Here is a 72,089-nt window from a genome sequence, read left to right on the forward strand (position 1 = left end):
AACATAGGCCACAATGTCTCAGTGATCATTCCAATGGCCACTGTGTTGAGCATGGATTGTCCCTAGCTTGCATCTACTGTGACTTCTGTGTGTAGCCTGGGGTCGAAGTAGGCCATTTCAGTTGAATTCTCAATTGCATGTTTCATTTCTTTGAAACTATGATCTCATTTAAGAGACCACTGAAAAGGAACATTCTGCTTTGTTAGGTCTCTCAGTGGGGCACTTACTGTGGCAAAATTACAAATGTATCAGGAATTGGCCATGCCTAGAAAGGAACGCAGCATGGTAATATGTTGGGAAGGGCACTGTTTGCACCTCATCTGGAGTCATTCCTCCAATGAGAAAATATGTGCCCATACGTTTGGTTTAGTGGAATTCACATTTCGCGGCATTCAAAGTGTTAAGCACTTTGTCGTGTTCCTTTTGAGTGTTACCAAAAATCAGTTTGTCGCACTGTAATTGAAAGCATGTGTAACAGGTTGGATTACTCTGCGGATAACCTCCTGAAATATCTCAGCTGCCGAAGATGCTCCAAAGCTCAGTCTCTCATAGCTGAAAAAATCAACATGAGTGGTAAAATATCTGCAGTTCTCTTCTAGCTCAAGTTGGTGGAATCCTTTGTTTAGGTCAAGACGGTAAAAGACTTTAGCTCCGTTCAGTAGCATAATCATGTCCGCTATGTGGGGCCCAGGGTGTCTCTCCCTCTTAATGGCCCTATTTGGCAAGCGCATATCAACACAAATGCAAACCGCTCCACTATTGTCTTTCTTTGGTACTACTGCTATGGACGAAACTCATGGTGTGGGGCCTGTGAAACAATCAATTATGTCATTTTTCAAAAGTGTTGCAAACTCTTTTGCTACAGCTTCCTGTAAATGATACACAACTTTCTGGTGCTGCTGGGCAACAGGACGAATGTATTCTTTGATATGAAGATATATTTTCATTTTCTTGAGCTTTCCCAAGTAATGAAACAGTGACGGTAATTGGTTCATAATTTCAGGCTGAGCACAGAGGTTGGAGTTGAGGGATATTAACCCCATGTCAGCTGCTCTGGCAAAACTGAGTAAGCATGCACTAGACAAGGTTCTTATTTGAACATGAATGGTGGCTTGTACTGACATCTTTTTGAATTGCATTGCCACTGTGAGCGACCCTTGACTTTGTATTGGTTTAGAAGCTGCCCATGTATATACTTTCATGTCTGAAGGAGTAAGGCAGGGCACAGGCAAGAGCCTGTTGAACCTTTCTTCTGGCTTGATATTAATCGATGCCCCACTGTCGATGACGAACATTACGGGGTGACTGTTTACCGTCAATATAATTCTAGGACAGTGTCCGAATGGAGATTGGCGTTCTGTTTGCTGATCTTTTCTTGAGCTTCAGTCTTCTTCAAAGACAGCTAACTCCAAATGTGCATGTAGTCCTATTTGAGGACATCATTAGCAAGCACCCATCTCCTTCACTGATACTCAATAGCGACACTGAAGAGTTTTTATATGTAAAACTTGACGATGATTGACTTTCCTTGGTCTCTACTTGGTGTAGTTGATGTTGCTTTTTGATTTTGTGGGCATGGCAAGAGTGTTTCTGGCATTTTCTCGCGTCCATGTTTCTTTGTCGTGACTCACTTGATTTTTCTTTAGCTTGATACACAGTTATGAAGTGGTTTTCCTTCCCACAACCTTTACAGATTTGTGTTAGGGCAGGATATTTGCCCACATGGGGAAACGAAAATCCACATTGGGCGCATAGTTTTATTTTCTTCGAGGATTTCGACTTATGTGCATCTCTTTTGTGCTTGCTTTTTATAGTCAGTGCTGATTCATTGTGCGCTGTCCCAGCTTCCATGTCAGCAGCTTATCGTTCTGCTCGTTCTCTGCTCTTGCAGCCATCAACATTTTACCATGCCCTTCTTGAAGAATCTGAAAGGCAGCGGTTCTTTCACTCTTCTATAGTATGTTGCGTCAGACTGTGAAACTTTCTTTAGCACTTCTTTTACTCCTTCACCTGAAAGAATTTTCAAATATTTGATGTTATGTTATGTTAGATTAATTTTATACAGCGCACAGCTACCCAACAAGGGTTTCCCAGCGCTAAACCTGGCAAGGGACCAAAAGCAATAAAATGGAATCAGAAATACAGATTAAAATTGATTAAATAGCCATGTTTTTAAAAGTTTACGAAAAATCGGATATGAGGTTTCATTGCGAATTGCAATGGGGAGGGAGTTCCAGAACACTGGACGAAGATAGGCAAATGACCGACCACCCATTCTTTTAAGTTTAACACTAGGCACCACAAATTTACCCTGAGTGGCCGAGCGAGGCACACGAGAGGGCTGGTAGGGGTGAACCAAAGTTTGTAAGTATTTCGGAGAGGAACCAATTTTAATTTTGTACATATAACTCATGGCCTTAAACTTCACACGGTTTTCAACCTTAAGCCAATGAAGATTACGCAGAGCACTGGAAGTTGAAGAGTTTTTTTAAAAAGTCGGCATAGCAGCCTCGCAGCAGAATTTTGGATACTTGTAGTTTCCGTATAACATCCTTATTTGATCCCAGATAAAGGATGTTTCCATAGTCCGTTCTCGAGGTCACAAGCGCCTGGACTACGGTTTTCTGGGTGGAAACCGGAAGCATCCAAATAATTTTTTTCCAACCATTTTAAGATGGTAAAACACGTGGCAGCCACCTTTACAGCCTTCTGCTTCATAGATAGATTATCATCAATCAGGACTCCCAAATTGCGGACATAGGCAGAGGGCTGAGGGAGATCACCCATTTTGCATGGCCAATGCTGAGGGCCCCAGAGATTTTCTTATCTTCTCAAGCGCATCTATGAAGTCTTCAAATGTTTCAATCCACGCAATCCACCTGGCACCAATATTTTGTTGCTTTGCTGTGTCGAATGGCAGTGGTGGCTTTAAGAATCCAGCTGCATTGTATTTGTGCTCTCTTCTACTGTCATTGTTCTAGCATGTGTCATTCTACTAGTTTTGCTGTTCAGGATGGTTCACACAACTTCTACACGCATCAGGCAGGAGCATGTCTCGAAGTACACTCCAATCACTTAGTAATGTAAGTATGCTCCCTTTGTTTTCTATTTCTTGTATTTTATCCGTGCTATAGTTACTTACTTGCGTCACAAACAGCACATTTAAGTGAAATAAGGAGAGGCTACTTCAAAGCCGCACCCGCCTGCGTTTTGAAGAGGGAAGAGAGAGCCCCTTGCAGATGGGTGCAGTGAGTGACTGCACCCCCCTGTAAGGTGATGTCTGGGGGGGGTCCATAGGACCCCCTTGACCTCTCCAGAGGGCTGTTATCATGGGGTGCACTGACAGTGTGCCACCTTTTTGTGGTGCACTATCAGTGCGCCTCCTGACAGCTTCATTTCCTCTGCGCCTGTGTCCATAATACAGTGCCGGAGTAGAGGTAAAGAGATTAACTAATTTGCATGTGGTCATGCCTATGCAAATGAGGGAATCCCCTCTTGAGATAGAGATGGAGCTGTATAACAGAAGGGGCCACATAAGCGTCTGTTGCACTTCTGTGATACGGGCCCAGGTGTGTAAACTGTACAGGATGATGACTTGGAGAATGTAGTCATCCTAAGTCCTGGTAAACAAGGTTTTGTCATACAAGTGATCATTCGAAGATGCTGCAACTGAACAAATGCAAAGTGGTGAAGATCTTGCGTTGTCCACAATTAGACCGTTGAGCCCAAGGGTACAATATCTTCATACATCTATACTGAGAGAAATCAAGCAGGCATTTGCTTTTTGCCCCACGTTCTGAGGTTGTGAGAAAATTTCTGGATGACTGAAGCAGGACACCCTAACTAGAACCCTTATCTTCCAAACTCAAATGTACCTGAGAAATTTGCATTAAAAGTAGTTGTTGGCTACCTGACAGTAATTTCTATTTCCTTTTTTCTTGTAGATGCCCACAACACGTAACACATAGTACCCCTTTAAAAGGTCTTACACCAGTGCCACTGGAACAGTGTCAGATCATTTATATGTTCCTAGTCCATGCATTATTAGCTTATTCAGGCCAGGTTTTTCCTTAGCGGTCTTAGGAATAGGGGGGCATATTATCAAGCACAGCGTTAAAATTATCGCTGCTTTAGCGGCAGAAAACTGCAGCTAAAGCGGCGATAATGGGCTTGATAATATGCCGCAGAGAATTCCAATAGAAGCCCATGTTGACACCAGAACATGGGCTTCTATGGGAATTCTCAAGGGCATATTATCAAGCCCATTATCGCCCATTTAGCAGCAGTTTTCTGCCGCTAAAGCAGCGATAATTTAACGCCGTTTCTTGATAATATGCCCCCTAGTCATGAATTTATAATGGGATGAAAAGGACTAGACTGCTTACAGAAACAAGCACAGGCATAGCCAATAGGTCTCGCCTATGCAAGATCTATTGGCTTTATCAATGTTTTTTTAGACATGTTGCACAGCATCAAGAGCTGCTGTCTAACATGGCTTAAAGTTAAGGGAAAAAAAGTGGTATGACTCTGCTAGCGCTGACCGCTTCATAGCATTTTTGTAAAAGCCAGGTTGCACAGCCAAGGGAGAAAGCGACACGAGGGGTCGGGGACTGCAGTCATGGAAGCAGGAGGAGTGCGTTATGGGGAAAGGGAGTGGGAAAGAAGCAATAGTACCAGAATCAAGTCTGTTAGCATCGGACTGGCACTAATTAAGTTGAATCAATCTATGCATGGTCATTGCTCCACTGAAAGGAACGGAAGTGACGCTTGGCCTGTGCTGGCCAATTAGGAGTCAGTAAAGAAGAGTAACAACAAAGCCAAAAAATGGTAGCGCATGCACTGTCGCAGGCTCGACCTAAAAATGTACGGGGTGAGTGACTGATGCATGGAAACTTGAGCTCTGTCCTACTCGATTCTCCTTTTTAGTGACTTTGCAAAACGTAGTGGAAACTTTGACTACCAAACCACAGGCAATCCTGTTCAATTTGGACACCTAGACTATCTGTGAACGTGCCTTCACTGCCCTGAACTATTTTTGTGATTTGGTTGGGATAGTATTCCAGTTTGGCTAGTGGGATTTTTGGTTTTACAATTTGTGGATTGTTTTGTGGGAAACGTATTTACTCTCAGATTCAGATTCAGATTCAAAACCACTTTATTCGATTAGTTAAAATCATAAAAGTGTACAATTCAATAATCAACAATTTAAAAAACATTCATCATGTACATAAATAAAAAGGGAGAATTAATTAATCCCGGTGGTACAGTTTTATAAAAACTAGATGATTTCCTCCAAGGTAGCCAATCTAGACCTCCTTAGCCTACTAGAGGCAACTAGAAAACTGGCTACACAAAACATTGTTGTAGGAGATTCCATTAATTTTAAAATCATTAAAGCAGGTTTAACTTGGGCAAAAGCTCCCTCTCTCAAAATGGGAAGGATAAACCTTTTCCTGGCATCAAGAAAAAAAGGGCAAAAAAATATAAAGTGTGTTATATCTTGATCAGAAAAATCGTCACATCTGCATGGAACCCCATCTTCCGGCTTAAGCCACCCCTGAGGGACACTTAATACAAAGTGAATCTGACTAAAACGGAATTTGGTCAGAAGCCATCTATGATAAGGATTCGCAACAGTTGATAAATATGGGTGCATATCCATGGATAAATTAAGCAAGAGGTGAGCCCTTACTGATGATTTACCAAGCTCTATGGATTCACGCTCAGCCTCGCAGTGCTTAATATAGTATGACTTAACCCACAGTAAGTCGGCTTTACAAAGACCTTCGGGATTGGTAAACAACTCAGGGCGTCCTAACTCCTTAGTAATCATTTTAATGTAGGACAGCCACTGTATTTCCTTCCAATTATCAAGTTTAATGCAGTCATTCAAAATGCTATGGTTCAATGATAAATCCGGGTTTAGCCAGATTCTAATCCATAGCAGAATTGGGGCGATTTTTAAAATATCAGAAATATATCCAATGCCTAGTTCTAAATGGACCGAATATGTTGCAGTAGATTGATGTAGGCCAAGAAGGGCACGTAGAAATTTGTTTTCTACTATTTGAATGGGTTCCAGATTAGCATACCCCCAAATAGCTGCCCCATACCTAGCTATAGAAAGAGATTTAGCTTGATATATTTTTAAAATAGCTTCACAGGGTTTCCCTCCCAACCTTTTAGCAAAATCCAATATTGCAGCCGAAGAGCTACGTACCGCTTTTGCCTTTGTGGTTACTTGGGATGACCAGGTACCCTTATCACTAAAAACGACTCCCAGGTAGGTGAATACTTTCACTTTAGCGATAGCAGCATCATTACAATAACATGTTTTAAGGAGTTTTTTTCCCTTACCTAGAGCCATAATATGGGTTTTATCATTATTAACCACAAGGTCCAAACACTTCATAAAATTCCCAAAGGAATTCAATAATCTTTGTAGGCCAAGCGGGGTCCGGGCCAATAATACGGTGTCATCCGCATAAAGAAGTACGGGTATGGGAGTTCCACCAATCCGTGGAATATCGAGGGAAGCCGATAACAGGCTTTCTTCAAGGGAATTTATGTACAGTGTAAATAGCATAGGGGCGAGGATACAACCCTGACGTACCCCTCTGCCAGATTTAAAACTAGCTGTACATTTCCCCTCCTGGGACATCCTTATAGACGCTTTCAAATCTTTGTGTAGTTCTGCCACAAAATACACAAGGGGCCTATCCAGACCCAATTCCAACAATTTAGACCAAAGCTTGGACCTGTTAACCATGTCAAAAGCCGTGGACAGGTCCATAAAACCTACAAATATCGAGCCCCCAGAGGCTTTAATATATTTTGCCACTATTAGGTGTAAGTTAAGGCATTGATCCTCTGTACCCCTCCCTGATCTAAAACCATACTGTGCATTAGATATTACGCCCTTTTCTAAGGCCCAATCATTTATCCTAGACAGGATAACCTTTCCTAAGATTTTAAACGAGGAATCCAGCAAGGATATGGGCCTATAACATCTAGGGTCTCCCCTTTGGCCCTTCTTAAACACAGGGATTATAATTGATAAGGACCACGACTTGGGGGAGACTACTGCAGCCGCTGAGTTAAAAACATTTAACAGAATTTTGCCCCAGTAATTGGGGTTGGCCTTATACATATCCAAGGGCACCCCATCGGGGCCTGGCGCCTTACAACCAGCAGTACCCTCTATTGCTTTCACTACCTCGTCAAAAGTAAAGTTAATAGGGGGGAGGAGAGGACTAGAAATTGGACTCACAAAGGCTTCCAGCTCAAGATGACTTCCATAGATTTCTTCAAAATGGGCTAGCCACTCCTCCTCAGGGATATTCAGTTCTAACACCGAATTGTGTGAACCGGATAGCAATGGGGAGTTAATAATATCCCAAAATTTAGAACTATCTTTCAAAATGGCTTTATCCATTAAAGCTACCCATGCCTCCTGCTTAATTTCCCTTTTCCGTACCAATTGTATTTGCGAGTACTCTTTCCTTAACCGTATAATTAGCCCTTTGTTTCTCGGTTTCTCATTGAGGGCATTTTTAAGTTTGTTTAGGGCTGTGGTACAACTATGATTGAACCAACCACAGGCGGATTTACGTTTGACACCTCCGCCTTTTGTGGTAAGAGCATTATCCACTTGGGAGCAAATCGTTTCAAAGGCCAATATTATATCCCTACTATGAGAAGACGGATCAGCACATGTATTTAAATAAGGGTCAGCCTTTAAGGTAATTAAATTAAAAAAGTCTTCAGGAATTACCTTACTCCATTTAAGTCTCCGCCCTTTATCTTTAGTATTCACAGAAACCACAGCTTGGGTCAGAGCACACTTGTTCATAAGTGGGAAAACATTAGCTAAAATCAGGACCACCGGGTTATGGTCACTAAAACAGGATCGTAAAGCATTATAAAAAAACACATATTCTAAAAGTCCTGCAGATAAAAATATGTAATCAATTATAGATTCACTATCCCTTGCATCATAAGTAGGTATATGAGTATTCTTGTCCAGGAACTCAACTTCATACAGGTCATTATCTGACAGAAGGGACTCCATAGCTTCCCCCTTCAAGCTGTGTTCAAAATGCTGGGGGTTAGTGAATTGTGGGCCATCCATGTCCCTATAATGGCAATTTAGATTACATAAGTGTACATTAAAATCTCCCATCAAAATGTAATAGCAAAAAGTGGTTTGTTTATCCTTATAAGATTCTAAAAATTTAGACAGCCAGTAAATATGCTCATTGGGAAAATCTTCTTGAGGTGAATTATAACAGTTGATTAATAAAAGCTTGGAATTATTTGCCAGACTAACTTCCAATATAAGACAATAATGGGAGGTGCTTACAATCTTCTTGGTACTCCCCATAATATTCACAGAGATAAGGAACATGAGGCCACCCTTATCTCTACCCGCTATGGAACTCTGAGCTGGCAAAAAATAGGAGGTGAAACCATCCACCCAAAAATCACAGTCCCTATCCCAAGTCTCTTGTAAGGCTATAATGTCATATTGCTTTAGTGTATCTAACCAACCACTATCCCTCATTTTAGACCGTAAGCCCGCAATATTCCAGCTTAACAGATTTATTCGATTCCCAGAGTCAAAAACAGTGTTATCAAAGTTAAGATGTGGACTTCCAGAATTCATTACATCATCAGGAAAATCTGTGGTATTAGGGATGGCTGAACTGACTCTCTTGTGCGTTTCTGGGACCTTACGTCAATCACACGCCTCCAAACCCGAGAGTGCCCCAAATCTGTTATAAGTGGTTATAGTGGGACTAAACCCACAAAGGTTGCCTGCATTAAGCCTTTGGGTAGCTGCGGGCCGCTGAGGTTCCCTGAAAATATATGGTCTAGATCTCATACAATTCGGGGATCTAATATTATGCATATAAAAATAGCCCAGCGGACGCGCACAGACACTGTGGGCATCGGCCTCCAGGAAAGCTGCACGTAACAGGACTGTGTTAGCATGTTGTGGATATCTGAAATTTATTATGACACAGTCCCCAGAACTGCTTTTCTGGGAAGGCCCGACCCACTTCGTTCTTCTGGTAGATAAAATGTGATCTGCGAGATATATGGGGAAACCACATCTTTTATTGAGCCAAGAAAGAGTTTTGTTTTTTAATGACTCATGGGTTTCCTCAAATGGCTGGGCAAGCTGTTTTTCTAAGGTGGGAACATTTGTTAAGACAACCACAAACGGGGCACATTCCGGGGGAAGATTAGTATAACCTGTGTTTATACCATAACTGGAGGTAAGATCATCACCACGTCCCTCAACAGAATGTTTGACTAGATCGTTGCATGATAAATGATCAGAGGGGGCAATTTCCGGTATAGCTTGAGCCTGGGAGGGTTGCAAGGAAGAGATACCTGGAGTATTGGCATGAACACCAATAGTAACAGGTCAGGCATCACAGTTTTCTCACTACCCACTAACAATTTTGCTACAAGATTACCAAGCCTCTTCACTTCCATATTGGCAATTTCTAATTGGGTCAACAAAGATTGAGTATGCTCGGCTAATTTCATTTCAAATTTTGCCTCAAGGGTTGCGACAAGTAATGCAAGCTGGTCTGGCGCTAAGTTACAACAGACAGGGCTGATGCCTTCCTGTAGTACAGTACCAGGAACAATATTATTTTGGGCTTGATGTGAGACTTCCACTCTTCTTTTAGTGTGCTTCCCCCCCCCCCTTTTGTTAGGTTGTTTCCTACAGGCTCGCACAGGTCTGGGACTCAGGGGAGCTTCCTCCAGAACAGTAGTAGACAAATCCTCGGGATCCTCCAAACACTCAGAATAGACCTGAGCTTCGACCGTTATTGCCGGCCGGATGGTCAGAAGATTAGAGTCCTCAGGTGGGCTATCGTCCTCGCGGTTAAGGGGGACATCGCTAATAACAACAGGGCTCCCCTTGCCAAGGGATAACCTACGATCGTTATTGATTTTACTAACCACTTTGACTAAGTAGTTATCCATCAGCCCTGTGCCAGATGGCAATTTATCGTGTTTACAGCTAGGCATAATCAATAATACGAATTTGACTATAATGGGCTCCAGTAACCAAATAGAGTACAGCAGCACTACAAAGTACGGACAAACAGCTCGGGCAAGCCTCACAGTAGTATCCAATGTGTATTACTCCCCAACGGCAAAGAACCCCATTTGACAGGGGAGCTCACCAAACTGATGGTCCACGCCACTGGATCAATTTTCAGGGCCCTGGCCCAACCTCGCCCAACCACGGACGGCCACAGACGGTCCCGCCCTTGTCCCGGGCTTCTCCCGGCGCCGACCCGCGCGCGGACCCGCGATGCGGGGTCACGGTTGTAATTTACTCTCAAAGTGACCATCTCACTCCATTTAATATGGAGTCTTTCCCCAATCCTGAACTTTTCACTTTTAAATCATTGTTTTCACATCTGTTAGTCAAAGCGAAACAAGACTACAACTCCCAGAGTGCATTAGTTTATCAGCCAAAAGTCTAAAAATACAAAAAGTGCCTGTAATACCCCAGGGGGAGGTGATCGCTCTTGCCACACTGGCTAAAATCTAGAGTTGTCCAACCTTGCCACAAGGACTGCCAACAAACTAGGGCATACATATATTCAACTTGATACATTGATTCCCTGTGTCTGTAACATGTACGCAATTGCCTGAGAGCAAACGAACAGTGGAAAATTTGAGGCCCTGTGAAAGCTAGCAAGAAAATATGAAGCCCCTGTAGGATAACATTTGTTATAGAGCATCATGTTCTACAAAATATAGCACCTATCATGTAGACGCTAGAAAACTGTTTGGGGTCACTTCTCTGCCTCAGAATGTGCTGATGTGTTCTTTTTTTCTCTACATCTCTTAATTTTAACTGACCCTTTGCCTACCTGTAAATGAGTTGACATGATCTAAGACCTCATCGTAACAGATTCAGTCAGTAACTGCAACGTTGGTGTTGTAGCCTCCAAAATCCTGAAAGAAGTATTCCAGAACCCTGTAATCCCCATTAGCCACAAACGGCAATTATTCTTTTATTTATTACTGGTTTAGATTTTTTGTAAGACCCAGTAGTCATCTTTTTTTTTTTTTTTGTTTAAATATCTTTATTGTTTTTCTTACATTTTGTAACAAGTTAGAATTATCATAAGCATCACATCTGCATATGCAAAGTTACATTATGGAAACAATTGACATGTCTGTAACTGGTTACATAAATTTAAATATAGTACACAATAATGTTCACTTGTCCTTGCAGGTGGCCTATAAGACCCAGTAGTAAATTTACGATAACTTTGGCCTGCTGTTTTTGTACAGAAGGAGAAAGATTAAAAACAGTAGTCAAAAAGATAGGCAACTAGTCTATTGTAGTGAAAACCAGCGCCCCAAGATTAGTCAGTTGGGGACCCTACATGGGAGACGTCAGATAAAATATTTTATTGAAAGTTTGGCAGGTGTTTTCTGAATCTGAGGTCGTTTGGCACATATGTCAATGTCAGTTGCGAGATCACGATGTTTCATAGTTTTCGACTGCTGTGTTTCTGTTAGCTGACCGAGCACTGTGGGATCTGATGCAGAGATGCTGATTGAAGGTGTCTTCGTGGCACTGTAGAGTGCAGGCAGCGTCTGAAAGTATGCCCTACCTTTGTTCCTTTAAGGCTGTGTTGATTACTCAGAATGGCTTGGATTTGAGTCTAGCATCCACTAGCAGCCAGTGGAGCGGTTCAGAGCTGGTTTAACATGGCCACACTTTCATACTTGCATACACCTATTAGTGAGTCGGTTTGTGAGTCTTTGAACTCTACTAGTTTTTTTTAGAGCTGTGCAATTCACTTTGCAGTATTGTAGACGCACCATGACAAGATGTTTTTTCACTTCAATCTGATTAGAAGTTTGCTGGAAAAGGAGAATTTTATGAAGTGTAAAAATCGGAATATTAACAAAGCGTTAATTTATGGGGTGACTGAGATGTTGAAGTCAATTCAATTCATATTAGCTTTATTCGATTTTCATAAAAGAAACCATAAAAAGCATACAATAAATTACAAAGCCAGTGCAGAATAACTTACACAATAATAACAGTTGAGTTACAAAATTAACAATTAAAAACATAATATCAATGTGAACAGTGCACCCCGTAATGAAAATGTGCATAGATAACGAAGTTGCTGTTACACAATTGGCTCTTCATTCTGATGAATCATCTTTTTCCCAAGGTAGATCACAGACCGCATCCTACAACACATCAGTAAAGAGGTTTGTTGTTGTAAGAACAATAAAGTGGGGTTGTTTAGGCAATATAAAGCGCTTCCGGGAGGCCTTATAAAATGTACCAAATAAATTACATATAAAGTGCATTGCTTAGATGTGTCGTCGGAGTGAATGAATGAATGAGCGTATTTGTAAAGCCCACAGCTACTCAACAAGAGTGTCCCGGCGCTGGAGGTTCTCGCATGACAGGACCCAAAGCCGCGCCTAGCTCTGAAAGAGCCACGTTTTAAAGTGTTTCTTAAAGGCTGTCAGACCATAAGTGTCTCTCAGAGCAGCTGGTATTTGGTTCCACGCCTGGGCATCCAAAATCCCGAACGATCTACCCCCTATACAGGCCAGGCGTACTCTGGGGATGCAGGCGAGGTCCGAAGAGGAGTATCTTAGGGATCTGGCCGGAACGTAGTGGCTAACTCGCCTTTTGAGATAGCCTGCCCCCTTGCCATGGAGGGCTTTGAAAAACATAACCAAGGGTTTAAACGTAATCCTTTCTTTCACTGCGAGCCAGTGTAGTGCTTTGAGATGAGGGGCCACGTACGTCCTGGGCTTGAATCTCAGGCTCAGCCTGGCTGCAGCATTTTGAACCACCTGGGGGCGCTGGAGGAGGTATCCCGGCAAACCCAGGTACAGGATGTTAGCGTTGTTCAGTCTAAAAGTCACCAGAGCCTGGACCACTGTTTTCCTGGTGTTGGGTGAGAAAAGCGGAAGGAACTTTTTCAACATGCGTAGCATGCCAAAGCAGGTGCCCACCAATGCCTGGACTTGCGATCTCATAGAGAGAGCACTATCGATGTGGATGCCAAGGTTTTTCACCATGGTTTTGGCTGCAAGGGAGGGGGACAACTCCTCATGCCACCAACGGCTCCAATTGCTCACGGAAGGCAAGCCGAAAAAGACAATCTCTGATTTGTCAGGGTTGCATTTAAGCTAGTTTGCCTTGAGCCAATTGAACACCTTTGTAAGACAGGCTTTGATTTCATCCCCATCAAAGTCTGCGCTCTTGTCACAGGTAAGCATCAGCTGCGTATCATCAGCATATGAAATTATCTTAGCCCTACTGGCCTCAGTCAGGGGTGCAAGGGGGCATATGTATAAGTTAAAAAGAGTCGGGCTGAGGATGGAACCCTGAAGGACTCCTACTTTCATACTGGGCATGGGGGACACAAAAGGGGGCCTCCTGCACAGAGTCGCTCTCCAAAAGAATCTCTGGCATCAGGTCTGCCCCATCTGTGTTAGGCAAATGGAATCCACAGGGTGCCCCAGGCTGGGCAGTACCTAGGCTATTTCACCAGTGTCACCGTGGGGTCCACCTCATTTTGCATAGCCTGGCCCACCCATACGCCGTGGGCCATGGAGTCTTTGACGCTGATCCCCAGGTGCTGAGCTGCACCCTGAAAAACCACTGGGGGGGGGGGGGCTCCTCGTCTGTATCCAACAAAATTGGCACTTCCAATGAGCCCAATGCCTCATCAGCTCCCCAGTAGCCCCCTCTACGATTTCGCTGGGCTGGGCCCTCCTCAGATGCCCTTCGCCTCAACTGTGCTGAAGGAATGGTGTTGTACACCTATACAGGGCTCACTGGGCGCAGGTCACGTCTTCCCAACCCAGTGCACCACATCAAACACTGATGTTCTCACCAGGATGCCTCATTCTTCCGTGGGACCACGGGTCATCCCCAGACTGCCTCATTCGTCTCCTCTGCAAGCGCCAAGCCCCAAGTAAAGCTGTCCGGGACCTCAGCCCACCGATCACAGGCTGCTGAGACTTGTTCAATGCCACTGCCCAACCACTTCACCTGTACGGTTTCTCTAGGGTGCAGCAGTGTGGAAAAGCTGTACTTGCATCCAAGGAAGGAGAAGTAGGTCGAAGAAATGGCGAGGTCAGAGCAGAGGGCGTGTCTAACGCATCCGCCACCTTCCCTCAGCGAGCCACGTCTCCCCTCTTCCCCCCCATTAAAGGTTTGAGGAGGTCGGTCGGTATAAACATTTGCTGCACCAGTTCTGTTTTCAAGTATTTACAGAATGGCCCATGGATTTCTACTGACTTCATTTTGGTGGTGTGATTGTAAAACAGTGAATGGACTTTTAACCACTGAGCCTATTCCCAGTGTGTACCCTATTTGATCTAACTTCAGCGACTCCTGTCAAATACCCATACCTCAGATTGCTCTTGTAGAGCTAGTAATAATAGGTTTCATTATTTTAAGATCTTGTCTACACAGGTTTTAGCTGTCTGTTGTCAAAGACCTATTGTGTACAATACCAGTATGTACAGTGGGCTTTCCCATTGTTTACCATTGGTCAGCTTTCTTGCCAGTCTTGTTTACTTCCTTCTTATTCAATGACTTTCCTTTCTCTCCTTGCGTTTGTCCATCCCCTGGACCATAGCTTCTTTACTGTCTTTTTGATTGGATGACTTGTATCCTTACTTTGCTCACAACCATGGAGCTACTTTTTTTTTCTTTCTGCGTGAGACTGCATGCGTTTTCTTGCTCTCTCCCTTGTGTGTTGCTTCCCTCTTCAAATACCCTTCCTCCTACAGGCTCTGTGTTACTATTTCTTCCTCTCCAGCTGATCTGTTGCTTCCCCACCCTTTCCTGCTTGGCTTTAATGTGTATTTTATGTTTTTTATCCCACACCTTTGCGTCATGCTCCACCACTGCCCCGGGGCGTAGCTTCAGGGGGGTTGTTTGGGGTGTTACACCTCCCTAATAAATATATTTTGTGATAGTTGGGTACAGGTGCATTTGGCTGGGTATCACTGAGATGTCTGTCGGATTTTTCCAGGAATTTTAACACACACAGAAAAATACGGATAAACTCTCCCCCTGTTTGGAACTACTTAAAAAATGTTGGTTATTACATACAATAATGTGCTTTCTCTCATTAAGCACCCCTTGCAATTTCCATTCCTCTACCTTTCCACTGCCCATAATGCCTCTCTTGTGCACCCTGCTTGTCGTATAATGTATTTTAATATTTTGTGTCAGCTTGAATGTTGGAATATCTGAAGCTCACTCCCCTCCCCAATCTTACTGACCAAGCTACGCCCTTGACACTGCCCACCCTCCCCCCCTCCTATGGCTCTTCTCCCTCCCGTTTCTCGATTGCTATCCTGCCCCTTCTATTTGGGTCTTTTATATACATTTTTTTAAATTTTATTTTCTACTGTTTTTGGAAGGGCCAGGCAGCTTCAATTTGCTCCTCTTACACTTTGACGAACATCCATTTTTTTCTATTTACTACTCCAAGATTGTCATACACCATGCTGAAACGGTAAATAAAAAAAACAGAATATGCTGAATGCACGTGCATTTGTGGTGATGCATGTGCATGAAGACATTGCCTTATAAACAGAACTGAAAGCAGCTCTGCTCCTTTGACGATATTTTAGCTAGGTCATTGCAGTTAATCCTCTCCATTTACAACATATTCACTCACCTCTTTGCACAGAACTACACTACCTCCATTTCATCAGATGCTTACAAATGTTGCACTGCTGTATATACCTATTGTACACCTTGTTCCCTTTTTCTGTAATGACTTACCATTTTGTAATTCTAGAGCTTATGTAACAAAATTTCGGGAATATTAGCACCCTCTGTTAACTATCCATGTGACAACATATATCTACTGTAAACCGCTCTGGCACCTTTGGACAGTGTTTGCACTATATGAAAATGCATAAATAAATAAATCATGCTGTGCTGCCATAGAGTCTTGATGCATGCACCTGAGAAGACACATTCGCGCATAAACTTAACTTTTTTGGGCTGGTGCTGCATAGCATCTGCAAAAAGCATTGGCAAAGTGATTTTAACTTATCTTAGTCTTATAACTCATTATCGGTATATCCTAGCGTAGCCTGCCTGTATATGGGCTTTTTTGATAAAATAAACATCTACAATGAAATGGCCCCCTTCTATGAAAATATTTGTGCCTGGTCCCACTTCATCGAAGATATTTTTTTCATCTGGAAGGGGGACCAGACCTCGTTGGATGATTTCATCCAATGGATTAACTTGGCGGATGAGAACTTGAAATTTACTACCCATTCCAGCAATTGTAGACTCGAATTTCTTGATGTATGGATTGAGCATAAAGATAGCGAACTGTATGTTTCCCTATATACTAAACCCACTGCGAGAAACACTCTGCTCCAGTTTGGAAGCTATCACCCCCGTTGTCAAAAGGAAAGTATCCCCTTCAGCCAGTTTCTCCGTCTCCGGAGAAACTGCTCTGAAATGAAGGACTTCCTTATACAAGCTGACCTTTTGAAGGACAATCTTCTGAACAGGGGTTACCCCCACAGAGTTGTAAATAATTCCTTTAAGAGGGCCAGGTACTACAATCGTGACTCTATGTTCCTACAGAAGGAGGAAAAACAACTAGACCATTTGGTCTGTGTGACCAATTATTCCAACATCAATCACAAAATAATACAAACCATAAATTCATTGTGGTATCTTTTGAACATTGATGATTGTGATAAACTGTCCAAACCTCTTTTTGCATTTAGGAGGAACAAAAATCTTAAAAATTACCTGGTTAGAGGAAAAATTGCGGATCATCCACCTCTCTGCCAGAAATCCATTACTGGCCTCTCACCCATCATGGGGAACCACCGATGTGGCTCTTGTCATGCCTGCCCTAATGCTATTGTAGGGCATACCATCAATATCAATGAACGAAGCATATCCCTGCTTGAAATAACTAATTGTCGCACCTCCAATATCATCTATGTCATTTTTTGCCCTTGCAACCTGGCGTACATTGGTGAATCAGGCAGGGAGTGTAGAATCAGAATGGGAGAACACAAGTCTAATGTTCGCACCAAGAAACTCTCAGCCCCTTTGGTCACCCACTGGACCGAATGTGGCCATACAGAATTTGACCTTAAATGGTCAATCTTGTAGAGAATCAGGATACCCACGGGCAAGGACCCTACCACCATCAGAAAAAAGAGCGATGTCTTTTGGATCTATCTTTTCAACTCTGTAGCAAAAGGCCTTAATGAAATCTGTCCTTGGGAAAATGCGATCATGTAACTCTATAAATTGTGTGGTCCACCCCTACTGAGCTCCATGTAATTTCATTTCCTTTCTTTCATTGTTTCTGGCTGAATTAGGTGATTGCTTTTGCCTATTCTATTACCTGATTTTTGTCTATATTGGTGTTTTACTTTGAAGCACGTGAATCTTTCACCATCTCTCCCTATATCTATATATTCCATTTTCACCTTTCTAAAATGGCTGCTGCTTTGCCATGGATTCCGATATCTGGCAGTTTGTCCCATTTCTATGACTTCCTTCGTCTGCCAGCCCGCCCCTGCAAGACGCGTATCGTCTCCTCCGAAAAAGATTTAAATACTCCCTACCGTACCGGCTTTCCGAGACAGGCATACCGAAGTAGAGTGCCTAATACCGCGCTCTGGTTTTCATATCTGCCGATACGGCTCACACCTAGCCCCGGTAAGTCTCTGCATCTATCCTATATGGCTGGTTCTTTAGACTTCCAGGAAGTTTCTTTTTTTTCCTCCTAAAACTGTTTACTGATCTTGAACTGTCACTTTTCTCTTGGCCTCATTAGCCTGGGACTTATACATACTACAATTACCACCGCGAGGACCTCCGTTCCCTTTTTCTTTTTTTCCCCTTTCCCTCTATCTTAAACTTTTCCGTCACCTTTTTTTACCTAAATATTAACATTTATTCACGTCCCTTAGATGCCCCTGTCTACCGGAGTCTATGTTTAACCCTGGCTTCCATCCCTTTAGCTCTTCGTTCTTATCATCCTGTGCATTTCCGCCTGTATTCATTGGCTTATTTCCCTTATAGTTTTCTTATTATTATTTTCCCATTATCCTTTGTTCTTCTCTTCCTGTTGTGTAGAAATTCTTGATCTATCGAGTGGATGAACCTGTGTGTTCCTCTTTTTGAACTTACCTACCGGAAAACCTTCCCTCCAACAGCATTGTCTGTCCAGCCTTCTATGCCCTGAATCCCTTGGGAGTTTACTGCATTTTGAACCCTTTGGGTAAGCGCTGGTTGATATACGTATTGATCCTTCTATACATTTCCCCGTAGGATGTTTTTTGATTTTCTTTTTTAATCTATCGTTTAGAATATTATCCTTTCGAGCCGAACGCGGCCCCGATATTTGTTCTATCTAGAGACGTAAACTGATGCGACCTATCCAGCTAAGGTATCGTTTCTCTATTAGATGGCCGTTTAAACTCTACTTATCTTTACCTTTTCCGCACATTCGTTTGCTGTTCATTCTCTACACGCTTGGTTGGTGTTGGTACTTGTATTGTATTCTATTTACTTATGGGTTCCAATATTCTTTAAGGTTTCCTCGGTTCACTTTACTTCCTACATTATAATTTATCCTTTTTGGACACCGCCATGGCTGACATTGGCTTTATATCATTTTTGATTCCTTGATTCTATTTTATTTATTATCTGATGTCTCTGTTTAGTTGCAATTGGCTTGCCAAAGCATGTATAAACTGAATGTGTTATTTAAGTTATTCTTTTTTGCATCTTGATTTGTTTAGGTGCATTTGTGTGTCCCGCATGACTATTACATCTATTGCCCTGATGAAGGTGTAGGTAGCCCTCCTTGGGCCTGACACCGAAACACGCGTTGGTGTTTATTCTCTCGTGTTCATTTGGAAACCGTGCTTCCATCGATGACTGGGAGGAAACACGAGATTTTATGATTTGTTATCCTCTCTGGATTCTGATTATTTTACATTTGTTTATGAATTACTATGTATGATTATTTTGAGTTTATGATGAGTAAATGAGTATGTTGTGGGAATGAATGATGGTATGATTGATTTTTTGGATTATTCAGTGTGGGACCTATATATATTTTTTTTTTTTGCATTATGTATTTATTCAATTATTATGAGAATATTGACGTTAATTGATTAACTATTTTGAATTATTACATTAAAATAAATTGGTATTTTGTAATTAAGTGTTTATTTGTTATTTTGTTGTGATTATTGTTCCATTGTCAGCTCTGGTGTTGCTTTGTCCATATTGTCCTGACCCAGCCTGGGCTCATATATATCTTAATCTTGTAGGCAGGTGGTTTTTCCTAGTAGCTTTTTGTGAGATTGAAATCGGTCTTGCTTGCTAAGTTGAAGTCACTGTTGTGTTGTTGTAAAGGAAGGACCATGCAGGTAAGTATAAAATAGGTTTGCTTTATTCATTTCAAAGGAGCCGTGTTCATGGCCTCTCAATTCCAGGAGCGCTTCAACTGTTTGCGAGAGCAGCTGTAGAAAAACCCTGTTAGAAGCCAGCATGAACATGGAATAGAACACAAAAGAATACAGAGTCAAAAAACAACAGCACATGCCTACAATAACAATAAGCCTGCACGCGAGCAGATGGAAAACACATAGCAACAGCTCGCATGCAGGCCAGGGAGCTAACTTGCATGCTTCACGCAGCGGCATGAGTACGAAGCACATTGTCACAGTTATTCATTTGTTTTGGCCTGATTCCTACATGTTTTCTCTCCTAAATGCACAAAAAACAACACTTTTCGAATGTAAATTCCGCATTTCAGACTTGTAGTCCCAAGTTTAGGGTTGGGTCGATTGTGGGTGTTTCTGGGAAGAGAGAGACCCTGGAATTGTGGGTGAACACTATAGGAAGGCAGGATCCTTCTAGCATGGTTACCCCCACTTTTTGCCTGGTGTCAGTGTGTTTTAGACTAGTCTGGCTGGGATTCTGTTAATCAGGACCCCAGCCACTGTGCTTCCTACTTAAATTTGACATGGTAAGTACGTTGGTACCACCACAATTGGCTACCGGTGTACCCTTCTAAGTCCCTATTATATGGTACTGAGGTACCCAGGGCATAGGTACACCAGGGGTCTTCCAGGGGCTGCAGCATGCATTATACCACCCATGAGAGACCACTCAAACTGTGACTACAGGCCTGCCATTGCAGACTTTGTAAGCTGGTACTAGCACCACTTACGACAGATATAAGTTTCCTTATATCTGAGGTCATCACAACTAATCCTATAAGTCACCCCTAAGGCAGGCCTTTCAGTCCTGAAGGTTGGGTGCTGGGTTATAGGTGTGAGGGGCCCTGCATGAGTAAGACACCCTCTGCAAACCCCAGAGTCGATTCTCCAGGCTTTGTAAGTGCGGTCAGCCATTTTGATACATATATTGCCCATGCTTCATAGTAAATTATATATTGGCCGAGCCGAACCTGGGCATGTTTGGTATCAAACATATTGGAATCATACCCCAACACCATTACCGGTGTTTGAGGTATGACTCCATGCACTGGGGGCTCCTCCGAGAAGCCCCCAGTACTTCCGGTAGCAACCTTCCAGGGTCTGCCAGCAAGCTAGTGCTGGTGCCGACCCCAGTCACTATCCTGCCCTCCTGCTGCTGAGCTCAGCTCGAGCAGGGGAAGGTAAAACAATAGGTTTCCTGTCACAGGGAGGTGTGACCACCTCCCAGACAGGACTTAGTGTATTGGGCTGGGGTGGGGGCGCCTGACAGCGCCACCGGACTGTTTGAAGGGCACATTTAGTGCACTCCTTTCTTAGTCCAGTTTGAGCTAGTTCAGGGAGCCCTTGGCTCCCGCTATGGCGCAAACTGGACAAAGGACATGGAAGCATTCTCCCCTCTGTCCAGCCCCTCCGCGGAGTGGGACACTTGAATCGTTCCAACCCTTTCCCTAGGGTACTTAGGGCTTACCTGTGGGTGGCTCTTTAGATTCGTCGTGGGACAAGATTCAAACCGGAAACCACTTCAACTTCGACCGACTGGGCACCTGTACTTCGCCTGGAACCGAGACTGCACCAAGGAAGACTCCTGCTGCTCCTGGTCTTGCTGTTTTGAAAGTCTTCTTCGTCGTCTGTGCCTCTGCTTCTTCCAGGTTCCTCTCCAGGCTTGTGGGCATCAAGGACACCCAAAGTAATCTCCCTTGGAATGAGAGAGTCACTCCCCTGCATCTGAAGGCACTGCAACAAAGCTGACCGGTCTGCTGCTCCTAGCGTCCCATGGACTTAACACAAATGCTCAGCAACACAGGTGGTGGTTCTGCAACTCCCTTGGGGCCTGACCTGACCTCTCAGCAAGTTTGAGGCCAGTATCCCTCATCGGAACTGCTGGAACAGAACCCCTGTGCACCTCGTCGACTTGCCGTTGCCAGGGCTTGTTGGTTCTGTACTCCAGAGATCTTCAGGCTACATGCAGCTCCAGCTACCAGCATCTCTTCCTGCCAAAATCTTCATCCTCACTGCAACCTCTGCATCATGGGCTTGTATCTTTGGTGAGCTGCTTGAGGTCCTCTTGCAACTCCTGTGCCTTCAGCCTGTGGGTCCTCTTTAGGATCTTCTTTTGCTTCCATGGGCTCTCCTGCTTGCTAGGGCCTGCTCTGACTCTCCTGCAATTGGTGATTCCCTTGCACCTTGCTGCTTCCAAAGTTGCTCCTTTTTCGTTTACTGCGTCTGTTACTGTTGCCAAGGCTTGTTGGTGCTCCCGCCGGACACTTACCCTCTGCTTCTAGACTTCCAACGTGGGAATGCTCGTGAACAGCTCCTGGTCTTCCACAGCGTCACCTGGTCCTCACAGCTGCAGCGACAAGGTCACCGTCAACACTCCTGCATCTTCCATCATCAGTAGTCATTGCTCTTCCGTGCCTCCTGGTCACCTCCAAGTGGCATAGACTCTGTCCCCTCTGCTTGCAGGTTCTTCTCTTCAAGAATCCATCCTTGGATTCCACTAGACTCTTCCACCTTCTTCGCCAGTGGCATCTTTCCTGAAGTCCTCCATTGTGGTCTATGGCATTTTCTGACGTCACTTCGCACCTATGCACCCGGCTTCCCTCGAGTAGGTATCCTGGTTCCTGGGGTATCCACAGGTGGGGTGACTCTCCACCCTTCTATCTTCCACAGGGTTTCTTCCGGGTCCACTGGGAAGGGTCCTTCTTCTTGAAAACTGCAATCATGACTTTCCCATTGACTTGGATAGAGCACTCAGCTGAGTTTCCACACAGCCTCCGTGGGGTTCCTGTGTACTTATTTTAACTATTTTAATTATCCATCTGGCACTCTTGTGAATAATTTATAATGCAAGTTTCTCTCCTTTTCTTCTGGTGTGCTGCTCCCTCCCAGTGTTTTGTCTAGGAACACTGTCTTTTGAATAACGAATTAGGAGAAAGTAGTGTTTACCACTTCCAGGTAGGAGGCGCGCACAAATATACTTGGACCTATTGAAGGTCTTTTTCCATTTAATCCTTTTAGTAAACAGATTCCATACAATTCAATCCAGCTTTATAATCATTGTGATTTATTTCATTCTTGTTTCCATACTGTTTTTTATTCCGAGTTGACCCGAAATGCATTGGGTTGTGTAAAAATGTAAAACTAATCTGTTTCTTCATCAAAGAAACTCGGAATAAAAAACAGTATGGAAACAAGAATGAAATAAATCACAATGATTATAAAGCTGGATTGAATTGTATGGAATCATTTTACTAAAAGGATTAAATGGAAAAAGACCTTCAATAGGTCCAAGTATATTTGTGCGCGCCTCCTACCTGGAAGTGGTAAACACTACTTTCTCCTAATTCGTTCCTGTGTACTTACCTCGGGTGGTTCCTTGTCTCCCTAGCTCTTCTGAGTCTTCTGGTCCAAGTCCCGACTTTGGTTGCAGTTCGCATTTCACTTCTTTAGTTTATGGTTTGGCCTCCTCCTGGAGACCACTGTGTATTTGTGCTTACTTATCTGCTTACAGCTGAAGTATTGTGTTGATATCTCTGGGTAGGAGATATACGAATGTGTTAGTGAGTGTGTATAATAAATATACCTATTTTTATAACTGCACTGGGTGGTTCTTTTTCGTATAACCTACACTATATGATAAGTTCTGGTTATCAAGCTGCTTAACACTCCTTGTGGACTAAGTCTCAAGGCTGCTCTCCACAGCTACCACTTAGAGAGCTTTCTATGGTTGTCTAAGACCACTAAAATCACCATAAGGGCTGTCTGGATTAGTGCATGGTGCTTCACTTAAATAAGTGTGAACCATATACCAAGCCAGCCTCCTTCAAACATCGCACCCTCTTTTGTACATTTGTGGGAATGTCAACAAGTCCTACAGGCCATTAATACTTGACTGGAAGCTCCCTGAAACTTGCTCCTGTCAGTAGCAGGACTGAGTGCCTCTCAAGGGTAGAGGAAAACGGAGTGAACACACCTGGAGCGTAGTGGAAGTGGTTTCTCCGCTGGAAAAATATTTTTCCTATCAAAAAAAGAAGAAAAAGTACATATGCTGAATCACATTTTTGCTTTATATAAGATGGCAAATTTTCACCTAGTGAACACCCTGCATGTGTACATTTAGACGCTTCTTGGCCCATTGTGAACCCCTAAAAAGTCAGAGTAAAGTAAAGGTGCAGAGATCATAATTTCTCGTGTGAATCAGGCCTAAAGTGATTTCTGTAGAGTCAGAGGACGTGGCGTAACGGCCAAAGCTACCGACTTTAGAACTGGGTAACCAGGTTCCAATCTCGGTATTGGCTCAACATCCTGTGATTCTAGGTAAATCGCTTAATCTCCCCATACCTAACTGGTGCTCCCCTAAAGTGCTCCCATACCTTCGGATCGAGTTTGCGCTATATAAAGGTGAAAAACTCGTGGCCCCGTGGTTAGGGCCTGTCTCTGTAGGTCAGCCTCATCCCCTTCCCACAATCGAAAGCTAAGCCATGTCATTGTTCTGTGTGGAAAATCAGAGAAACGTTTATTTCGAGATTCTCCAAAGCCAGCTTTATAACCTGATATATGGCACCCGTTAAAGCCATTAAACCAGCATGCGGTGTCTGGACGAAAAGGAATCTCTTTATGGAGGCAGTTAGTAGGAAGCTATATATATTATATGGAGCCCTCTGGCCACGAGCGGGCTGAAAACTGCAGCCCAGCCCCCCTGGCCCCGGAAGAGGGGAGAATAAGCGAAATCACTTGCAAAGGAAATGTCTGTGGGAGATCTTAAAACCAGCGGATTACAGTTCTCGTGGCAGCGTGATTTAACAAGGGGAGGGCCATGCCATCAGGTGAGAGAAATGCATATGGTTTTTCCTCAGACTTAGACTATTTTTTTTTTTGCACAGGGCCGAGCAATGTAACAACCTGAGCATTGTGGAAATAAATGCTAGTGCTGATTGATAACTTAAATTTATGTCCAGGGCGAATAAAATCAATTTCCCCTGGTTCAACGGAGTACTGCAGTGGATCTTGCTCTAACAAAAGAGTGCAAAATCTATAATTTCACTGGCCGACTACTGCAAATTCTGTCATATACATAAAACAAAAACATGAAAGAAGCCTGGTGACAGAAACAAGCATGACCAATGGCAGCGCTGGAGACACAGCGGGGCCACAGCGTCATGAAAGGCAGACAGGAAATGAGCTGTGCTGCATTTGTGCTTCTCTGCATCGCAGCCGGGTCTCGAGTCATGCATTTGGAAGTAGTGCAAGGTGGCTAACGACATTTTGAAAGGTGCTTAACTAGACCATTAGGAGAGTCCTCCTAGCTGGTGACTTGGAGCAAAGACAGAGATAAACTGACTACTGTTACCTCGAGACATGTTGTCAAACCTATATATTCAGATTCCAGACACAATACCTCTGCCTTGCTATGGTAACGGTGAGGTTATGTTTAAAAAAAAAAGCCATTTAGGTTAACAAATTCTCAATCCTGTTTCACAGAATCTGGATTGGCAGAATTTTACACTCATAAAGTGCATGTAAACATTTTGATAGTCGCAAGTTTAGTGGTATCGGGTATGTGTAGGGGCGGAGATGTGGGTGATCTTTGGCAGGTCTACCTGCACAAGTCGGTGAACACTCGCAAACATTTATATTGGTGAGTGTTCACTTAACCCTTGCACACTGAAAACACAATTGACTCTTGTTAAGGGCACAAGTCAGCACTTTTCTCGGATGGTAAAAGGGAGGGAACACTTTCGTATTCCATGGGTTGTAGATGGCTGCTGCCTACGGGGAGAAATATTTTCTGTGTGGACAAATCAAAAACAAATATACATTGTGGGAGATGGGAAATGTACACGTTGAGCACTTTCCACCTGCTAGGTATGTGGGTACTGGAAATCTGCTCCTGGTCTACTTTTCTAGGATTAGTCATGGGATTGTTTGTAAATCCCGTAAAAGTTGTACATTTGTTCCAAATTTAGAAATAGTCCTAAAGGAATAAATGTTTATCTTTCTAATCAATTGCTCCAGTTGTGTGTTGCTGCTGTCCAATAGGTTTTTGTGGGATTTCGGATTTGGTAGGCTGTAGAGTTGCGGCATGCTAGCATACATCTAGAATCCTGCATACCTAACATTGGTGGCATGACATCTAAAAGCAGGCACGGTGTTAGCAGGAGCTTAACTTTACACCTAACTGTAGGAAAGCCTGTTTTTGGTGTGGCAAAGGCCCTGCTTATGTGTTTGGAAGTGTTTGGGGGCTGGTGGAGAAAAAGTACATTTCCAGAACAGAGGGGCCTGTTTGAGAAGATGGTTGGTGTGATACGTGAAACTGAGGAGAGCTTTATATGCACACAGGACAACATCACACAACCAGACAAGACAACTCGAGGGAGGGATATGTTCAGGAGACATACTCCAGAAACATGGCATCTGTGCACAACTTCCTGCAATCTCCATCTTCTTGGACTATCTCTTCAAATATTAGACCTGTGTAAAACTGACCTGATCCTGGGGATAACATCTATTCTTTCAACAGGTTTTCTTTCTTTAGACGAGATGTTATAGTCGTACTTTATTTTTGCTGTGTCCCCAGGCTTGTAAAAGCAACACCATGCTGATGTGAAGTCAATATCATGTTCACATGAGGGTGATTTCATGCAGTTGCGAGGGAAATATCCTATTGCAGGGGCATTTTCATCCTCACGTGAGCGCAGTTACAGGCAATAGTGAGACCAGCTCCAGGTTACTATATGAGGAGATTCCATGATGATGTGAAGGCAGTTTTATTTTGGTGAGATGGCGACTTCATGCTGAAGTGAGGAAATGATCATGCTGACATTTGGCATTTTCATATTACTTGGACGTACAATGTCGTGCTGATGTCAAAGCTGTTCCATTGTGCGATTCGGTCATATTCTTGCTCGTGTGAGAGAAGCTTCATACTGGTAAATATGAAATCATACTATCTTGCAGCTTATTTCTTAGCTGATGTTTGTTGGTAAATTTCAACATATGTATCGAAGCAATTCAGAATTTTTAATGAACACGTTAACTACCCATGTGCTTCTTACTTGTGTAAAAAAAACGATTTAGTGACCAAAACAGCTTTTCCAGACTGACGTGTCATGTAATGATTCTCCAAAAAAAATCTATTTTCTGATTATAAAATTGGCCAGAAGTGTTTACCCTGTAGCATTTTGCTCCTTTTCATGGACATTTTTAGCCAACTTTTATCCCAGGCCACCTTTTGCCTCTCATATGACAGCAAACTGTGTCAGATTTTTTGAACTGTACATTTCACTGCTTTTTGTTACTCTTTGCACACCAGCACCACCTAGCACTTCCGACCTATGACAGTACTGTTATTTACTTATTGGGCACAGGAGCAGCAGTGGTGTTGGCTGTGATCCACAAAATACAACTACGGTCATTGTTTTTATGACTGCAACTGTGTCCTCTGTGTTACCTGGCTATGAGACCTGAAGAGTGCAGAGCAAATACCTCAGCCTGATTCATTCGCAACTCGGGCCTTGATGCACGACATTGGAGAGTGCAAGGTGGAGGCCATTGGCCAAGACCTGGGTAGGTGGATCTGGTGCTGGGCAGATGGATCATGAAACTATCCTTCAGTGCACCTCAGATGCAAGACCACACTGTGCACCTCACCCAAGGCCTTTTTGAAGGCTGACTGTATCCAAAACCGATTAGAAAAGACAGTTGGTGTGCGGAAGACTTCACTTGCCCATGCCCCTTAACTTTTGTGTCATATCTAATAAATATTCAAGAAACACATGAAGATATGGAGCATGTCAGAACTAGTGTTAACAAGGTAAGCAGCTGGTGAAAGTACGCTTCAATAATATCGCTGGTGCGATGGCCCTGAAAAACGTACTAGTCTTCCTTAATGCAGAACAGTTGGCGCGATGGCCCAGAGAATTAATCTCTTGCCTCTGGTATTTGATGGGAGCTGGATGTCATAAGTTAAAATCCTGGCAAGGACAACCTTGTTTTCCCTCCTTCCAGCAGGGGCGGCTTCTTTGTTGGAGTGGAGGAGCGCCGCCCGACTTACATTACCCCCAAAGATGGAAAATATAATGGTAATTCATTACCATTTTATTTTTTATCCTCCGGTCCTGAAGAGAGTGTCAGGACGAATACGCTGCTGAGTGACAGCGGCAGGGTGGGCTGATTGTGCACTTTTCAAAGTGTGCATCTGCTTTCGGCCGGCTGTCTTGCGATGGCACGCCACATGCACACTTTGAAACCTCTAGGGCGCTCGACCTCGGACCTGGGGAACTGGGTTCGAGTCTCGGTAATGACGCTAAACATCCTGCGATTCTGGGCAAATCACTTAATCTCCCTGTGCCTAACAACAAAAAATGAATGCGTGTCCTCATGTAACGTAACGTAACTGGTGCTATGTAAAGCACTCTGATACCTGATTGGATTTGGGTCAAGTTCGCACTATATAAAACTCTGCAAAAAATAAATATATAAAAAAGACAGCTGGGTTAGAGTAATTGCAGGGCTCCAGTGTCCTCGGGAGCAGTGAGTGAGGCCGCTCCCTCCACTCAGGGCACTGCTCTCACAGCATGAGAGCAGCGCCAGGATTGGGACCCGCACTGCATCCATTTCCTGAGAAGGGTTCCGGAGCAGAGGACGTCGGTTCAGGTAGGTTTTTTAATATTAATAATTGCACGCATAAATATTCAGGGGAAATTCACACCTAGGAGTGTCACATCTATACATAGAATAAAGCTTTGTGTATTTGGGGTTTATGAAGATACTCTCGAACCCAACAATAAAATAAGATTCTGCTTGTAGCAAATCTAATGTGGGGCTCACCACTAATGGGACAGACATCGACCACCCAAATGTACTCAAGCCACAGTACCACCTACTGTCTGACCAGGCTTGATTCACTAAGCTGATTCCGAGAGAGAGTATGTCTAGCTTTGGGGAAATTAAAGAACAAAATTGACCTAAGGCACACCTACTCGAAGAAGGAGATTGTGAATTAGGCCAATTCTGGAGTCCCAGGCGCAAACACCTGCAACCACATGAAAAGCCAATTAGTAAACAGTAAACCAAGCATTGGCAAAACCAATAGGTCTGGGTTTAATTTGCAATCGCATGCAGCTTTGGCACATTAAAGCGAGACACACAGGAGGAGTGAGGCAGCACAAGTAGAAAAATATGGCTGTAGTCGTAAAGTAGTTCCTTAGACAGGTCAATGCAAGCTCACAGGAGTCAGAAGGATAGCTTGGAACAGCTAATAACATTAAAGGGGAGATTAATACTCCTCTGGAGTGAACCAAAGCATGAAGAACAAAGCTGCAAGACAATTTCTGAAAGAAGCGGTAGAAGAATGAAAACGGTTGAAAGGGGTGGACCCAGAGCCCACCCTATGGGCTTGATTCACAACGGGGCTCCGCAGTCGTGGCGGAGGCCCCGCAGTCATGGGGAAGTCTCCGGCCTCTGGGTGGAATCCCCGCCATGAGATTTCTCCCGAAAGCGGAGGCCCTTTGTACATCAGGCCCTATGTATATTGGTATCAGGGGGTCTGTGTGAGAGTTTGGATGGTTGGCTCTTCAATGCATGCCAAGGTGCATTCCCCGAGGTCCCAACGTTTTGAAACCGGGGACAGTGGAAACCACGTGCCTTGTCCATGATGGCACCATGAGAGAATGAACTGCAGGGTCTCCTATACATGTGTTGCAGTTTTGGAATCGGAAAGCAGTGTAGACTCTGGGGGGGGGGGGGTGGTGCCTGATAGGTCTTCAGATATTGGAGCGCAAAGCATGCAGGGCTTCTTCCGACTGGCAAATCGGTGGTTTCTGCAGCAGGGGCCCGACAAAAATGGGAAATTAGAAAACAAAGGTTATTCCAGGCGATTGGAAATTCTCAACGCAAACTGAAGTTCACGCCGTACACAGGGGTGAGCACGTGCTGCTCTTCCCCCTTAATTAACCGTACTCTTATCATATCCAGGTGGTGGCAGGAAGCAAGAAATTACCATCACTTGAGGCAGTCATTTCTATTGTAAATAAGGAAATTAATATCCCGGCATGAATGACTTAAAAGTAATTAAGTGCTAACCCGTGAAGGGGAGGGTGCCTCCTGGGCCGTCCAGTGCATGGAAGCAGGGGGTTGTACCTGCCCCCCACCCCAGCAGCCCGTCTCACCCTGGTGTGTGCCCTTCTAATGATTCGCCATGGGGGTGGGGCAGCTCTGCTGTCACCCTAAGACTTGAGACTTGCCGCGGAGCGTGTCACCTCTCTCTTCCTGTCAGGGAAGCTGCCGCCATTACTGCGCATTAGTGAGGCTCATTTATTCACACATTGTCTGTCAGCCACAGAAAGTATGTGGGTTTCCTGTCCATTTGCGCGTATTTAGATTGCGGGCACTCATTCGTCACCTCACTCGCGCCTGTCACAGAGAAAGGACAGCAGCCTAGTAAACATGGTTGGTTGACCTGTGTGAATCCCCCCCCCCCACGTTCCCCCAGAATAATGATTCCCTTGGTTTAAGTGACTGACCTACTAAGAAGACATTAGTGGCTTGTGGTGCCTTCTAGCTCTCGGCAGTGACACTGCTGATCAGAGACGAGCATGTGTTTTACCTCCTATGAGGCCGAAACAGCTAAGAAAAGAGTGAGTGTGAATGGTGCCAGCTTTCTATGTGAGCAGCACACCTGTCAACCACTTGACTCTCGAATGAGGGTGAAGCCGGATATATAAGAGGCTGATCCTATTAAGACGACTGGAGAAAAGACACATTTTTGTACGGTGACGCATGTTTGGAAACAGTGTGGGCTGAAGGAAAGGTGTAAGTTATCGAAAAGAGGGTGACACCCACCAAATGAGGGTGAGTTGACGATATGAATCGAGAGTCTTCCAGAACATTGTCAGACCAGGCACCTCTCACTCAGTCACATCCACTGTTCATGCACCTAGCATCCATCCCAGGCCAGGGGTGCTCTGCTAGGGTATACCTTCCAAATCTCCCATGTTTTCTAGGCCATGTTCACATGGCTGTTACCTTTGGGGCCAGCATGAGACATGCAGAGCATTCATCCCCTGAACTAACATATTTTGGGGCACATAGTTTAGAGCTTGGGGGTAAAGGTCCGTCTTCAGTTCCTCAAAGATATCCTGTTGAGACCTCATTGCCATGCTCAACGAATTGACACATGACAGCTCCTTGGTGGAAGTGTTTTATTTTCTTTGGAGACCTTTGGATACGGACTTTTGCCCTAAACCCTGCAGTTTGAAAGGTTCATGCCATTGGTTTGAAAGAAGCTTGTCGTCTTAGTGTAGTCTCTCGGTATCGAACAGCGGCAACTCTCCTTTTCCTAGCTGACTGAATGACAGCACTGCACCGCAAGAAAAAGCATGAACTGTCAAGAAACAAACTGCATTATCCGTTGCATCATCTGGAAGGACCCCTTTGCTTCTTTTTCTCCACGTATCTTGTCTATCTTTCCAAGAACTAGCCAGTGACGGTGATGGACTTTCCCCAGGTGTAGGACAGGTTCTAAGAGCAAGGCAGTACGAGGTGGCAACCTGGGACACCACTAAAAGAGGTGTAAGCTTACCCATAACAGCAGAACAGGTGGGCCTTCATGCAAAATATTTCACCTAGGACACTAAAAATGCATCGCTCTGGTGAAGTGGATAGGCAAAGGCGTTGTGCCATATGCAGAAGCATGTTCACTGGCTAAATGTTTTCTATGTGATATCGAGCATTGCACCTGTTTCTTGGAAGTATTATCTGTGAGGGTCGCCTCTCCACCCTGGATGGCAATCGCCCAGCAGAACGAATCTTGACAGTCTTGTAGATCTAGCCCAGAGTCTCTGCCCATGCTAGTATACCCTATGTGTGTCAAACTGTACCAGTGTATGTGTCCTCCTGTCTCAGTATGTGAGTTCCTCTCCTAGTGTTAGCAGCTTGGACTGCCTGTTTCTTAATTCATTATCCCTGTCTCACAGTCGGTGGTTTCCTTTTACAGTGACTGTGTGTGGCCTCATTTGCCCCAATATCAGTGTACTTCTGCTTTTGTCAGCCCCCCTATACCAGCTTTTGAGTGTTCTTGTCACATTGTGTCTCAGTATCAGTTTCTCCCTGACCCAGTGTCAGCATTTTTCTGTCACTCATTTCATTGTGTCCCTGTGGTCACTGACTTTACATTGTTTGTAGGGAACTGAACTTGTCCTTCGCTGAAAACAAGGTGTTATCAGAATAACCACTTACATTAAGGGTCTTGCCTCAAGTTAGAAGTTGAGAAACCTATACACTCAGCTCAAGATCCAGGACTCCTCTGTTTCTCACCCATCAACCACTCAAGCGGGAGGCTTTGAGAACACCCACTCATTACTCCAACTACCAAAATGCTTTTTGTTCACTTTATTGGGAGTGGGCATGCTGACCCGTACCATCACTGTGAGGTGTGGAGTTGGCATGTGCCCTGCCTCCTGAGCGGCGGCGGCTCCTCTGCTATGGCGGAGGAGCGTCACCCCCCCCCCCCCCCCCCCCCCGCCAGCTGCCTCAAAACGGCAGGAATGGACAAATAAAACGATAATAAACACTTTTTAAAATAGTTTTTATTTTTCCTTTTCCGGCCAAGTCTTTTGGGGCGGTGCCAGAGGGTGACAGTCACTGGAGGGGGAAGAGGTATGCATTGGCGGCATGTGGGTTTGGCCCGCTGTCTCAGGTCATCTAAACCGACATGTGCACTGAAGCTATCTCTAACCCCAGCTGCTTTGCCGGGTTAGAGATAGCAGACACAGGTTCTCAGTCTCACTGGGATAGCACATTCAGGGTGCTCAGGCCAGCCCTGATGCTGCTCTCATGCATGAGAGCAGCTTTATGATTGGCTGCAGGGGAGTCTGGGAGCCTGCAGTGGGCTGGAGCAGAAGAGCACGATGCCGCTGGCCGCAGGTAAGTTTAAAAAAAAATATTTGTGGGAGTATTTTATTTTTTGGCGGTCGTCCCCCTGAGCCCTTCCACCCCTTCACCCTGCCCCTCTACACTTCAACAACACCAGCCACTGCTGCTCCTAGGCCTCATGCAGCAACCCCACAGTTAGGGGAGAGCTGCACGGTGGGGAGGATGGCTAAACAGTCAGCATCTTACTCCTACACCGCCACCGGTACAGGGCATGCCAGGGTACCAATAATGACCTTTAGCCACTTTAGCCACCAAGGAAGTCCGGCAGGCCCCACAGCATGACGGGCAACTGCAGGCCCAAAGAGACATTCAGCATTTAAGCAATATCTCATGATTTACGTATGGTTGGGGCAATGCTGCTCTTTCCAACAGTGATGTTTTCTCCCGGGGACACAGGACAAGGCCAGAGTATAGGGTACATGAACCTTCTTTCCAGTCCAGGGCTGCCAGAGGGGTTAAAGGGCATGTCGCAATGTGTTTTAATTGCCTCCTGACTCTGCACACCGTTGGGATACTAGGGGATCTGTTTTAGGTAGCCTGAGAGGCTAATGTGAGGGGCATGTAATGAGTGAAGTGCCACCTCAGGCTTGCCAGCACCCTACTGAAAATGTCTGAGCTGAAGTAGGACATGCTTCTGAGCTTGAAATAGGATACTTGCCACAGTGCATCCCTTCAGCTGAGCGACCACTGACTAGAAAGATTCTTAACTCAGTTTTGATAGCTTTGCTGCTGTGATCTTTTTGGTGATATTTCCTTTGGGCTCCCACATGTTGAATGCCGGCTTGCTCTTTTGAGCTAATTACTATATTTGAAATGTAATTTCCAATGGCACCGTGCTGCTATTGCTTTTTAGACCTGTCTAAAAAAAATTGAGCAACGTTCCAACCCAGAATATTGATTCAGTGGGCCTGGAGAAGATTGATCTAGCCTTGGGGAAGCTACTAGTTAGTGTGCCCATTTGCTCCACTATTCAGCCTACCACAGACTACTTTACCGTTGCTTATGGGGTGTTGAGTTGATTGCTAAGAACTATTTCTCTGTTGCTTGTTTCATAAATGCAATGGCCTGGCTGAACAGGACACCCCACCTGCTAACAGGCACACTCCATGGCAAAGTCCTGTGTAGTGTAGTTTGTTCCATTCTAAGGTCACCCAACCATGCTGCACCGTGTACTGCGTATGGAGTATATGGAAGTGCTACACCAAGAGCTAGTTGGCGTCTCTTTTGCTGATTCCATACCAAGAATTCTGCCCACCTGCCTTGCCCACTTGCTCTCAGGATCCATGGCCAGCAAGCGCGGCACTCACACCCACTTAGGAATTAGTGTAAACATCCCTAGTCCCAGCCTCTCACAGAGACACATTTATTCTATACAGCTATCCCCAACGCCCAAACTCAGGATGTCAACTACAAAGAGGAACCCACACGTTAGGATCCTAACCATTGTCATTGTGGCTGTACCATGGGTTACAGAGAAGTATGTGCCGTGAGAAAAGTAAGGATAGTGCATGTGATGATGTGCTATGTAGTAGAGTGCAGTTGAGATGTGTGTGCAAGAGGATGGGGTAATATAGGTTTTTGTTCAGGTGTGAAGGCGTTTGAAGAGGATAGGTGAAGGCTTCTAAATATGGCAGTTGGTCCTGTCGGGCCTATACAGTCCAAATTTGGCTTCACACAGGCAGCTGCCTTTCGGTTGATTGGACCTTTGCTTGTATGTGTTACAGCATAAAAGCTGATTATTCTTTACACAACACAAAAAAACTATTATGACAATGAAATTCTAATGTGCAGTTTGCACATGTCTAGAAAAACAACACTGAAACTGAGAAAAGTTGAAGTACCAGCACCGTAAAAGTGTGCTTGGACATGTAGAAATAGCAGGATTAATAAAATATTGAATTTAACATGTTTATTAACAGAATACATTATATTTTTAACAACCTCCCCATGAAAAATTAATGATGAAACTGAGCACCTCTATTGCCTTCATCGTAATGCACCATAACAAAATGAAAATTTGGTGCTATGTTTGCATGTTACCTTGTATATGACTGAAACTTTCAGTATAAGTGCTTGACATTATTTGGGTCTTATATTTCTTTAAAACAATTTTATTTTAATGATTTTTAGGAATAGTTTGGACATAGATACTTTTACATTTCTGGTGGTAGGCCATAATTAGAGTTGAACGTTTTTGTGTAATAATTACTGACAATGTTACAAATATTTCCATATATAATATGTTTCATTAGTTTTTTTAAATAGTTAATTTATTGCATTATTTTCATTCACTTACAAACAATGAATATAGAAATAAAAAACAAACAGTGCAGTTCATTACAGTACATATAGCAGATAATAGCTATATTATCTGTTCAGCAGAGAATGCCACCCACGGGTTCCCTCCCACTTCAATGTGTTATCACCGCCATACATCATTACTGGATAGCCTTCCTTATTACATCAGTTGTGTCATATCAGGGAATTCTAATAAATTCGTTGTTACTGGTGCCATATTTCTTTGGGTCTAGATGCAACTGGTAATTCTTCCGCATGGGTATCTAACTGGTCTCTGCAATAGATGACGTCTTTCAGCCAGTGATCCGCTTTAGGATCTGTTTTCCCTTCCAAGTGTCTTTTACCGAGCAATATTGTGATTGCCACCAATTTGAGGCTGCATGGTTGCAACGATGTTACCAGTCCCAGTAGACATAATTGCGAAGTGAACTCCACGCTCTCCATTACCATTTTCGACAAAATTTGTGTCACCTGTGTCCAGGATTTATAAACAAGGATACAGCTCCAGGCCAGGTGTATGAAGTCTACATCGCCCCCCCCCCCCCCACATCTCCCACAACGGGAGCTGTCTCTGAGCCCATACCTGTGCAGTTGGAGAGGAGTATAATATATTTGTGGCAAATACTTGAAGTGGATTATCCTAAGGTTACAGTTAGCTGTGAGGCACCCTGTAAGTGTGCAGCATATCTCCCAGTTCTCATGAGTCAATGGTGTATCCAGAATTGCATTCGGTCTATCTAGGGCCGCTGATTTGTCTTCGGGGTTTTCCCTGTGGGATGTGTTGTACAATCGTGTTATGAGGCACTTGGGTGAGCTGCATGTTAGCAGCGCCTGCAGCGCTTTCACCATATCTGGCTCTTCCAGAAACTTGGGGTATAATGACCTTACAGATGCCCGGAGTCTGGTGTATACGAACACTAGAAGCGCAGTAGAAGACTGTGTGGCGGTGAGTGCGTCTAATGTCAAGAACTGTTCGTCAATGTATAGGTCTCCTAGTGTGGTCACCCCTGCTCTCTTCAATATTTCCCTTGCCGTTGATTCATGTATGACGGAGATATTTGGGTGAGCAGCCAAGGGCATAGTCGGTGCATAGATAGAGGGTCTACCTGCCCTAGCACTCAATCCATGCTAGGCCTTTGAAATACTGCATATAGTATTGATCTCTAGCCGTGTGACCTAGAACACTGTGTGTAGTAGAATGGCTGTAAGGGGTATGGGTACGTATAGTCAGTTTCTACTGCTAGATGTGGCAAGGAGCGAATTGGGACGTGCCAATAATATGCAAACTGTGCTTGTGCAATATAGCTGCATATCCGGGGCGCAAAACCCCCCCTCATATGGTTTCGTCAGTGCATCCCAGCAGAATCTAGTTTGCTTGCCAGCCCATGTCGGCGTTATCATGCATGTTTTGAGAGTCTTAAAAATTGAACTGGTCAATCGAATAGATATATTCAAAAACATTTATAACAAGCATTGGCATAGTCAATAGGTCTCGACTTTGGGACCTTATAAGTGGACTACTGGTAATAACATTTGCAAAAAAAGACACTAGAGCAGTAGGGACCTACTTTTCTACATAAAGAAGAGACAATCCAAGCATACCTAAATACAGACTGAAATGACACTACCTACTCCCTGAGTGCAAGGAAGGATAGGAACCCCCTATCCGCTGTTTGAAGGCTGAAACACAGCAATAAACAGGGTTCAGTGGTGGGCCCCTCAGGCCTTTCTGCCCCGGTGCAACTGCTCCACCATTGAAAGCTACGTACCTGGCATTACCCCATACGTTCCACGGTTTCCGCCAAGCTGTAATGTAACTTATTTAACATACTGTTATCTCAAGATTAATAATTACTCTTATACTCAAAAATCCAAAAGCATGTCCTATGGTGATGCCCAGAGTAAATTTCTAACTACACTGCTGATTGCAGATGGCACCCTTAAACGAGTGGCGCGGGGCATAATGGGGCCTTCTATGAGGGCACAAGTTGTGACAAGCTATCTGCATACTTTGAGGGAAGTCAGGGGGTATAGATGGTCATATGACTACATAACGTATGCACTGGTTTAGTGCTGGAGCTGAGTGATACTCCCCTTCAGAGTGTGAGGCCAGTGATGTGGGAGTCCGTTAGAACCCAGAGCTCCGTGGGAGGTAGGACGTAAGAGGGAGCAAGGAATGGCCAGAGAGAGAGAGGGAGAGTAATGACACGTGAGGCGGAGGGAGGGAAGTGGGTGAAAAGTGAAGGAGGAAAATGAGGCGGACAAAAATCGCTGGAAAATAAAAGGGGGCCAGGTAAGAAAGAAGGGGGGGGGGTCGTGTTTGAAAGGGGGAGTGGGAAAAGGAGGCTAAAAAGCAAAGGGCGAAGCATAGAAGTGAGGAGGGAAGAAGTTGTGAGGGGCAGGGAGTGGAGAGAAGCACAGAAGTTAAGTGAAGCAAGGAAGATAAGGATCAAAGAGCAGTGGGAGAAGTAAGATGAAGGCGTAATAAGAAAGTGGAGTGAAGTACAACAGTTTTTCTGTACCTGAATAGTTTTCCCGGAGGTGGGGAGGAGTGGCCCCCCGAGGAGCTTACAGTAAAGGTCCCGCCTTGGCGCTCCGCTTACGCCCTCGTCCTCCCCGCAGGTGGCAGTTTCCCAAATCTGAGCCCCTTGAGCCAAGTTTAAGTGAGGAAGATGGAGGCTGAAGCCACTGCTTCCTGCCACAGCGACACCTGGGACCCTCTGAGCGGAGGCGCCATCCAGCCCCATCTGCAGTCTGAAGAGCAACAGGGGAGCGCTGAGAAGCACCGGGCGTCTGGCAGGCGATGCTGTCCGTGTCCTGTGGCGCCCCACTTCTTTCCACGGGGGTGGCTGGTCCACCTGACCCGGGTGTGCCATCCCAGAACGGTGGCCTTGGCAGTCACTCTCAGACAGGGGGCCTCGGCATGCCGCGACTTCCTCCCCCCGCGGGGTCCTCCTGCTCCCCGCACCTTGGAATTCTATTTCAGCTCTACTGCGGAAACACAAATGGGAAATGCAACCCTGGCGCTGCCTTCCTTGAGATTACAAGGCAGCGAGCAGCGCAACAAAAGAAAGAACACACCCCAGTGTACCCTGACCAGTCAGGCAGGCAGCTCCCCACATCTGGGAGAGAGTAAGAGAGAGAGAGGCAGAGGGCAGTGTCAGGTGGCACAACAGAAACAGGAATGCGGGAGCTCTCACGGAAAAAAAGTTTGTACAAACTCTTGAAAGTATCAACAGGATTCAGACTGAAAGGTGTAAATTGGCTGCCGCCTTCTCATGTGAACGAATGTCTGCGAAAATTAAAAGAGGCAATTCTTAATCAGACTGCAAACCTTTCACACATATATTTACAAAGTCCATAAGGTGGAAGGCGATTCAGGCATTCGTAAAATCCATCCATTGGTCAGACTCGGGTGAACTCAAAGGAAGTGACTGTGAAGACGTGGCCGAAAAATCTCACAGCCTTGTCTGGACTTAATGGGACTATTAAACAAGCGTGACCACGCTGCCACAAAAGTGAAAGCGGCACTGCTCGCTCCCGCAGGCAAAACGCCGTGGGATGCGAGGAATGCAGCTGCCCCTGCGCACCCCTGCTTGCTCTCAACGGCAAATCGCTGTGGGAGTGACCAGTAAACAAAGAGGTGGGACATGCACCCGCCTTTGGCCAATTGCGTGCTTTCATTTTTTGAAAGTCACACGCAAAGGCCAATAGAATGTGTGGAAGTAAAAAAAACACACGGTCTAGTTTGGAGAAAGTCTGGAGTGATTCCAAGAGGCCTCCCCATAGAGCAGCGCATGCGCGCTGCGCTAGTCTCGACCTAAAAACCTGGGCAAGACGGACAGTTTCATTATCGCTATACGGTCAGCCAATGATAGTGGTAGCCATATCCACCTAGCCACTTCGTCCGTAGTTCATGAAAACACTACCTCCGGGTCCCTGTGTATTCATATGCCCAAATATTTGATGGGTTCGGTATCCCACCCAAGGGGAAATTCCATGTCATGTGGGGCAGTACTTTGCTTGAGGGGGAATATGGTGGACTTATCCCAGTTTATGCTAAAACCTGAATATCATTCAAATAGCATATATTCACGTATAAGGGGCGCCAGATATGTCTCAGGGTCATTTACATATAGCAAAATATCATCCGCATATAGGGAAATGGCAAGTGGACGATGTCTGAATCTCAGTGCAGCCGACGCATGTCTCTGCCGAATTACACACGCCAGTGGCTCCAGAACAAGGAACAATAACATCTGTGATTACGGGCAGCCTTGCCTAGTGCCCCTGCAAATTTGAACTGGGTCAGAAATTAACTTATTGATTCTAATCCTTGTTACTGGGTCAGTGTACAATAGTCGTATCCACCTCAGAAATGCCTGCGGTATTCCGATACAATGTAATACCGTGAACATATACCCCCACTGGATAGATTCAAAAGCTTTAGCGGCATCTAGCAACACCGCCACAGCCTTCATCTCCTGTTCTAGTTGATGCAGTACTGCAAACAATGTTCGCAAGTTGTGCGATGTTGAATTCTCTGGTACAAATCCCGATTGATCCGGTAGGACCAGATTGGGTTAGAGAGGCTGGTAGCAATTATTTTCGCCAGGATTTTGGTGCCTGTATTTATAAGAGATAGTGACCTCTATGATTCACACCTGTCTGGGCCCTTATCTGGCTTCAAAAGCTTTTTCACTTTTGAAAGCAGTGTGTCGTAGCCCATATAGGCCAGTGTACAATTTCATAAATCCTCATAGAATACCTGCTGTAGTGTAACATTTAACACAGTTCTGGTCTACAATCTCTACAATGTGTGCCTTTCTTTTATATTCCGCTATTTTAGAGGTTAGAGTGCGTCCTGGTCTTCCACCTTCCCCATACGACCTCACTTTCCATCTTCTGGACATCTGATGCACTTCCTGCTCTACTATGTCAGTGTATTCTGTAAGCAGATCTCGTATTTGAGCCAGTGATGTTCAGAGCCAAATATCTCTCGCAGCATGTTTTTGAAATACAGCTCCAATCTCCTGGTATTAGTGGACTCATGTACACCGGTAATCCGAAGATTATTGTGGTTGGAGCACGCCTCTAAGTTGTCATTCTTGGCGTTTATTACAGCCAACACCTTCTCAATATTTAAACATTTTGTGGTGACAGTTTGTAGGCCATCTTCTTCAGTTGAGATACGCTGCTCTGCCTCCCCGAGCCTGGCGCCCTGTTTATCTAGTTCAGCTGTCATGTGGTTCATACTCAGGTTGAACGCGTCTATTTTGACGTCTATTGATTGCAGACTTTGCTGCATGGCTAAGAGAGTAGTTTCCAATGCCGTGGCTCCCTGGCATTAGGGTTTCTGCTCCGAGTCTGAGAGCACATGTTAGGGTTTAGTAGGCCTCTGTGTTTAAAACATTAGGCGTGCTTGCTGTTTGTTTTCCCAATAGTGGCTATGTCCCAGAGCTCTAAGTTGGTTAAACTCAACTCTTTTTTTTCCCTGCAGTCTAGGTACGGTGCCCACCAGTTCAACTGGGTTCTCTTAATTATGCATGCCCACTGTGAGTGCAATTCTGTCACATACACAGGCACCCTTTTCCAGCTCTCTGAGCACCCTTGTTTTTCAGTGGATGTAGGGGCCTTAAGCAAACACCCCACAATGCATAGGCAGTACTTGCTAGGCCCAATTCCCCTGTCAGGCAGCTACCATGTTGGCACGCCACTCCCACGGCCAGGTGTCAAAGTAGGGCTGCTACACCAGAGCTACTCAATGGTTTTTATACCAGGACAGATGTTCGCTGTACTTCAACAGGTGTTTAGATTAAGCCTCTTCCTACAGAGGGCCTACTTACACTTAAGTTGCGTAATGAGCCAATTTTAGTAGGGCACCACGCCTACACCCAGGCTTCCATCACGGTCGCTGACCCCCGCTGTGTCCCGGCCTAGCGTGTATGGCCTCTGATGCACACAAGACCTTCTCGGCTGCACCGCGGTAGGCGCACAGCCTGCCTTCTCACCTCATGGCCTCGGTGGGCCCCACTCCCCACCGCGGGCACACTGCACCACACGCCTAACCCTGGCTGCCATCTCAAGAGGAGCTCTCAGTTCTCCGCCCCGGCCGGCAGTTATGTCCACGGTATCTTGGCTTGTCACAGGGGACAGCTCACAATTCCCTCCGAGCGGGTCTCCTACCGCCCAGCCCCAGCAATATTTTCCGCTGCGGGTGCTTTCAGCCAGTATAGGCCCAGTGAGTCCTTGTAATTACGGACCCTGCAATGTCCGAGTGGTCTTCTCTAGTCAGCGCAGTTTAGCGCATTTCACACTCACAGCAGGGGCCCATTTCTTTTCCTAATGCTCAGGGCAGCTGCCATTTTCCCCTTCACACAGTTCTTCAGTGGCCTTTACAGGCTGAGGGAATGTTTGTCAGATGTGGCCGCCCAGGCAATTGAGCAGGCAGATTTAGGTTTCGGCGCCTTCAGCAGCAGTGTACCCCCAGTTTTAGGCATGGATGGCAGTCGTAACAAAGGAAATTAAACTGATTTTTATATTCATCCGGCAGAGTTGCACTAGAGCGCTGCCATCTTGCCATGGGCTATCTATCACCCCCAATATGCTTGATTTATTTAATTATACTTAAACATAACTATGAGTTTCTTTTACCAATTAAGAAATGCTAACTTTAAAATGCATTAAATTGTCTTTTTCCTTAGCATACATTGTTTCATAGCCTGGTCTAATGGAATTTTGTTACGTTTCCTCAAATGCTCCTTTATCTGTTCTGTTTATGCAACATTTTATAATCAATAAGACGTTTTTCCCAATACTTCATTATGTGTGAATTGGTGGGAACTTGATCTCTCGACTTAATCCATGAAGAGAAACAAAGTAAATAAGATTTTTGTAAACTTGCCTGTGAGGATGGAATGGACAATCGTTTCTTATGAGCAACATGAGAAAATATGTTGAAGTATCAATCTTATACCTGGTGAATGGAAGAATGCTCACATGACGGTCAGACCATTGTATGGTGACAACCGATGTCACAAATGAACGATTTGGAGCATAAAACGTGACTTTCATATGAGGAGGGAGCCCTTGTTTTTTTCTTCCTTGCCTCCAGCCTACCTGCCGGAATATTTTTACATGCCCTTTGCCTTTTTCCCTTTGCTAATGAACTTGCCTGCTGGACGATTTGGAGCTGTCTGGTGAGAGACCAGACCTGAACTTTCCTGATTATTGTGACACTCCTATTGCCCATGCCTGTGGCATGTTCCTTAGTGGACTCTAACTTTAAACCCTTTGCCCATGCTAAGAGAACTCTTTTGAACCATCCTCCTGCCTTTTTGGGTGGAAAGAATCTCTAATAGTAACCAGCCTCTTATGGATACATTCATTTACAAATAGATTTACTTTGACTAAATGTGCCGTTTTAAATTTCGAGGTATGAGACTCATTACTAAACTGCTTAAAATGTTACTTTATGCATCGATTTTGAATCATTAATACAATAACCAAATTATCTAAATGTGCCTGAGCCTTATATTGTATCTTAATGTTCTTCCCACAGAAACTGTGCTTATGAGATATTGAGTTCTAAATGTATGATAGGGAGAGTCATAGATTATTTTCAGAACATCAGGTTATTTTGCTCTTATTCTGTGTAGCCACAGCAGAGCTTCTTGTTTGTATAATTCTTGTTAGACTGAACTTCTTTAGAAAGTTAGGTCTTCCAATTGCAATACTCGATTTCTATAGCATGGTTCTGAGAATAGTATACTTGAACCTGATCTCTAATTTGTGAGTTGGCTACCAATTACTGGTCCTCATTGGGTGGCCGACAGTTCGACACCCTGATTTCTCACCCCTCGCTATGACAAAGAAAGGTCCATCTGAGGACACATGCCTCTGCGGGTGAAGTATAGAATCTGAGTGAAGTGACTAAGGTTGTAAAATAACGGCAGGGCCAGTGCTAGAAAAACTGAAAAAAGCTTCCGCTGGAACACCATGGGAGAGATGTCCGATGAAATGCCTAGCATGGCAGCCTTATCCCATTGGGTCTTGTGGTGGAGCACAGCTTTGCACTGCAGTGCTGAGCGAATGGCCCACCGCCAAGACCTGCTCTTCGGAAAATGTGTGCCAGAGTACAAGGGGCTGCAACCCTACCGCTATCAACTGTTGGGATGCTTCAGTGTCACATTATTGTCTCTGCTCCATGGTAAACAACAGCACAACGTGGCAGCGAGCTAGATTGTGGTGCCTAAAGCTGCAGGTTTTTTTTTTAGGTGATTGTGGGTTAAATCTCAGTTTGACCACAGTTTGAGGCCCTGAAGGCAGTCAGCTGGTTGTGGATAACTTCCGCCACATCCATTAACATAACCCTATAATTGTGTGTGCTAAATACACAATGGGAAAGAAATCTGGCATTTTTTTTGTTTCATTTTGTACTTTGTTCCAGACAACTCCCTCTCACCCCGCCCCTCCTGCTACAGCAACCTCTGATGCCAGAAATGTAAATTGGGAATCGAGGGGACAGAACAATGTTCCTCTGCAGATTAATAACAGGAACACAAACATGCAATATCCTGGGTCTTCCGCGCCGTCCTGTTTGCGGACCGGGTCCAATACATGAAAGCACTCAGTGGAAGCGAGGGAGCTCGCAGTCTTTCGAAAGTCTTTAGGGGGCCGACAGGCTGCCAAAGAATGCATCTGTGAAACCACTTATTTCCGTCGGCTTGCTTCGCGGAGATCCATTACCAGGCGGAACACGGAGTATTTGCTCCCAACAGAAACAAATGCACGTCCTTCCAAGAAACACTTCCACGTCTGTGGTTCCGAGGTATGTCATTGTTTGCTCTCGGTTACAAATGGCTCTGCAAAAACATCCGCCCTGCTGGAGCGCGCTTCCTGCCGTGCCAGTCAAAGGCGGGCAGGTGCAGCTGCCTTCTCCCCGAGGGCAGTGACCCGCGGCGGGCGCGGAGCCGGGAACCAGCACCCCAACAAGAGAAAGGTCACGCTCGACAATACCCCCGGAAAGGCAGAAGCCGCGAGCCTTCCGCGACAAGCAGAACATTTCTCACGCTGCGTCCAATAATGCGCCTCTTGACAAAAGGTCACCGAATCATTGATTTTCTTTGGCATTCGCTAATCCTTTAGATGGTTCCTATTTCGGAACGCGAATTTTACTTTCAGTGCCTGCATAAGATCAGTTGTACATATCGCGCCCAGCCATAATGTCAAAATGCTTGACAGAACAAATAGCACCAGTCTTGGTAGCCACTGCATTGAGTTAGGAGGATAAAAGGCAGAGTCTTCCCGACGGAATTTCAAACTGTGACCTGCTCGTCGCAGCAATTGCATTAACCCTCTGCGCTGGCTCCCGGTTCTGCCGTGATCTTACTGTGCGGGGATGCCACCCAAGCTTGATTTCCCAAAGCACCAGTTGTCGCTCTCAGATTAAAGTGCAAGGTTGTTTGTCACAGTTCGATGCCGTGTAATGCCTTGTACCCCAGGTGTCAACAAGTATGTTGAAATATTTTTCACGCTGTACAAAAATAGGGTGTTAAAAATAAAAATGATTAAAGTGTACATCAAATGATCTACTATTTTCTTTATGCATTTTCTTTTATTGAATAGTGCTTGGTTCTGGGCGACTTACGCATACAGTCTATTTAACATTTAATCTCTTCACTTTAGCACTATGCCACAGCCTAATTTGGGCACCTGAGACCTGCACATACACATCTACTTCTCAGAACAGTCATCTTCTGGGACAAACATGCATTCCAATCTGCATTAAACTGCATCTCCCAAGCCTACAGCAAACATGCACCAAAGTGACTTTGCTCCAGGTTGGGGCAAACTACTACAGACTCTGTTAGAGACAAATCTGTAGCACTCAACGTATGTCCAACTTAAAATGTACAGCTTCATGTGCAATAATTCATACATGCCTTGTGGCAACACTTTCAATCAAGCTCATACTGCCTTGCTGTAGGCAGATCCTTAGTCCGGCTTTCACATTCTCCCTAAAATGCTGCGTGACCATTGCTTCATTAGTGGTGGTGGTTGGAGGTGGTGGGTGACAGCATACCCAGTTATTTTTAAGTCTTGTTGTTGTAGAAAGACACATTGTGAATAATACCAATACTTGCAGTGGGCTTCTGGTCTGCCCATTGTTTATCATTGGTTGGATTTCTTTTCAATAATATATGCTTGCCTCCTATTCGATGGCTTTTGTTCTTCTTCTGATTGCCCTTCCCCTGAAGTACTAGCTGCTCATATGGACGGAACTCTGTTTTTTGGTCTGTTGCTAGCCGGGAACACCTGATGTTACTAAATTATATATTCACTGAAAAAAATAAAGGTTAAAGTGACATTATAGTTGGGAATTGTAATATGTTACTTTTACATTTAAAAAAACACTTAGAAATTCACTGAAAAAAACAAAGGTTAAAGGGACTTTATAGATAGGTGAAAATGTCAGTTAAAACATGGTTTTAAACTAACCAAACCACTGAAATTCACCATTTATAGTTATCTCATGCAATTATAACTTGTGCCCTAAAGTAAGTATAACTTACACCCCCTCCATGCACAGTCTTGTCATCAATTAGGTCATTTCAGATGTTGCAGTGATATGATCAATGATGTCATAGAACATGCCATCAGTGATGTGATCTGAGAGGTAATGGCAGTGCATGGCAATGGTGCAGGCCTAACCCCCTTTGTATGCCCTACGCTCTGCAGCACATGCCCTTTGGCCGTAGGTAGCGTGCGGCTGGATGCAAGACTTGACCTGTGGCCATGCCATGCACCCAAACCCCGCAGGCTTACTATGTGATATTGCAATCAATCAAGTCAAACTTGTATAGTGCATTGTGCTGCAGGTTTCAGTCAAAGAGCCAGGTCTTGAGTCCCTTCTAGAAGTGGGTCAATGAGGGTGAGGTGCAGAGGTGGAGAGGGAGGGCGTTCCAGGATTTGGTGGTTAGGTGGGAAAAGGAGCGCCCTCCGGAGCGGCAGATGGGTGGTATCTGTGCAAGTGCAAGGTGTGCAGAGCGGAGGTTCCTTGGAGGTCGGTGAAAATGCAGGTGGTGGTTCATGTAGGAGTGTCCTTGGCTGTGGAGGACTTTGTAGGCATGGGTTAAAAGCTTGACTTGGCATCTCTTCTGGACAGGGAGTCAATGGAGGTCCTTCAGGTGCTGGATAAGGTAGGTCCTCTTGGGCAGCTTGAGGATGACCACCAGGAGTCGCTCCAGAGGGCTTTGTGTCTATCAAAGATCAGAACTTTAGTTTTGTCCATGTTGAGCTTCAGGCAGTTGTTCTTCACGTTGTAGCTCATGTAGGAAGTGAAAAAAGGAAGCAGGAGTTCGGGGAGGTGCGCCCCCATGAAAAAAGAAGCAGGTAGAGGTATACTGTCAAAGTAATGAGTTTACATTTTTTATCAGATAAGATGGCAACTAGAATCTTTGTTTTAGGTCCTCAGACAATCAAACATGCCAAAGCAGACGTACCTGCTTGTTGGTTGTGTCACTGACATCTGTGTTACTGCCTTTGTGATGTCGTGAAGTAATTACATAATACTGTGACAATGTGAAGTGCTGTTACACCATGATATCATGTTTAGGTGATAACATTTTTATTTGTGTTGCTATATGCAAAAGGTCTATGGTATGGGTATGGATCTACTGACAGCAGTGATGGAAAGTGTGTATGATATACTGTGCAGTTCTGGTGGTAAAGACGGGATGAATTGTTGCATACAGCCAGCATAGAAATGTGACATAGCACTTACATTGTAGTGCTTTCTATGTCGCTGTATAAGATTGTGTCAGTCTGGTTTGTGGCTGACTTTTCATTCTGTAAATTCTTTCACAACTGTGTGTTGCCGAACAGAAAGGTTTGTTGCTTCTGTGGACCTTGAAGGGCCAAGGACATGGCCATAAACTGAACTTGTGTGTCACTTTCCTTTTTTGTGGTCAGGCTCGACAGCACAGCTGTCGCTAAACAATTATGTGAGCATCACTAGTGTGGGGCTTTAGCTCCACCCACATGTTGGGAGGCAGGAGTACATGTTTTGATTACGCAGAAGTTGTGTGCTTCCACAAAAGAAGTGCTCCCCATGCTGCTGTGATCATTTTATTCATCCAGCTGCGTAAGCTTGAGTTTACAGGGGCACACACATGACATTGGATTGCCATTGAAGTATATTAAACAACTAGATAATTTATGTTGTTTTTCTCTGGCAGCAGCACAGATGGGAGGAGGGCAGTCATTAACCTACATGAATTTGTAGGTCTGGCTTGACAGTGCTACTATCACCTGACCTTTAAATCTACACCAACATTATCCTACAGTTCTTTGCTTCGTCACAGATACTGATATGTCCCCATGTTATTTAGTTCAGATTACCATACAGCATTCCTGTAAAGGCAGATTTATTGACATTGTCAATGCTTGTTATTATTTGTCACATTTTATATAGTTATGAACAATATGTTCTAGGTGAGTAGGATGCCTCCCAAACCTTCCTCCTTTTGCTGTGATACGTGGATTTTACAGGGGCTAAATTTGCGTATTTACAGTGCTTAATTCGTAAAAAAAAAAAAAAAATGAAGTAAGTACAGATCTCCAAAAGCTATCGCCAACTTCACCCTCTGGTGCCACCAACTGCCTGTGCATGGCCTGTGCCCAGTGACAGATTGCAAAACATGCAAGCCTAATTTCCTCAAGGAAGATATGAAGAGCTCTCCAACCACATAAAATATTGAAAAAATGGGTCAAAATGCATTTAATAACCAATTTTTCAATTGAATTTGCTATAAAAAAATATATGCTGTGAAAGGGCACTCCAAAAGTGCACTTATGAAATATTAGTGGACTTTCATAATCCAGCTCAGGGTGAGGGCTAGAATATCTGAAGAGGAGCTTTGTGCCCTTGGGTTCAAATAAAATATTCAACCTGCTGTGCAGTTTCCTGTCACGTGCATACTACTAGAATTTTGCCTGGTTGAATGTATTCTCATTGTTTACAAAAAACAGAGGGGAAGAAATCTATATGATGAAAGCAATCATACTCTCTATACTAAATTCCCCATCAGAGATTCAGCTTTCACGTAGTCCATGGGGCTGTTTAACAGGAGAGCAGTATGGCATAAAACCACAAATATGAACTCGCCAACTCGTAGCCTGCCCACAAAAACTCTTCTAATGTCCCCACATGTTCAAAATGTCATTTGAAGTAATAAGGAAATGTTGGCCATCCTGTCAGCAGATATTATCCTATATGTTCTATAGTGTTCACTATTCTGCTTAAGGGCTAGGGTGTCCAATTTAGGTCCTGGAAGGATAGCTCCATGCCATATTTTCAGGATAGCAACAGGCCTGCATTTATACACAGTTGATATGTGGAGATCTGTTAAATGATATAGTGTTTCTGGGCCATGATACAGTTTCAATCCGTCTATTCAGTCATTAAATGTTTATTAATCTCTCCATTTTTGTTTTCTGACGGTCCATCTAGCTACCAAATGAAATAGTACACTGGATTACTACTGTCTTTTCGTTTTGTTTTGCATGCATAATTGCATTATGCCTTAAGTTTTCCTTAGAGCTGCTTCATGTTTAAATTCACTATTCTCATTTAATGAAACTTTTCACTTTTGATATATAATGAATTTAGTGTTTACTTTGAAGAACTTTATTGTAGGTAGTTTGCGGGCATGGGAGTGATTTCATTGTATCCTTGTTTTTGATGTGCATGTGTGTGTTTAGAACACCAGTTATTACCTTATGTTGACAGTTTATGCACATATGTGCAATTTTTAGGTGTTTGTCAGAACCCGTTCGGGGACCACGGGGCAAGCAGAGGTCACTGCACATCAACCGTAGGGTTGGTGCCTTTTACCACTGATGTTTCGGGGCCTGGCCTACTGTGGCACTGCAAACTGGGCACCGTGTGACTTTTTATGCACTTGACTCTAAAGGTAGCAAGGGTAAGCAGTCAAAGGCTTCTCAGGGTAGGAGTCTGTGGAGGTTGAGACTCAGAACTCAAACAGTGCAACAGAAAGCATAAATGCTGTCCAGCCCTGTGTTTTCTTTATAGAAAAATAGAAGTACTTTTATCACACACCAAAACGTAATACTACACAATGTAAGGTTATCTCTACAGTATTTTGGCGACGAGGATGGGATGATTTAGGTAGGTTTATGCTTATGCTTCAGCATGCCGGAAGCCACCCGGTACGGCGCTTAAAACGTGCCGCCATCATGTGGTTCTTCTTTGCCTTGGTTTACAAGCCGTTTGCCAGCCACGCTCATTACTCTTCAAATCTTTTGCCAACCACGTGCTGTGTGTGCAATAAAGTTACACGCTTCTCATAAACCGGCACCAGCAGCATAAGTGTAAGTCGTTTGTCACCTCTTGTTTTTCGTGTCAATTTCATGTGTGGATTTCTTTCGTCTTCAGATCGCTCTTCAACATCATTTGGTGTCGCTTCTCCTGGAAGCCTGTCCCTCATCTTTACGGTGACAGGCACACCAGTGACATTTACTTTATTCTTTACTCATGGTACTGTGTGATGATTCTAATGTTGTTGCTTGTGCATGTTCATAGACACTATTTTTCCTAACAAAGTCACATGTGAGTTGGCAGCAAAGTTTTCTCCAATTACTTGCTATTTTCAACATTTGTGTAATTTTTGCAAAGTCCTCTTGCATATTGGGTGTTTTTTGATTTTTTGTTTCTCGGGTGAGTAGTCGCTCAGCGGCGTGTGTCACAGGCCTATGTCATTACATTTCTGCTTCTTTTACAAATGTTTTACCATGAGTTTATTGTTCTTATCTCCTTACCTAGGGACTGAAATGGGTGTTAGTCCCATTTGCCAGCAATGGGTTTAAGTCCCATTTGCTCACTGTTCTCTTGCACACAGTTTTATTTCAATTATAGGTTTGTCATGTGTTCCTACTCATGTTTTCGGGTTTTTACCCATAAAGCTAACAGTTATGTTGCTTTGGTGCACTGTGTGGTAGCTCCACACTTGTTGTCCGTACTAGGATAACTCTTGTTTTTTTTCTGTTTACTCTACATAAATTGTGTTTCTCGTTTGTGCATCACTCTATCATACCTCCCTCCTGGGAGCTATGCAAGGGGGTAGCCTCTTTGCATTAAGTATATGGGTTCCTACCTATACACTGTCAATTCTCATGCAAGGTTTCAGTCCTATTGCATAAGTGTGGGTTCCGACCCAAACACTGTCTGTTCGACCATGCATAGGTTTCAGTCCTTTTGCATTACCAGGGGTTCTTACCCTAATATTCCTTTCATTGGTTGGAATATGTCATGAGTACCTACTCATATGTGCTACATTACTTCAGTGCACGGTGTGGCTTTTCCACACAAAGTTTGTTTTTACACTTATATGTGTATGGGGAGCATTCCCAGTTTGGTGCACTAGTCATCTCTTTCCCAAGAGATCAGTCGTGGGTTCTCACCCATGCAGTTTAGTTCACATACTTAGCTTAGGTTTATACCTTATTTCAATGCTTTTCATATTTTCATTGCTAAGTATGTTCTGTTGATATTATATTTTATTGCTGTTTTTGCACTGTTATCTTTGCATTACTATTTTGTCATTGCTTTAAGATAGTGGTGTTTAGATGGGGAATTACCATTATATTTTTTTTCCTCATTTTTCTTGTTTCTTTCTTCTTTACTGTTTCCTTCTGAGTTCTTTTTCTCATGTCTCTTGTGGATTCTGGACTTTCTTTTGTTTTTCTCTGTGGTTATCTTCCTCTGCGTGTGTCGCTATCTGTTGCCCTGTGGTTTTTTTTAGTTTTACAAACTCAGCCTCCATTTCATTCCTGTTCTGGCCAGTGGGTATGTTTTGGGGCAGTCTGTTGCGTTTTCTTTTATCCTTTTCTCTTACGTTGTTGTTTTTTTTTCTTCTTCGCTGTTGTGTAAGAAGGGAGGATGGTTTCTATGTTTGATTCTTCTGTTTGATTCTTCTCTGTTTGCTTTTCTCTATGGTTGTTCTCACACTGCTTTTCTTATGATCGTTGTTCTCCTTGTTTTTGTATAATCACTTTGCTTTCACTTTCTCAGGTTTTTCTCTTATGTTTCTAGCTTTATGTTTTTCCGTATAAGAAAGGGGGATATGTTATATCCTGCTTATGCTGATGCAATGCCAATCTACCACCAGTGGAATGTTCATGTTATGATGCTGTCAGAATGTTGGGTTTCTGCAGTGAGTAATGACAGTTGACTGGGCTGAGCTGCCTGCTGGCTGCTCCTGGTGGGGTTTCTTTATCTGGCCTACTTATGGTCTCCCTGTGATCTTGTACCATCTCCAATAAACCTACCTAAATCATCACAACCGAGTGGACTTGATCTCTACAAAGGTCAGTCAGGCACAGGCTTCCAATATGGGTGCTAGGTCATTATAATCACTCAGGATATGATTTGTCGAGTTTATGACACAAGTGCGAGCTCACTACGGTATGTGCGAGCAGCCTTCATGGTTCAGTAACCAGTAGGCCGTTTCAGTTGTGTCCCACTACTAAAACATTCTATCGGGACTTAAGTGTGTACAGAAAACCACCCATTCAGTATAGCGGTAGGGGCACAGTCAGTGTTTTGAGTTTTCACTTGGTTGATTTACCTGAAGTATTGGGCGCTCCGGAATCTTGAGCGGGAGTCCTACAGACAGCAGCAGCACAAGTGATCCTACTTGAGATTCACAGCAGCGGCGTGGGTGGACAACTCCACCTGCTTTCCAAGTGTCGGTCCAGGAATGTGGTGGCTTCAGCAAAGCAGCAGCAAAGGCCTAGGTGGCTCTAACATCCAACAAACAACAAATGATCACATTTTCTAGTGCCCAAAACCATTCTGACAGCATCATGCAAGGTTGCTTTGATGGGTGCCAGGTGTGTTTTAGGCGATCCTACTAGATGAGAGTTGCCGTAATCGAGCCTGGAGAAGCCTAGGGCCTGTGTGATTTGCATGAAGTCTTTTTCTGGTATGTATTGTTTCAATGCGCTAAATTGTTTGAGTTGGAACTAGGAACATTTGGCAGAAGTGTTGATGTGATCTTGTAAGTTTAGATGATAATTGAGGTAGAATCCCAGTGATTTTGCTGACTCCATGTTGTTGTGAGTGGTGCTTAGAGCATTAGCATTTTTGAGCCATGACTTTATTGGTAGATTGCAGTTGGGGAGGGGATGGGAGGGATAAGGAAGAATTCAGTTTTTAGTCGATTGCGTTTCAGGTGAAGTGCGGTAGACCAGGATTGGACCATATTTAGTGTGTCCAATAGCATTCTTATGTGTACGGGAGAAGGGATCTTTATGTAAAGCTATGTATCATCTGTTTCTGCATATCATCTGTGTATAAGTAATAGTTGGTGTTATATAGGCTGAGAATATGAGCGGGCCAGTGGTTCAGGTAGATGGTGAAGAAGGCAGGAGATAGTAGTATAGTATAAAGCCTTAGTGTGCTAATAGTGTCAAAGAAGTGTAGTCCATGCAGTGGTTGTTGATTTTGATTAATTGGGTTCAGTGTTGAGGAAAAATTAGAAACAATTATGCACCACACCACTGATGCCCATCCTGTCCATGACGATAGTTAGAAAGGAGTTGTGATTTACTGTTTTGAAGGTTGCAGACATGGCTAGGAGGACTGGAAGTTAGGGTCCGCCTTCATCTAGGATGTGGTGGATATCATCAGTAATCTTCAGGGTTTGCTGTTTCGTTGCTGCACCTGGATCGATCTGAAGCCTTATTAAAGTTTAACATTTGTCAAGTAGGTTATTATCTTTTATGAAGTTCTTGAGTTGTGATTCAACACTGCATGCTAGTACTTTTGCTAAGAATAGTAGGTTGTTACAAGTCAGAGGTTGTTTAAGTCATTGGGATCGTCTCCTTATTTTTTTTCAGTAATGAAAAAGCTTGAGTTAATGATCTTCAGACTGATAGACACTATTGCATTTCTGATAGCTTTCAGAATAGATTAAGGAATGGGTTCCAATGTATGGGAATATGGTCTGGTTTTGCTGATGAAGTTTGTAAGATATTGAATGTCAATTTCTTGGAAGGTAGACCATTCCTTTTGGATTTTCTCTTCAGTACAGAATTGTTTTGAGTATTGTAACTGTTGTCCAGCGAGTTATCTATTCTTACAATGTTGTTTTGAGTATTGTGTGAATCCACTGAGTATTTAATCGTCTCAATTTCTTTTCTTCGAAGAGTTTTAAGAATTGTTTGCATTTATTACTTCGAGCATTAGACTTTGTTAGGTTAGGTGGGTTATTTGGTAATTCTTTCTAATTCAAAGAGCCTTTTAAAGCAATTCTTTGCACAGTTAAGTTCTCTTTTGATGAAATGAGATGTTGCTTCAAGTGTGCTGCTTGTAAATTTTTCTGATCTCAGGATATCCTGAGTTGAGGATGATGGATGTTGTCACCATCTTCTTTCTGTGAGATGGAGTGTTCTTCTATGTACATTTAGTTCTTGAAAGAACCGTGCCGCTGATGATTTGTTTTTTTTCCATTTCAAGTATTTGGGTGCAGGCAAACCTGCAATCACTGTCATAATTCCTCATATCATCTGGACCAAAAGGGATTCTTTGGGGGTCGTCAGCTTTATGAGTTAACACATGACCTAATTGGGGCGATCGATATAGCCACTGTCTATAATTGTCACCTCTCGGTTTTCGCCTTCGATGCGGCAAAGCCTTTTGACTGAGTGAACTGGCCTTTTTTAACATATATGACTGGACGGTTTGGGTTGGGTGACTATTTAATTAGAGCAATAAAAAATATCTATAATACGCCCACCGCCAGACTCTTCATCAACGGCAATCTCTCTGAATCAATCAGGCTAGAACGAGGGACGAGGCAGGGATGTCCGTTATCCCCCTTATTATTTAATTTATACATAGAGCCCTTAGCTTGTAGCATTAGGGCCAGTAGCAGATTTACACCTTTCAGTTGGGAGGGCTGGGAGAAAAAAGTCACCTTATATGCAGATGCCTTGATGATCTTCTCCTACTATCTCACCTTGTCTGGAGGAACTATTGACGAATTTTGGAAGGATTTCAGGTTATTTAATTAACCCTCAAAAAACAGAGATTATGACTTGGAACACACCTGTAAGCTCAGTTACAACAAAACAGCAAATCCGTTACCTTGGCATCCAAATTACTCAGGATATTACTAAGATGACACTAGTAAATATAGATCTTAAAAGGAAAGAAATGTTTTTTCTCTTAAATTCTTGGAATAGCCTCACGTTATCTATTTTGGGCCACTCTAACTTAATTAAGATGTCAATTTTGCCAAAGTTTACCTTCATCTTTAACACGATCCCCTTATCTTTTGATCAGTCTGCTCTAAAAAAAAGTACAAGGATCAATAAATACTTTTTTCTCTGCTAATAAGGGGGTGAGGATTGCTTGGCGGAAGTTGAGATGTTCAAAAGTAGAGGGGGGCATTGCTAGTCCGTATCTCCGCTTTTACTGTCTTGCCTTTCAATTAAAAAATGTAAGACCTCTACTCTACAACTCTTCTTGTTTTCCTCCTATGTTGCTAGCCATGTCCAAAAACACCCCTCAAGGGGGTGACCGAGTTATTTTTAAGTTTGGTCACCAAAAATCTTTTAAAAAAACTAGACTAAAGGTTCTAAGTTCAGCCTGTGAAGTTTGGTTTCAATTCAGGAAGATTCTGAAGATTTCTTATTATAGTGCAGGGGCCCCCATTAGGAACTAACCGGGTACACCAGTCTGCTTAAAAGACTCCCTATCCACTGTATTACAGGAGGAAGGTATTATGAGTTGGGGCCAACTGCTTCAAGGGAACCAACTCCTCTCATGGGACGTGTTGTATAATCTTACAAATCAAAGACTTGCAAGATTTAAGTTTTATCAATTATCTAGTTGGGCCTCACATTTGGAAATAGTGTAGAGTATGAACTTTCTCTCCGTGGACGTCTATTTCAATAAAAAGAGGTTTCCAAATGGTATTGGCTTTTAATCAAGAGTGAACCTCCTTCAGTACCTATGGATGAGTCCTTGGGAAGAGACCTGCCATCGACCAACGTAACACACCTATGGCAAGTATCAATGCGCACTCTTTGGAATGTGGTTAAAGCTGCCTATCTCAAGAGGAACCATTTGTTCACACTTCACTGGTCTCCAAAGAAATTGGCCAAATTGGGAGGTGCCCATCGAAAGGTTTGTCCGAAGTGTGAATCTGAGGATGCGGATGATTGGCATATGTTTTGGCAGTGTCCATCTATCCAGGACTTCTGGCAAGACATAGGTAAGACTGTTTTGGAGGTTCTGGGGTGAGAAATCAAGGTAAGCTTAAGTCTGGTTATATTTGGGGTCTTACAAGAGGAGAGTAGTTGTTATAATTTGTCTAAGTCACAGGCTTCTTTATTATTTTTGCTGGTTCTTCTAGCCAGACGGGAAATTTGCCTAAAATGGATTTCACCACAATCACCAGTAGTATTAGATTGGGTGGCTTCGGTTAGGCGTATTCATAAATTAGAAATGGCTAGTTCATCAAAGAAAAGATGTAAAATATGAGGAATTGGGTTGATTGGGAGAAAAAGATCTGATAACTTGTTTTGCTACTTGTCTTGCCACATATAAAAGCCCAATGATTAATAAATAAGTGAGAGTGGAGATAGTGTTTCTATCTTGTGGTGGTGAAAGGATTCCACTCGCTACTTGTGCCGCTAATCACCTCCAGAATCTTGGCAACTGGTTTTGTCGGATCCCCAGGGGGGCCAATTACCATTATACAGAGATCCTTAAATAAACCTGGGTTTGCTTAAAGATTGCTCACTTATTTAGGCTAAATGAGGACAAAAAAAAGTAAATAAATAAATAATTCTTCATATCTCTAGATAAGGATATTGGTGTGGCAAGGGGAAAAGAAGTATTTGCAAGTTTTGCTTTATTTACCGAGATTAGTAAATTCTTATCTAGGATCCTAAGGTCTATTGACCATGTCATTGGTTGGCCATGAGGAGTGGTAGATACTGAGTTAACTGAGAAAATGACGAGTAAGTGGTCCAACCAAGTCAACAGGTGAGATGAAGTACAGTTTTATTTTCTCTTTGTTTGCTATGATCAGGTCGAGAATAGCTCCTTTGTTGTGAGTCACTGATGTGCAGAGTTGACTGAGGCCGTTTTGCTCAATGAAGATTGAACTAATTGAAGTCTTAGGGTCTGATTGGTCATCAAGTGAGTGTTGAAACCTCTGAAATTGATGTTATTGTCTGAGTTGGTTCTGTTGATCATCATGGATTTTAAGATCTGTTCTGCGAAGATTGGGTTGTTTCTAGAGGGTGGAGGATTAGGTGCTACTTGGTCTGCTTTTAATCTGTAGGAGATAGTTCTAGGGAGAGGTGTTCAAATGACAGTATTTTTTCCTTTGGGATATTTTTCCATTTAATCTAGTGTCCAAAGATTTCTGCTATGCCTGTCACCTGCTATGCCGCCACCAACTCTGCTCGGTCTGTTGAGGTATATGATGGAGTATCCTATTGGAAACATTAATTCTGAGTTATTGAGCGTAGTCTGTTAGCCACTTTTATGTTAAGAGCAGGCTGTGCTCTGAGATTAGATGTGCTTTACTGCTGATCTACTGTTGTGGTGGAGACATTCAAGAGATTAATTCAGTGGAGAAGGTTTAGGGTGCTAGATATTTCTTGATGTTATTAGACATTACTTCAGTTGCTTTAGTGATGGGAGCCAAATGGAAATCATGGAGACCTCTACCACTCACCATACATACAACATACAAATGGCACGCACCTAGGGATCCAAGCACAGAGCCTGGGCATTATATGTGAGCTGAACTTTACTCGGATGGGGGCCTTTAGGCACCTCATCTATACCTAAACAGGAAAAAAGGTTTGTTTAGTATTATCAATCAGAAAAACGCTATGATGCCACCACTACTTAATGTATATGTCTCAGGAAATGGACAGTAGCTCCCAGTCAAGTAGAAAATGTGCTGGGTGCACCCTTCCACATTTCAGAGTTAGGCCCGGGTCTCATGGTCAATGACAAGGCCTAGGTCTAAGCACACAAGCAGGATTGTCATGTCTGCAAGGCCAAATATGTCAGGAAACCAGTTAACCTACCATTGGGGTCACTTGAGTATAGAGTGCACATCGGTACTACCATAACCAGGACATTTCCATCCAAACAGTGGATGATTTGTTCCGTTGTGGGTTGCTCGAGTGCTAAATGGGGGTATGAATTTGAGTTGGTGTGCATGTGCCTGGGTTGCGTTGTATGGGCCTGGTCGTATGTAGGCATACGATGTGGCTATAGTATGTCTTTATGGGAAACTTGAGTGCAAATGCATAGTTTGTATATGATTAGTCTGAATACATGTTTTGAGTTTTCCTGTGCAAGAATGTTTTGTGTTAAGGTGGTTGGGTTCTACACATTTGGTTGGTTTCTGTGTATGTCAAAGATTTGTGCTTATGGTCAAATGTCTACACGTTGGCGGTTTATCTGCGTTTGTTTGGGTTATCTGACTGTGGGGCTGTTTGTTGAGTTGGCTTTATGAGCATTTAGGCAGTTCGTGTGGATGTGGACAGTTTGTGTGAATGCACACTGGTTGGTTTGAATGTGTTGTGTCTCGTGTGTATGTGGGTGATTGTGTTGATGTGCATAGCTTGTGTAAATATGGAACTGATGGTGAAAATGAGGGTGGTTTATGCAGGTGAATAGTTTGTATGCTTTTAGATGGTTTGTTCCTCCTGTGCACTCTTTCTTCCTAAATATGTTCATATCACCATGCACATATTTGATCACACAAGCAATGATATGTCGTAAGAGGCCTAAATAATTGGCCGAGTATCTCTGAACCGTGTTTAATGTTGGAAAGATCTGCATGGGACACCAAATTATTTTTATGTGCCATTTCATGAACGGACAAAAAAGTAATACTTTAACCACATATTTAGTGATCGTGTTTACTTAATGAATGAATGAATTGAATACAATTGAAAGTCCCAACACCTTTAGACCTTTGCACATTGAGTGGCAGATTTATCAAAATGTCACGTAGCGCAGCAAGACACCTTGCATGACAGAGAGGAGGCCAGAATTTCCATATTTAACATTATATGGCTCATTCCTGTTTTCTCCGTGCACTGGTGCAGTATGTGCTGCCTAGCACCAACACAGACACCCTTGCACCATGGTGCAAGGGTGCCTGTGTTGCAGCCCGTATTGGTTTTGTGCAGGAAGTCTGCCTTCTTGCAGAAAAAAATCCTCCTAGGCTTTTTCCTCTTTCTAAATGAGCTGCAGAATTCAGCACATGTAGAAAGAGGAAAAAACGAGGAGAAATAAAGTTATTTCTCCACATTATGCTCTCCTGGGAGGCGTAGCATTTTGACACATTGCCAAGTCTGCCACTCATGCTAAATCTGGGAACGCGCCAAAATCCATGGGTAGATGCGTGAGAACACCCATGCTCCACCCATGGAACGCCTCCCCGGGGGAGAGTAACGTAAGGCATTAACTTGCGTTGCCTTACTTCAGATTTACCAAGCCATGCAGGGCCATGTAAGGTGTGATTTGTTAATTGTCGGTCCAGGTTTTGCGTTGCTTTGTGTCCCTTTGTATGATGCAAAGATGATGCAAAACCTTTGATAAATGTGTCCCAGACTGTATCGCCCGCATGCTGCACTTGTAATCTGTAGTGCATTAAACAACTGTACTATCTTCTTACGTGAATCAGCTTCACCATGGTCTTCCGTATGTAAGATTCAAGACTCATCCATAATATAGATGTCAGAAGAGATATTTAGAGCATGGAAATATGCAGACATGCCCCATTTCTTCATCCCTTTTTATTTGTGCTGTAAACCATCAGAACACCAGTACCTAGTTGTGAAACTGGTCAACTCCTGCAACAAAAGCCCTAGAATTACCACAGAGATAAAACGCAACACAGTAGAAAGAGTAAGCCCTTGGCAAAGATTCATAAAAGTGTTAAACCTGGCACCATTGGCGTTGGTCTCCCTTCCATTTTTTTGCTGTTGCCTCCTGTGTTTTTGCTATGTTTTTGCTGGGCTAGATGCTTTGGACACTTTGCCACTGCTATTCAGTGCCAAAGTGCAAGTGCTCCCTATTGTAAGGTATTGTAATGGATTAGTGACTCCATGATTGGCTTATTTGGTTTACTTGTCAGACCCTAGTACAGTGCACCGTGTGTGCCCAGGGCCTGTAAATCAAATGCTGCTGGTGGGCTTGCAGCACTGATTGTGCCACCCACCGGAGCAGCTTGTAAGCTATGGCTCAGGCCTGCCATTGCGGAGCCTGTGTGCAGCCTGGGGCTGCCATGTCGACTTGGCAAGTGCACACACTTGCCAGTCACCAAACCTTCTCTTTTCTACATGTTAGTCACCCCTAAGGTAGGCCCAAGGACAGGGTGCATTGTATGTAAAAGGTAGGACATGCCCTGTTGTGTGTGGCATGTCCTGATAGTGAATTACAGCCAATTTCGTTTTTCACTATTGCAAGGCTACCTGTTCCCATAGGCCAGAATGGGCAGTTTGATTATAACATTTTATAATCCTAACTGACTCAGGGAACTAGGTAGAAATTTGAGTTTAACATGCCTGAACCCGGAATGATAAAATACATCTTTTAGTGAAGTTGATTTTAACATTCTGTGTTTGAAAATACCACTTTTAGAAAGTAGGTATTTTCTTGCCTAACCATCCAAGCCTGCCTCTGCTAGGTTGTGTATTCCATGTCTGGTTTGTGAGTGACAGGGGCTGGGGTGGCTCCAGGAGACAGGGTGAGTCAGCACAAGGCTGAATAGACCTATCTGCATTGGGAGTGGTGGGAGGAGTAGCACCTGGGCCTGAATAGGGCTGTGCCTGCCTTCCACAATGCTGGCTCCACCTCCTGTGGTGCGTCTGATGACCCTGGCCAACACTGACAAAGGAAGAAGTTGTGCACTGGCAGAATGCACCCAGAACTGGTTTAGACTAGGTACAGGCACTCTCTGCCTTCAGAGACAAAGGATTTGTGTGTATAAAAAGGGGGACCCAGACCCCAGAACTTTAAATCACTTCTGGGAATCAAGACGACCCTTTGCTGAGGAGAAGAACCAGAGAAACTGAAGGAGGAGACTACCCCTGTGCTGTGTGCTGTTTGAGGGGTTGGCCTGCAGTGTTTGCTTCATTGCCAAAGAAAAGAGAAAAAAGACTGAGTGTGCTTTCATCATCTGGAAGAAGAATCTCCAAGGGCTTGAACTGTGCTTGCCTCCTGCCTGAAGTCTCAGGGATACAAGACTTCACCACCAACTCCCCCCTGAATTCCCTTGCTGGGAATTGAAGTGCCTGCTGTTGTGCTGGGCCTTCTAAGAGACTGCGTGTCGCTGGAAGCGCAACTCAACGAAGAGAAGCGTGTTGCCGCCGCAGCAGTTGCCGTTGCATCGTCAAAGAAGCGTGTTGCATCACCGGAGAAGCGTGCCGCCGCAGAGGTCACCGTTGCATCACCGGAGAAGCATGTCGCAGGACCTGTCGCGGCTCAGAAGTTCATCGAGTCGCAGCACGGCCGTCGGGCGTGCACGCATCTACGTTGTCGCACCGTAACCAAGATGCCATTTTGTCGCATCGCACCGGAGCGTCATCGCAACGGATCATGGGAAGAAACCGGCGCGTCAACTCCCTACACAGTAAGGAAGCGAGCCTCAACTCCCCTGCGCAGCAGTAGGGAACCGACGCATCCACTCCCCTGAGTGTAAGGAACGGCGCATCACCTTCCCTGCAACCCTTTTGTTTGTTTTGCGTTACGCATCCCAGGTACTGTGAGAGTAAAGTGTCGCATTTACAACCTATAGTGAACTAAGCTATTTCTACCATTTTAGAGACTGATTTTAATTACATTATTGTGGATTTTTATCATTTGGTCTTGTGTTAAGTCTAATAAAGAGTACTTATTGTTCTAAACTGGTGTGGTGTCCATTTGTAGTGTTTTAACTGTATTACTGTATGTGTTCACAAATGCTTTACACACTGCCTCTGAGATAAGCCTGTCTGCTTGTGCCAAGCTACCTAGGGGGTGAGCAGGGATTATTTTGGAAGTGTAGCCTCTTACCCTGAATAGAAGCAAGGGTCCCTATTTGGTCAAAGGTACCTACCTCTGCCAACTATAGACCCCCAATTCTAACAATAATTGTGGAATATATTTTATACGTGTTAAATATTATATAGAAAGCGAGATTCCTACCCTGTAACATCCGCACTTGCAATGTACTCAGAAATGCACTTCAATATATTATCCGTTCCATTTCCCCTTCGTCCCTGTCTACTTTGCCCTAAAGTTAAACACAGCTCAGAGTTGTTTATTTATTTATTTGTGCATTTTTATATAGCGCAAACTTTACCCAAAGGTGTCAGAGCACTTTACAAAAGAACAAAGTCAATTACATAAGGAGTGAGAGTAGCATGGAAGTAGGTGCAACTACGTATAGGTACTCATGGTGAAAGTTACATAATTATAAGTTACAGATACATTCAAGATTATAAGATATGAAAAGGTGGCGCGAATAAATTGATGCAAGTTTGAATACAGCTTTACAAAAATTGAGCACTCGTGAGTGACATGTGGCAGTCAGGGCCGTGACCTGGGATGAGGTGAATAAATCATAGAAGTGTCTTTGGAAGAGCAGAGTTTTAAGCTCGGTTTTGAAAGTCCAAAAGGAGGCGGTGGTCTGAAGGATTTAGCAAGTTCCAAATTCATGTTGCATTGCATGAGAAGGATTGCGCCATGAATCTTTCCTTTTTGAAAGTTGGAGGTTCATGCAAAACATTTTCTGCATTGCGAGAAGGACTAGAGCTGCCTGATATATTGAGTTTGTTGGCCAGGTAGCGAGGGGTGGAGGTGTGTAAGGTTTTATGGGTTATGCAGGCAGTCTTGTACATTGACCTAGCTTCAATGGGAAGCCAATGAAGAGAAATCTGTAGGAGGGTGATATGATCATTTCTTTTGGCCCCATAGATGAAAAGTGCCGCTGAATGGAGTATGTATTTTAGAGGGGATAGTTGCGATTTGGGGAGGCCAACAAGGAGAGAGTTGTAGTAGTCCAGTCTGGAGAGAACCAAAGATTGGACCAGAGTTTTTAGGTCTTGCTCGGGAATGAAATGCCGAATCCCCCAGAGAAGGCTCAGTTGGTAGCGTGGGTTCTTGGCCATAGTGTTGATTTGGGAATGTAAGTTGAGTCTTTAGTCCAGGATGACACCTAGGGATTTGGCGCTGTCAACAATAGTGGGTTTGTTGTTAAGAATGTTCAGATTATGCATCCATGATTTAACAAGAGGAGGAAAGTTTGAGGTACAGAGAAGAAGGAATTCATATTTTGAGTGATTCAGAATTATATGATGATATGTCATCTAATCTTGGATGGAGTTAAGGAATGAAATGTTGTGTGCGGAGGACACCTTTGGGTAGAGTTGAGTGTCATCAGCATAGAGGTGATAATGGATCACAGACTTTTTTAGAAGGTATCCCAGCGGTTCCATGTAAAGATTGAAGAGAGTGTAAGCGAGGATCGAACCTTGAGGGGCGTCTTGATCTAGAGCCTTTGATGTAGCAAGGCAGTTTGCTATTGTGATTGTCTGAGATGTACCCGATAGGTATGATTCAAACCATTTCAGCACTGTCACTTCAAAGTCCATTCTTTGTTTTAATGTGTTTAGAAGAGTTTTATGGTTAACATTGTCAAAGGCAGCAGATAGGCCCAGAAGGATCAGGAGACAGGATTTGCCTGAGTTGAGTACCCGCAGGACATCATCGACAACTTGTAGTGGGCTACTTCAGTGCTGCAGCCTTGATTGAAGCTAGGTTGGAATTTATCAAGAAGGTTGTTATCTTTGATATGTTGGGAGAGTTGCTCCGCTATACAACTTTTAGTCATTTTAGCAAGGAAAAAGGATGGTGATAGGTCGGAAGTTGTTAAGGGCCTTCACATCAGCAGGTTTCTTTAGAAACTGGGTAACCTGACCTGTTTTGAGGGCAACAGGAAGGGAGCCTTGGGTGAGGAAGAGGATAACCAGGCTAGTCCAGTAGGAGAACGTGTAAGTCTAGAAGTTAATTGCAATGTCACCAGGGAAAGGGTCAATAGAATGGTTAGAAGGCTTTGTTTTCAGAATGTTCTTGAGGAGGGCATCTTTGGTGATGACCTCCATGTCAGGAGACTTTGGATTTGCAGTCCTCAAGCGGGGTAGGATGAGTCGCATGGTTCACGAGCAAATTCACTTTTTCATTGAAGAATTGTGCAAATTCTGCTGCTTTCTTGGGGGGTAATCAAATGTGATGGTTGAGGAAGAGTTGCTGGTAGTTTTGATGAGGTCAAATAGTTTTCTAGTTCAGTTCCTGGCAGAGTGGAGGAGGCTTCTGAAGGGATTCACTTTTTTACTAAAGATGTGTTTGTGATAGTGTGATCTTGCATAACGGAGATTAGAGAGATTAATGGTGGAAGGGATTGTCTCCATTGCTTCTCTAGGTGCCAAAGTTTCTTACTTTATTTACAGAGGGACTTATTAAACCATGGAGTGGAAGGTGTGGGTCTTTTCTTTTTGCTTTGAAGTGGAGCAACATTGTCTATCATGACAGAAAGACTGGCAAGACACTGGGTGGTCAAGTCATTGATGTCAGAGTTGGGGCTGAAGGCTGGAAATGTCTTAATGGCTCTGTTGCAGAGAATGTCAAGGTCGATGTTTTTGGTATTACGGAACAAGGTAGTGGCCCTTTTAGGTTGGCCAAGGGTTACAGATTGAGAAAGGTGCAATCAGAAGGGGATGAGGAAGTTGTCGGACCAGTCTACTGGTATAGGATTATCAGCTGTTAGCATATCGTCATTGGAGATAATAAGGTCAAGTGTGGATCCCTTGGAATGTGTTGGTTTTGCGCAGTGTTGTACGAGATCATTACCTGAGAGAAATTTGGCAAGCTGGTTGGCAGCTGAATCTTCCATGATGCCCCAGTAGAGATTGAAGTCTTCTAGAAAGATTAGTTTATAATGTTGAGAGTATTGTTCATTAGCAAAGTCACTGAATTTCTCTGGGAAGGCAGAGCTGTCACCTAGCTGGTGATAAATGGCATTGAACCTAAAACGGGAGCTATGCTGTACATGAAGTTCTAAAGAAAGGCATTCGAATGTGCAGAAAGAACTCCTGGGAAATTTGTTGAATTTAAGGGAGTTTTTGAAAATAGCTGTGACACCTCCCTTGTCTTTACGCTCCATATCATTTCTGATAATGGAATAGTCTGGAGGGAGCAGAAGATCAAAGGTAGTGTAGGAGGTGTCCGTTTGGAAAGGAGATATAATCTGATCTATTAGCAGTGAAATACAAGTCACAAGCACCATGGCCAGAATTTTATAGTCCTGATTAAGCAAAGATAAGGGCCTGTAGGAGGCGCATCGACTGGACGGCTTACCTGGCTTAAGAACCAAGGAGAAGACGGCCTCTCACATCGTGGGGGGCAACACCCTGGGTTCGAGTGCTTCTGCATACACTTCCAGAAGATGGGGAACCAATAATGTTTTGTATGTTTTATCAAATATGCCAGTGAGGCCATCCCTGCCAGGAGCGCAAGATCCATTGAGGAAGTCTATGGCCTGCGAGACCTCATCCGCGGTTATAGGTGAGGTCAGGAATTAGCGCTAATCTTCCTTTATCCAGACCATCGCCACTTCAGCCAGATCATTGGTGAGAACAGCATCGGCTGATGAAGAACAAGTGGTATATAAGCAAGAGTAATAGGAAAGAAAGGCAGATGAAATATCAGAGCTCTGGGTAAGTGATGTGCTGTCATCTAGTTGCAATTGCGTAACAAAAGAAGGTTGGTGTTGGGGCGAACTAATCCAGCCAACATCCAACCTGGCCTCTTTCCTTCCCCATATATCCTTGCACAGGCATATTTCCCCAGGTCATGGGCTTCATGGGTTGCAAGCTCCTGGAACTCTGCAAGGAGTGTTGCCCTCTGGTGTAGGGAGGAAAGAATGGATGCATCAAGCTCTCTCAATGCCCTTTCGGCCGCATCAAGGATGGAACAAAGCACTCCAGCCTGCTTGGTCATACATATGCCACGAATGTAGAATTTAAAGGCTTTCCATGGAGTGGCATAGCGAGGCACTGAGCCAGAGGTGAGTTGGAAATAGTCAATAATGGCCTCATTAACTTCGCTCCTAAAAATATTGTCGAGAAAGGCTTCAGCTGGGAAACGCCAGGGCTTATACGCTCGTGCAATGCTGGGAACAGTAAGACACAGCAGCAGTGGCGAGTGGACTGACAAGGTACAGGCTAGATAATCAACAGAGAGTAGGTGGATCAAACGATCAGGGGAAAAGTACCAATGGTCTATGTGAGACCATGTACCGTGCCCCGCTGCATAGAAATGGTTGGTGATGTGACCCAGTCCTGTAGTGTCATGGGTGGATTGAAATCGCCCCCCAGTACAATGGAATCAATGGGAAAGCTGGAGATATTAGGGAAGAAGTCAAGTGTGTCTATGATAGGGGCATACACATTGATTAGGAGTATTTGCTTCGCACCAAAGCATCCAGCAACCAATAAATATCATCCCTCAGGGTCCTTAATCACTTTGTATACCTGAAACGGAACTGTCTTATGAATCCAGATGCAAACCCTTCTGGAATAGGTGCTGTAATTAGCAAAAAAACGATTATCACCCCGGCTAGAGGCAAAGCGGTTGTCTGAGGCAGGAGCATAGTGGGTCTTGTGTAAAAAAGCTACTTGCACAGCATGTCGGGCAAGGTAAGCCCATTGCGGGGGTTGGACATGCCCCTCACGTTCCACGACATACATTTCAACTCCAACGACCTGGTACTCCTACCTGACCATGTCACTGCAGCCATGCTTTAATGTATGGGGAAGTGCCATTGTGTAGAACTGCGTAAAGCCGACCATTGATATATTCAGCATCCTGCATATAACAAAAATATGTTTCGGAATACCATATAACCCCCTGCCCACCACCCACATTGGATAACTACCCAACAAGTATCAGGTGAATCCTATTCTTCCCAATCAAACAGTAGAAAATCTCCAAGAGGGAAGGTAACGCCCAAAGGAGGCCACCATATAGCATTATTAGTTGTTACAGAAACATGTACAGCCAATAATGGAAAAAATTTGCAAACAAGTAGAATATTACCGGCGTATCTAACAGTTAGCAGTGGGAGAAAACCCAAAGTAGCAGTTCACTGAGCACCGACTTAATCAGTCCGTGAGGGGTGAAAATTGGGAGACGACGGGTCATTTTCCAGAAGGAGAGTTTGAGTTTGGCTTATGATGTTTCCAAAAATCATCAGCTTCGGCAGATGAGTCAAAGATATGGGCATTTCCGTTGAGCTGAAAGCATAGGCGAGCTGGACAAAGCCCCCCTCTGGGCCCGCTTTATATCCTGAAATTTGCGACGGGTCTCTTGAACTAGAGGGGTGAAATCGGTAAAAAAATAAAGCATCATGCCCTGATACTCAATATCTCCTTTATCCCGAGCCATGCGTAGAGCAGTATCTCAATCATGGTAGTTCAAAGAGTCGGGCTATGATCAGTCACGGGGCGATCGCTCTGTGGGCCCGCTCAGTTGCAAATGTTGAAGAGAAGGTTTATCCTGCCAAAGAGTTCTGATAAGAGCCACTCCACATATGCTTCCACTGAGCCTGTGTTGGTGGATTCAGCCACCCCAGCAAAACAAATATTGTTTTGGCATGATCTGGCCTCCAAATCCTCTGCTTTAGCCGCTGTCGTCTTAAGAAGCCGTTCAGTGTGCTCTAGTTGCTTGATCACAGCCGACTGTGCATCCTCCACCTCAGAAATCCACTGCTCGGCGGTATCGATGCAGGCCTCATGTTGTTCAGTGCGGCCATGCATATCATCCAGGCAGACCTCTAGTATATGGAACCGTGCGGCGATGGCCTTGAATCTGGCTCGCAGCTCTGCCATAATATCCACGGTGCCATCTGTGGAAGGGAAACCAGATTCAGGAGGGTCCGTGGGACCCAGAGGGTCTCTGCGCGGGGGCCTTCATTTTCTTCGAGTCTGGGGGTCTTTGTTGTGTCATAAGAAAGCTGCCGCTGTTTGGGGTCCCCACGACCCATGGTGTGCGGTAGGAGGAAAGCAGTGATATTGCCAATGGTGAGTGAAGGCAGTAATTTTGAGCGTATTAGGAGGAGGGGCCGCTGATGAGGGCCAGCAATGCAGTGTCAGGCACGTTAACAGAGCAAAATTCCCCCACAGTCACTGGGGATAGAAAAAAAAAAGGCGAATGTGAACCACCAATTTCAATCCCAGATACCTATTCCCATTCAATGCCCAGGTCGGCTCACAGTATGAAAGAAAGTAGGTAACATTTGCTGTAGCCTTTCCCAATCACCCAACGCTTTACGTAGCTCTTCACCGATCCTGAGAACCGGTTATTGAGAAGGCGCTGGGGGAGGGCTGCATTTCGAATGGTTTATCCCGCTAACCCCCCCCCCCTCCCCTCCCCCCCTGAGGCCTAGTAGCAGTTTCACTCTGTGTGCCTATTTCGGGCCGATGCCCGCGGAGACAGCCAGAGCCAGGGGGATGGCTTGATAAGGCGAAAATAATGAGGGAAGAGACTCACCGCTGTAGTTTGGTCGAAGAAGTTAGTTCGCGGCGACGAGGTTTCTGCCAGGACACCGCACATCAGATTCTCCTTTCAGTCCCAGCCTCAGTTTCTGTGCGGCTGCCCGGCTCGGCTGCACCCCCGCCCTCAGGCTCACCCATGACCCCTCTCGTCACAGGGCCTACGAGGGCCGCGTCAGACGCAGTCGGCGAGGAGGTGCGCGTTGCCGAGAAGTTAGCGAATTTCACTGCAGAGAGGCCAGAGCTGCTCCGTAGGCTAGCAGGTATCTGCAGGTGTGGCCAGGCACTGCTAAGATACTGATGAAGTGGAGCATGGCTACGACTGCTGAGCGGCTGCTCCGGAGTTCACGGTCAGGCAGTCATCTCGGTGCTCAGCCAGGTCACGTCCCAGAGAACTCTTAAGTTGATGCACAAGGCTGTGTATGTTTCCTACAGTGCCCCTCAGAGGATCGTAAATGTGTGCAGACTACATGCACATCCAGGGCTTCATTTACAAGGCCATTGCGCCGCCGGTGCATCACTGTTTTTGACTGTGCGTGCCCACATTTACAAGGCCACGTAAAGTCACATTGCATGACTTTTCATGTAGGCTCATTTCACGCATTACTCTGTGTAAAAAAGGCATTCCATGGGTGTTGCTGTGGATGTTCCCATGCAACATTCATGGAACCTGACAGATTCCTAGCTTTACAAAATTGTATAAAGCTGGGAATGCGTCAGAATCCTACGCCTCCCAAGGGCGCAGCGAGGAGAAATACTTTTAATTCTCCTCGTTTTTTCCTCTTTCTATGAGTGCTAAATTGGGGAGTACACATAGAAAGAGGAAAATGCATCAATTATTGTTTTTGTGCAGGAAGGTGTGCCATCCTGCACAAAACAATCATCAAAACAATCATCCCTGCAACGCAGGCACCCTTGCAACATGACAAAAGGGTGCCTGCGCTGGCGCATGGCAGCCAATTGTGCACCTGCGCAGAGGAAAGCACACGGACGCATTGTATTGTTGTTAATATGACGTATCCCCGTGCTTTTAAAATGACGCAGCTCGGCGCAAATGAGGCCCCCAATCCTTAGCCTCTCTGCGGAGTGCACAGAGTGATGGTCACATATGTGATAACTGTAACTGTGGGAAAATGTGAGATATGCTGATAGAGGACTTGTGAAAGATGTGGGGAGAAAAAGGGCATAAGTGGCTAACAAATAGGTTGCGCAAGAAAGTGGGGTGAATGGGAGTCTGAGACGCTCTAATAGCCACTTTCCCTGCTGCAGACCTAAATAACATTTATTCCAGTCTCACCTTTTCCAGGTTGAAACATTTTTTATTGTTATTAACAAAATCATCCTTGTTGTTCATTTATCTAATACATCTAACAGGCATTGACAAAGCCAGTAGGTCTGGCTTCTTTTAGATATATACTTTGGTTATTGTATCACATGTCTGGGTGCACTAACAGAAAACTCAGAGCCCCCAAGTACTGGCTAGGTGGGCACACTGTTGTGAAGCACATGATTTTAGGTTACACGTTTTAAGCCAGGCCGTTAATTACATAAGCCACGCCCCTCAAAGTTTCCTGTAAAGCTTTGTTGGCCAATTCCCTTTTAGAGACCCCCACCTTTTTGATCCCATTTAGAGCACTGCTTGATCCACTACAATAAGTGCCAGTGGGCATCCTCAGCACCCATTGGCACAAATTAAATTACTGCGTGTATAGTAAATGGTTCATGCATGTGGGAGGATATGCAATTTTACTGGGAGAAGAGATCATGTTTACTCATGCACCCATACCGACTCTTAGCTACACATTGTTACGGATTGCATTGCTTTCCTGGTATTGATTCTTCCTCAAGGTCTCCAAAGACCTGTCCTTGCTGTCTTCAAATCTGGAACATTAGAGCTGCCGCTTCATTGCGGTCGCATGAGTTGTTTCTGGGTCTGAAGCCCCCTACCTGCAGCTAGCGCTGCTTTGTGGTTCTGCATTAGATGTTCAGTTGTGCTACTTCGTATTATGACAGCACTTTCTAATTCCTCCACAGTCCTCATTGTGGGTGCAGCGGCCCCTATGTCAGTCCTCAGGGCTGCTTGTTCGACAGGAGGCAGTTTAGAGTAAACACAAAGCTTAACTAGGTATTTTGTAATTTAATTAATGAGGATTTCTACCTCTGTGAATTTCATCTTTCTCTTCCTCCATTCAGTACTAAAGTTCCAGGCTCATGGGGATCTTCTGCTTCTGAATCAACCATTTTTGGGTTGATCAGATGATTTCTTCAAACGCAACCAAACATCCGGCTATTTTGCAATTTTTATGACACATAGCAATGCTAATCTATCATTTTTACAACAGTAAAGGCGATATATAATTTCTGTTTAGGGTTTGTGTTGATCTTAAAAGCACCATGCACCACGAAGGTGCAACAAATTCTACCTCTTGCAACATGTCCGTGTTTCGTGTAGCACTGCGCAAAGTTTCATACATTTTGGGTCTTATTCAATGTTTTCAGTTTTTCTAACGGAACCTTCAGTAGGCATTTGTAATTTGGCGCTGGAAAGCTTCACACTTGCTCGGAACATTTTGAAACCCAGGAGACACCGGCTCACACTGGGAGCAGCGGTCATTACTGCCAGCCGCCCCCTCAGTACATGCTTTGTACCTTCTTTCTCCCGCTCCAGAGTTTCCATCCACAGGCCCCACTGTCAAACCAGCAGTCTTATTTCCTACCAGACTCTCACTCCTGGAAGCAGAGAACAGAACAAACCTCAGCAACCAGCAGCGAACTGGAGGCTCGTGCTGCTGACAGGCAGAGGAAAGACAGGGTTTGAATGAGCTACTCATTCTCCATGGTAGTATCAACCAGTCAGGAGCGGGGCACCCCGCCCTGGAAACATAGCATGTAACATCCTCAGGGCAGGCATGGCCGGAAACTACATAATAAATAGGGGTAGAATGCACAGGGTCTTCTGCTCATACCACATAGCCAAGTGTGTGTGTGACCTCATTATTCATTGGGGCCCTAAGCTAGGCTGCACCTCATGGGAGTCCCTCTTATGACATGAGGGGCCCCCCTATTACTCTGGTGAAGAGGGTGCCTACCCGCTAGTGCTGCCCTGTACTGCCGACGTGGGTTGGCACCCGACCGATCCTCATGACAAGCTGTCTTGGTGTTGGTGTGGTCTTGCCCTGCCGCCCTGCCAGCCCAGCCCCTGCAGAGACCTGACTAGGTGACCACACGCCTCAACTGTCAGCAGCACACCCAGATACCATGCTGGATTTGCTGCGCTGCCTCGATACACTCCTTGCAGATCGGCTGCCAGCTCTGAACCCCAGCAGCTTCGCAGGCCCCATCCACGACGCGCAGGTGTGCTTGCTAGGAGTCGCTCTTAGGCCTACCCAGCAGCCGCGTTCCCAGATGAGGCTCTGTGGCCACTTGTAGGCCTGCCCACGGCTCACCATCCGAGCGCACTTGCTCCTGCCCCGCAAGGCCTTCGTGCTTCACCCCCAGCACCTCAATCGGCCTCCTACACCGCAGAACAGCATTGCTGCGGGCCTTCGCCGCTTGCTGGAGCCCCGCACTGCCCCGTGAGGCCTGCCAAGTGCCCAGATTCAACCTCTGGTGACCGCTTGAGGGCGAACGGACAACAAAAGAAAAGAAACAATAAAAAAAAGGAAAGAATAGTGGTAATAGCATGTGATTATAAGGACTGTATGGAAGTAGCCGACTGCACATTGGGAAGCCAACCTACTGAAAACTGACACAGTGATGCTTTAAACAAGATAGTGCACATCAAGCATGGTACACCACACCAGCCAAGTGGTAGTTTCAGGCAGGAGGAGCGCACCAAGCCCCAACCGCAACAGTCAGCGAACACAGGGAAATGGCCCACCACAGAACCTACACCATCATAGTCCACCTGCTCTTCACCAGCTTTGGGCGACACAGTGAGCACGCCCGTTATGGCTGACAACACAAAAGCGATACCCCCGCAAGGACAACCACCAAGACCCTATCCTCCACAAAACGCCTTGGTAGGGGTGCTCCAACCATTCAGTGAACTTGCCGACCCCACAACTGCCTCCCCTCGTTGGAAAACCTGGGACGGAAGGCTAAAAAACTACTTTATCACCACCCACGAAACAGACGTAGCCGTCTAACGCTCCCTTCTGCTCCACTATGCAGGTGACAACATTTTCAAACTTTTTGAACACCTTCCTAATACTGGGGCAATGAACGACTACAACGCTGCAGTGAGAGCACTCAATGCACACCTTGATCCTCAATTGAATCCTGATTTCGAATGATTCAAACTCCGCCAAGCACGTCAGCACATAGGCGAATCAATCAACACGTTTTATGCATGGCTGCGCGAATTAGCCAGCACCTGCACTGCAGATGACCCAGCAAAAGAAGTAAGGACGTAGATCATTCAAGGATGCAGAGACAAAAAACTGAGCCAACCAAACATTGCGCTTGATGACATACTCATAATGGTCAGATCCTATGACCTGGCCGCGGCCAGGGCCACGGACATTGCGATCACCCAACCCCCAGAGAAACCTCCAACACTGAAGGTAGAGAGAGCCAACGCTGTGTACACATAAAGCAAGACCAGCAAGCCGAGGATGAAAAACATCTCTCAAGCCACTGCT

The sequence above is a fragment of the Triturus cristatus genome, chromosome 2_2, assembly GCF_964204655.1.
Source record: "Triturus cristatus chromosome 2_2, aTriCri1.1, whole genome shotgun sequence".
Lineage (NCBI taxonomy): Eukaryota > Metazoa > Chordata > Amphibia > Caudata > Salamandridae > Triturus > Triturus cristatus.